This window comes from Pan paniscus, chromosome X (genome assembly GCF_029289425.2).
Source record: "Pan paniscus chromosome X, NHGRI_mPanPan1-v2.0_pri, whole genome shotgun sequence".
Classification (NCBI taxonomy): domain Eukaryota; kingdom Metazoa; phylum Chordata; class Mammalia; order Primates; family Hominidae; genus Pan; species Pan paniscus.
Window position 1 is genome coordinate 62,771,255 of NC_073272.2, and position 72,089 is coordinate 62,843,343.

At 38.5% G+C, this 72,089-nt stretch overlaps 1 long non-coding RNA gene across 1 annotated transcript; it reads right to left on the minus strand.

The window, feature by feature from the left end:
- Positions 1-5,099: 5,099 nt before the first annotated feature.
- LOC106634295 (uncharacterized) lies at positions 5,100-57,627 on the minus strand. Its single transcript, XR_008622834.2, has 5 exons — positions 56,961-57,627; positions 39,172-39,321; positions 22,204-22,247; positions 21,410-21,476; positions 5,100-21,151 (listed from the first exon to the last, which is right to left on the minus strand). It is a non-coding gene; the product is annotated as an uncharacterized LOC106634295 (long non-coding RNA).
- Positions 57,628-72,089: the final 14,462 nt, after the last annotated feature.

Here is a 72,089-nt window from a genome sequence, read left to right on the forward strand (position 1 = left end):
TGTCTTGAGTTTCTCATTTTTACTCTCATAATAAAATGTTTTCTGCGTTGTTTAGAGAAACGTATGCTCTATTCACTAAATTTCTCCCCTGTTGTCATTTCAAATGTTCCATAATATTATGTCAAAGCAACATAGGGCTACTTGTATTAAGCGCATATATATATATGCATCTATATATACGTATATATAGATGCATATATATGTGTATATATATGCATATATATATGCATATATATACATATACATATATATATACACATATATATATGTAAAATATATATATTTTTTAATTTTCTCTTTTCTGATGTATTGAGATCTGGGGCCCTGCTGACCCTGGAGGGACTGCTCATCCCAGGGTTAGCCATTTCCTAGAGCAAGAAAATAACTAATCTGACAGTGTGCTTTTCAAATACAAGTCAATCAATACAGAGGATACACGGTTAACCACTTCCTTTTTTGGTCTTTTATCTCTGGGCCACTATCCCTCTGCCTTAATCACTGCCAATGCAAGGTATTCTTGAAATTATTAAAACCAGACACTTGTAAACCAGCTTAAATAGGCTCACCAATTTCTTCCCATAGGAACAACAACAGAGGTTCTTGACCACAATTCTCTCCTCTTCCTCTACCTTCTGGCAGACCCTAGTGCTTTTTTATTTGGCCTCCCGTGGCACGGTGTGCCCCTTCCTTGTGGGAACTGTAGCTAGTAAACTATCTTATTAATGGCAATCATCTCCTTGTATGTTCGACTTACTCACTATACCTGAAATTTTCTATTAATACATTACATTTTAAAACATAACATAGTACATCTGTTTCGTTATGTATATATGTATATTTCAGAAATACACTCACACATATATATGTGCATATATTCTTACCATTAATATATAATCTTAAAAGCAAGATATGCACACTCTCAGGATAAGAATTTTAAAAATGAGTATACTAACATTAATGTCGTCCTGTTATCTAATTTAGGTGTTAGTAAACTAAAACCCGTGGGACAACTGCCTGTTTTTGTAAATAAAATTGTGTTGGAACAATGCCAAGCCTACTGGCTTATCTCTTGTCTACAGCTGTTTTTGTTTTACAAGGACAGAGTTCAGTGGTTTCAACAGTGATCCCATGACCCAGAAAGTCTAAAATGTTTACTCTCTGGCAATTTAAGAAGAAGTACTCCTACCCTGATAATCTAAAATCCTCATTTGAATTTCACCATCTATCCCACTAATGTCATTTAAAGCCAAATAAATATATTCCTTTTTCTGGTCCAGGATCTGATACATTATCAGATACCACATTTAGTTGTAATGTCTCTTTAGTCTCTCTTGATGTGGATTGGTTGTTTAACATTTGTTTTTTATTACTTTAATACTTAAAATATAAAGGCCAGTATTTTGTAGACTGTCCTTCAATTTGTGCTTTTTGCTGGTTTGTTTCCTATTAATTCACTTGATATTGTACAGTTTAGGAAGGATTAGCACACCATTGTTACTGTGTTATTCTCAGTACGTCATAACAGGAAGCAAAGAATAACTATTTGCACCATTAACTCTTGATATTAAATTTGATCGCTTGGCTAAGGTGATATCTGCTAGATTTGTCCACTGCCAAGTTACTGTGTTTTCCTTTGTAATTAATAAATACTTTTAGGGAGATATAATGTGAGAATATGTAAATATCTCTAGTCTCACCATACTTTCACCCAATAATTCTAGTATTTATTGATGATTTTCATCAGAAATAAATAGCTTTATGGTGGTGACCAACTTGTGATTTTTTTCATATCAACATTTTCATCTACATTTACTTGCAATTATATTGTAAAAATGACCTTTGATGTTTCCAGTACTTATTTATTCATTTATCTATCTAAGTATGAATACACGGATATGTCCCTGATTTGGTAAGGGAAATCCTGTTCAAACTGTCTTCCGTGTTCTTTGTGTGTACTTATCAGTCTTTGAAACTTCCTTAATTAATGGCACAAAAATATATGTCTGGTTCATCTTGTATTTTCTCTGTACTAAACATAGAGTTAGCCATTTCTCCAAGGAGCTCTGGTTCCATTTAGTAGATAATAGTAAATGGAAGCCAAGATCTTTGTGCTAGATGTGCTTATTGCTGTTGAGGTGTCCATGCTTCTACTTACTCCTCTCAGGGGGCAAGAATGCAAACATAGAAGATTATATATAATAATATATAGATATAGAAATATAGATACAGAAATAAAAATATAGATAATTTTTACACACATACACACAAAAACACATAGAAGCGTGTGCATAATATCTATAGATGATAGATAGATAGATAGATGATAGATAGATAGATAGATAGATAGATAGATAGATAGATAGATAGATATAGATAGATGATAGATAGAGATAGAGATAGAACATAAGCTACATGTTTGTTTGTTCATACTAACATCTATAATTCTAGTCCAACACCACCGGGCTCATTTTCGCATTTCCTTTACCACATTTGTAATTCACTTCTCTAAGAATAGAAAATTTGGTTTCAATTATCAACAAAATACAATTTCAATACACATTAAATAATTTTGAAATTTCTAACCCATAAATCTATACAGAACAAATCTATTACATGGAGCTCAATATTTGTACCATATATTTTTATTGTGGTAAGTCCACTTAACATAAGAAGTTCCATTTAACAAATTTTTAATTGTACAATACAATACTGGTAACTACTGTTACTGGGTTGTACAGCAAATCTCTAGGAGTTATTTATCCTGCATAACAAAAATTTTAAACCTGGTAAACAACAACCTCCCATTTTTAATGCCACTAGCCCCTTGAAATCACCATTCTATTCTCTGCTTCTTTAATTTTTAATATTTCAGATATACAAGGACAGTCATGCAGTGTTTATCTTTCTCTAACTGGCTTATTTCCCTTAGCATAATATCCTTTATGATTATCTATGTTGTTGTTTACGGCATGATACTCTCCTTTGTGAAGTCTGAATAACATTCTATTTTGTATATACCACATTTGTTTCACTATTCATCAGTCAATGGCTACTTGGATTGTTTCTATATGTTGGCTACCGTGAATGATGTTGTAATGAACATGGGAGTACAAATTTCTCTTCAGGATTTTGATTTCTATTTTGCGGGGTATATGCACAGCAGTGGAATTGCTGGGTCATATAGTAGTCCTATTTTTAATCTTTTCCAGAACCTCCATACTATTTTCCATAGCAGCTGCACCATTTTACATTCCCACCAACAGAGTACAAGGGGTCCCATTATTTAACATTTTCTTCGTAACTTGTTATCTCCCGTCTTTTTCATAGTAGCCATCCTAACAAGTGTGGAGTGACATCTCACCATGGTTTGATTTGCATTTCTCAGGTTAGTGATGTGGAACACCTTTTCATATACTTGTTGGCTGCTTGTATGTATTCATTGGAGAAGTGTCTATTCAAGTCCTTTGATGATTTTTTAAATTGTGTTATTTGATTTGTGCTATTGAGTTGCAGGAATTTGTTATATATTTTTATACTAACACAGTAACAGATATAGCATTTATAAACATTTCTCCCTTTCAATAGGCTGTATTTTATTTTGTTGATTGTTTTCTCTGCTGTGTAGAGGCTCTCCAGTTTGATGTAATACCACTTGTATCTTTTTGCTTTTGTTGCCTTTGATTTTAGTGACATATCAAAAAAATCATTGCCCAGGTTAATGTCAGCGAGTTTTTATCTATACTCTTGTTTAAGAGTTGAACAGTTTCAGGTCTTATACTTAAATCTTTAATCTATTTTAAGTTGATTTATGTATATGGTGTAAAATTAAAGAACCTACTCACCAACGAGATATAATAATTATAAACGCATACATACCAAACATCAGAGAACATAAATATATAAAGCATACAGTGAATAACTGAGAGGTAAAAATATACAGCAATTTAATAATCATAGGAGATTTTAATACTGCACTTTTAACAATGCATAGGACATGCATACAGAAAATTGATGAGGAAATAACAAACTTGAACAACATTATAAACAGATGAACTTAGATACATGCAGAACACTGCAACCAACAGTCCCAGAATACACACTCTTTTCTTCTTCTTCTTCTTTTTTTTTTTTTTTTTGTCTTCAACTTTTATTTTAAGTTCACGTGTGCAGGATGTGCAGGTTTGTTACGTAGGTAAATGTGTGCCGTGGTGGTTTGCTGCACCGATCACCTCATCACCTAGGTACTAAGCCCAGTGTCCATTAGCCATTCTTCCTGATGCTCTCCCTGACCCCACCGTCCTGACAGGCCACAGTGTGTGTTGTTCCCTCCATGTATAAATGTGTTCTCATCATTCAGCTCCCCCTTGTAAGTGAGAACATGCGTTGTTTGGTTTTCTGTTTCTGCATTAGTTTGCTGAGCATAATTGCTTCCAGCTCCACCCATGTCCTTGCAAAGGACATGATCTTGTTCCTTTTTATGGCTGCATAGTATCCCATGGTGTATATGTACCACATTTTCTTTCTCCAGTCTACCACGGATGGGCATTTAGGTAGATTCCATATCTTTGCTATTTTGAATAGAGCTGTAATGAACTCACACATTGCATGTATCTTTATAATAAAATTATTTATATTCCTTTGGGTATATACTCAGTAATGGGATTGCTGGGTCAAATGGTATTTCTCCCTGGAGGTCTTTTGAGGAATTGCCATGCTGTCTTCCACGATGGTTGAACTACTTTACGCTCCCACCAACAGTGTAAAAGCGTTCCTTTTTCTCTGCAACCTTGACAGCATCTGTTGTTTTTTGACTTTTTAATAATAGCCATTCTGACTGGTGTGACGTGCTATCTCATTGTGGTTTTTATTTGCATTTCTCTGATGATCAGTGATGTTCAGCATTTTTTCATATGTTTGTTGGCTGCATGTATGTCTTCTTTTGAGAAGTGTCTGTTCATGTCCTTTGCCCACGTTTTAATGGTTATATCTTTTCTTGTAAATTTGCTTACGTTCCTTGCAGACTCTGGATGTTAGACCGTTGCTAGATGGATAGATTGAAGAAGCATTTCTCCCATCCTGTAGGTTGTCTGTTCACTCTGATGATAGTTTCTTTTGCTGTGCAGAAGCTCTTTAGTTTATTTAGATCCCATTTGTCAGTTTTTGCTTTTGTTGCAATTGCTTTGGGTGTTTTCATCATTAAATCTTTGCCCATGCCTATGTCCTGGATGGTATTATCTAGATTTTCTTCTAGGGTTTTTATAGTTCCGGGTTTTACGTTTAAGTCTTTAATCCGTCTTGAGTTAATTTTTGCATATGGTGTGGGGAAGGGGTCCAGTTTCAATTTTCTGCCTATGGCTAGCCAGTTCTTTCAGCATCATTTATTAAATAAGGAATTCTTTCCCCATTGCTAATTTTTGTCAGGTTTGTCGAAGATCAGTTGGTTGTAGGTGTGTGGTCTTATTTCTGCATTCTCTATTCTGTTCCATTGGTCTGTGTGTCTGTCCTTGTACCAGTACCATGTGGTTTTGTTTACTGCAGTCTTGTAGTATAGTTTAAAGTCAGGTAGCAGCTTTGGTCTTTTTGCTTAGGATTGTCTTGGCTATTCGGGCTCTTTTTTGGTTCCCTATGAATTTTAAAGTCTTTTTTTTTTTTTTTTCTCTGTTTCTGTGAAGTCTGTCCATGGTAGTTTAATGGAAATAGCATTGAATCTAGAAATTACTTTGGGCAGTATGGCCGTTTTTATGATATTGATTCTTCCTGTCCATGAGCATGGAATGCTTTTCTATTTTTTTTTTGTGTTCTCTCTGATTCCTTTGAGAAGTGGTTTGTGGTTCTCCTTAAAGAGGTCCTTCATTTCCCTTGTTAGCCGTGTTTCTAGGTATTTCTGTCTTTGTGTAGAAATTGTGAATGGGAGTTCAATCATGATTTGGCTCCCTGCTTGCCTATTGTTGGTGTATAGGAATGCTAGCCATTTTTGCATATTCATTTTGCAGAATAGACATCCTTTTCAAGCACACCTGGAACATTCTCCAGGACAAGTTACATGTTACACCACAAACCAAGTCTTAACAAATTTAAGAAGATTGAAATAATAGCAAACCTCTTTTTCAATCAGAATAAGATGGATCTAGAAATTAATAACAACAGGACAATTGGAAAATACACAAATATGTGGAAACAAAACAACACACACATGAATAAGCAATGGATCAAAAAAGGGAAATCATGAAATATCTTGAGACAAATGAAACTGAAAACACGATATAGCAACACATAAGGGATACCGTGAAGGCAGTTTCTTTTCCGAATTTCAACTTTTGTTTAAGATACAGGGAGATACAGGGGTTACATGTGTAGGATTGTTACATGGCAATTTTGGACCCAGGTAGTGAGCCTAACGTTCAATAAGTAGTTTTTCAACCAACATTCCACTCCCTACCACCTACCTCTAGGAGTCCACAGTGTCTATATTTCTCATGTTCATGTTCATGTTCCCATGCTCAGTGTTAAGCTCCCACTTATCCATGAAAACATGTGGAATTTTGTTGTTTCTTCTTGTGTTAACTCCCTTATGATTATGGCCTCCCCCTGCATCCATGTTGCTGCTAAAAAGAAAAAGAAAAAAGATTTTATTACATTTTTATGGCTGCATAGTATTCCATGGTATATATACACCACATTTTCCTTATCCAATCTACCATTGATTGTCATCTGGGTTGATTCCATGTCTTTGCTACTGTGAATAGCACAGCAATGAACATAAGAGTGCATATGCCTTTCTGGTAGAATGATTTATTTTCCTTTGGGTACATAGCCAGTAATTGAATTGCTGCATCAAAGGGTAACTCCGTATTGAGATGTTTGAGAAATCTCCAGAGTGTTTTCCACAGTGGCTCTACTAATTTACATTTCCACCAGGAATGCATAAGTGTTCCCTTTTCTCTGCAGCCTCACCAGCATCTATTGTTTTTTGACTTTTTAATACCCATTCAGACTCGTGTGAGATGTTGTCTCAATTTGGTTTTCATTTGCATTTCTCTGATGATTAGTGATGCTGAGCATTTTCCATGAGTTTTTGTTGCTTATATGTCTTCTTCTGAGAAGTGTCTGTTCAATGTCATTGCCAATTTTTTTTTATTATACTTTAAGTTCTAGGGTACACGTGCACAACGTGGAGGTCTGTTACATATGTATACATATGCCATGTTGGTGTGCTGCACCCATTAACTCGTTATTTACATTAGGTATATCTCCTAATGCTATCCCTCTCCCCTCCCCCCACCCCACAACAGGCCCCGGTGTGTGATGTTCCCCTTCCTGTGTCCAAGTGTTCTCATTGTTCAATTACCACCTATGAGTGAGAACATGTGGTGTTTAGTTTTCTGTCCTTGTGATAGTTTGCTGAGAATGATGGTTTCCAGCTTCATCCATGTCCCTACAAAGGACATGAACTCATCCTTTTTTATGGCTGCATAGAATTCCATGGTGTATATGTGCCACATTTTCTTAATCCAGTCTATCATTGATGGACATTTGGGTTGGTTCCAAGTCTTTGCTATTGTGAATAGTGTCGCTGTCATTGCCAATTTTTAATGGAGTTATTTGTTTCTTCTTAATGATTTTTTTAAAGTTCTCTATAGATTCTAGATATTAGGCCATCGTAGAATGCATAGTTTGTGGATGTTTTCTCCCATTCTGTATGTTGTCTGTTTACTCTGTTGATAGTTTCTTTTGCTGTGTATAAGCTCTTTATTTTAATTAGGTCTCACATATCTGTTTCTGTTATTGTTGCAACTGCTTTTGGGGACTTGGCCAAAAATTCTTTGCCAAAGCCAATGTCAAGAGGAGTATTGCCTGGGTTGTCTCCTAGGACTTTTGTAGTTTGAGGTCCTACATTTAAATCTTTAACTCATCTTGAGTTAACTTTTGTATATGGTGAAAAGCAAGGGTCCAGCTTTACCTGCCTGTGGCTAGTCAGTTATCTCAGCACCATTTCCTGAATAAAGAGTCGTTTTCCCATTGCTTGTTTTTATCATCCTTCTTGAAGATCACACGGCAGTAGGTGTTTCATTTTATTTCTAAATTTTCTGTTCTTTTCTTTCCATTAGTCTATGTGTCTGATTTTGTACCAGTACCATGCTGTTTACATTACTGTAACTTTGTAGTATCATTTGAGGTCAGGTAGTGTGATGCCTCCGGCTTTGTTCTTTTGCTTAAGATGTCTTTGGCTATTTAAGGTCTTTTTTGGTTCTGTCTGAATGTTAGAAAAAGTTTTTCTAATTCTGTGGAGAATGACATTGGTCATTTGATAGAAATAGCATTGAATTTGTAAATTACTCTGTGTCATGTTGACATTTTAATGATATTGATTCTTCCAGTCCATGAGCATATATTTTTGTTTTGTTTTGTTTCTGTCATCTCTGATTTTTTAAAATAGTGTTTTGTAGTTATTCTTATGGTAATCTTTCACCTTCTTGGTTAACTGCATTCCTAGGTACTCTGTTTTCTCTGAGCCTACTATAAGGGAACTTCCGTTTTTGATTTCACTCTCAGCCTACGTGTTGTTGGTAAAAATGCTACTGATATTTTTGTACATTGGTTTTGTATCCTGAATCTTTACAGAAGTAGCTGATCAGTTCTAGGAACCTTTTGGCATAGCCTTTAGGATTTTCTATGTATGGAATCATATTGTCAGGGAAGAGAGATGGTTGGACTTTTTCTTTTCCTATTTGGATGCCTTTTATTTCTTTCTCTTTTCTGATTGCTCTGGCTAGGGCTTCCAGTACTGAATAGGAGTAGTGTGAGTAGATATCTTTGTCTTGTTCCACTTCTCAAGGAGAATTGTTCCAGCCTCTTCTCACTCATATAATGTTGGCTATGGGTTTGTCAGAGACAGCTTTTATTATTTTGAGGTATATTCCCTTGATGCCTAGTCTGTTGAGGTTTTTTTTTTTTTTATCATGAACAGATATTGAATTTTATTGAAAGCTTTTACTGCATCTATTTCAATGATCACATTGTCTTTGCTTTAAATTCTGTTTATGTGCTAAAGCACATTTATAATTTGCATAAGTTGAATCATCCTTTCATCCCAGGAATAATGCTTACTTGATTATGGTGTACTAACTTTTTGAGGTGTTGCTCTGCAGCTGGATTTGGTTTGGTATTATTTTGTTGAGCATTTTTACATCTATGTTCACAATGAATATTGGTCTGAGATTTCTTTTGTGTGTGTGCGTGTCTCTGTCAGATTATGATACAGGTCTGATGCTCATTTCATAGAATAAGTTAAAAAGGAGCCCTTCTTTCTCAAATTTTTGAGATAGTTTCAGCAGGGTTAGTACCAGTTCTTCTTCGCATGTCTGGTATCCCTCTTTTTCTTTGTTAATCTAAGAAAGGGTCTATCAATCGTATCTGTTTTTCTGAAGATCCAATTCTTGGTTTCACTGATAGTTTGTGTAGATTTCTGCAATTCAAATTTATTAAGTTATTCTTTTTTATTTTTTTATTATACTTTAAGTTTTAGGGTACATGTGCACAACGTGCAGGTTAGTTACATACGTATACATGTGCCATGTTGGTGTGCTGCACCCATTAACTCGTCATTTAACATTAGGTATATCTCCTAATGCTATCCCTCCACCCTCCCCCCTCCCCACAACAGGCTCCGGTGTGTGATGTTCCCGTTCGGGTGTCCATGTGTTCTCACTGTTCAATTCCCACCTATGAGTGAGAACATGCGGCAGTTTGTCCTTGCAACAGTTTGCTGAGAATGATGGTTTCCAGCTTCATCCATGTCCCTACAAAGGAAAGGAACTCATCATTTTTTATGGCTGCATAGTGTTCCATGGTGTGGTGTATATGTGCCACATTTTCTTAATCCAGTCTATCATTGTTGGACATTTGGGTTGGTTCCAAGTCTTTGCTGTTGTGAATAGGGCCGCAATAAACATACGTGTGCATGTGTCTTTATAGCAGCATGATTTATAATCCTTTGGGTATATACCCAGTAATGGCATTGCTGGGTCAAATGGTATTTCTAGTTCTAGATCCCTGAGGAATCGCCACACTGTCTTCCACCATGGTTGAACTAGTTTACAGTCCCACCAACAGTGTAAAAGTGTTCCTATTTCTCCACATCCTCTCTAGCATCTGTTGTTTCCTGACTTTTTAATGATCGCCATTCTAACTGGTGTGAGATGGTATCTCATTGTGGTTTTGATTTGCATTTCTCTGATGGCCAGTGATGATGAGCATTTTTTCATGTGTCTTTTGGCTGCATAAATGTCTTCTTTTGAGAAGTGTCTGTTCATATCCTTCGCCCACTTTTTCATGGGGTTGTTTGTTTTTTTCTTGTAAATTTGTTTGAGTTCATTGTAGATTCTGGATATCAGCCCTTTGTCAGATGAGTAGATTGCAAAAATTTTCTCCCATTCTGTGGGTTGCCTGTTCACTCTGATGGTGGTTTCTTTTGCTGTGCAGAAGCTCTTGAGTTTAATTAGATCCCATTTGTCAATTTTGGCTTTCGTTGCCATTGCTTTTGCTGTTTTAGACATGAAGTCCTTGCCCATGCCTATGTCCTGAATGGTGTTGCCTAGGTTTCCTTCTAGGGTTTTTATGGTTTCAGGTCTAACATTTATGTCTTTAATCCATCTTGAATTAATTTTTGTGTAAGGTGTAAGGAAGGGATCCAGTTTCAGCTTTCTACATATGGCTAGCCAGTTTTCCCAGCACCATTTATTAAATAGGGAATCCTTTCCCCATTGCTTGTTTTTGTCAGGTTTGTCAAAGATCAGATGGTTGTAGATATGTGGCATTATTTATGAGGGCTCTGTTCTGTTCCATTCGTCTATATCTCTGTTTTGGTACCAGTACCATGCTGTTTTGGTTACTGTAGCCTTGCAGTATAGTTTGAAGTCAGGTAGCGTGATGCCTCCAGCTTTGTTCTTTTGGCTTAGGATTGACTTGGCGATGCGGGCTCTTTTTTGGTTCCATATGAACTTTAAAGTAGTTTTTTTTCCAATTCTGTGAAGAAAGTCATTGGTAGCTTGATGGGGATGGCATTGAATCTATAAATTACCTTGGGCAGTATGGCCATTTTCACGATGTTGATTTTTCCTACCCATGAGCATGGAATGTTCTTCCATTTGTTTGTATCCTCTTTTATTTCACTGAGCAGTGGTTTGTAGTTCTCCTTGAAGGGGTCCTTCACATCCCTTGTAAGTTGGATTCCTAGGTATTTTATTCTCTTTGAAGCGATTGTGAATGGGAGTTCACTCATGATTTGGCTCTCTGTTTGTCTGTTATTGGTGTATAAGAATGCTTGTGATTTTTGCACATTGATTTTGTATCCTGAGACTTTGCTGAAGTTGCCTATCAGCTTAAGGAGATTTTGGGCTGAGATGATGGGGTTTTCTAGATATACAATCATGTCATCTGCAAACAGGGACAATTTGACTTCCTCTTTTCCTAATTGAATACCCTTTATTTCCTTCTCCTGCCTGATTGCCCTGGCCAGAAATTCCAACACAGTGTTGAATAGGAGTGGTGAGAGAGGGCATCCCTGTCTTGTGTCAGTTTTCAAAGGGAATGCTTCCAGTTTTTGCCCATTCAGTATGATATTGGCTGTGCGTTTGTCATAGATAGCTCTTATTATTTTGAGATAAGTCCCATCAATACCTAATTTATTGAGAGATTTTAGCATGAAGGTTGTTGAATTTTGTCAAAGGCCTTTTTCTGCATCTATTGAGATAATCATGTGGTTTTTGTCGTTGGCTCTGTTATTCTCTAATTTTAGTTTTTTCTTTTAATTTTCTGCTGGATTTTGGGTTGGTTTGTTCTTTCCTTTCTAGTTCCTTTATGTGAAAAGTTAGATTGTTAACTTGAAACATTTCTAACATTTTGATGAAGACGTTTAGATCTATACATTTTGCTCTTAACACTGATTTGGCTGCATCCCAGAGATTTCAATAAGTTGTGTTCCTGTTTTTATTAATTTAATTTTTGTTAAATTTCTGCCATAATTTTGATGCTGTTCAAGAGTAAGTTGTTTTATTTTCAGGTGTGCATGTAGTTTTGAGAGGTCTTCTTGACTTTGATTTCTATTTTTATTGCACTGTGGTCTGAAAGTATGCTTGGTATGATTTCAAAATTTTTGAATTTATTGAGGCTTTCTTTATGACTGAGCATGTGGTCAATCTTAGAAATTATTTTACGTGCAGACGGGAAGAATGTATTTTTTTTTTATTGTTGGATGAATGTTCTGCAGATGTCTATTAGGTCAATTAGTCAAGTGACTGGTTCAAGTCCAGAGTTTACCATTTCCTACCTTGATGGTATGCCTACTGCTGTCAGTGGGATGTTGAAGTCCTTCACTACTATTGTGTGGTTGTATAAGTCTTTTTGTAGGCCAAGAAGAACTTGTTATATGAAACTGCGTGCTCTAATGTTGGGTATGTATATATTTAGGATTATAGTTGAAGCTTCTTGTTGGATTGTAGTCTTTATCATTATGTAATGTCCTTCTTTACTCTTCTTATCTTTTATTGGTTTAAAGTCTATTTTATCTGATATAAGAACAGCGACTCCTGCTCTTTTAATTTTGCATTTGCATGGCAGATATCACTCTCCCTTTTTACATTGAGCCTTTACGTGTTTTTACATGTGAGATAGGTCTCACGAGGACAACAAATGATTGAGTTTTGTTTTTTTTTTTAATCCAGCCTTCCATGCTGTGTCTTTTAAGTGGGATATCTGGCCCTTTTACATTCAAGGTTACTGTTGATATATGTGATTTTGATCATCTCATCATTTTCTTAGCTGGCCGTTATGTAGACTTCATGACGTAGTTGCTTTACAGTGTCTGTGTGCTATGTGCTGAAGTGTGCTTTTGTGGTAACAGGTATTGTTCTTTCGAATCCACGTTTTGCACTCCCTTAAGGGCCTCTTGTAATGCTGATCTGGTTGAAATGTATTCCCCCAACATTTGCGTGAATGAAAAGGATTTTATTTCTCCTTCACTTAGGAAGTGTAGTTTGACAAAATATAAAATCATTGGTTGATTTTTTTTCCTTGGAGATGTTCAAAATATGTGCCCAATCTCTTCTGTATTGCAAGGTTTCTACTGAGAGGTCTACTGCTAGCCTGATGGGGTTCCCTCTGTAGGTGACCAGCCCCTTCTCTCTAGCTGCCTTTAATTTTTTTCTTTGGCATTGACCTTGGTGAACCTGATTACCATGTGCCTTGGGGATGGTTGTCTTGTATAGTATCTGCCTGGAGTTCTCTGTATTTCTTGGATTTGCATGTAAACCTCTCTAGTGAGAGGAAGATAATTTTCATAGACTATAACTTCAAATATATTTTCCAAGATGTTTATTCTCTCTCCTATCTCAGGGATGCTGATTAATCATCGATTGAGTCTCTTCACATAATTCCATATTTCTCAGAGGTTTTGTTCATTTTTGTTAGTTTTTTTCTCTTTAATTATTTATTTGTTTTTGACTAAGTTGATTTGAAGAACTGGTTTTCAAGCTCTGAGATTTCTTTCTCAGCTTGGTTTATTCTGGTATTAATACTTCTGATTGTGTTATAAAATTCTTGCAGTGAATCCTTCAACTCAAGAAGTCTAGCCTGGGATTGGCTTAAAATGGCTATTTTGTCTTTCAGCTCTTGAATCATTTCACTGGATTACTTGGTTTTCTCAGATTGGGTTTCAGCTTTATACTGAATCTTGAAGAGCGGCCTTGCCATCCAGATAATTCCATGTCTGTCATTTCATTTATTTCAGACTGGTTAAGAGCCATTACTGGTCTCATTTTAATTTTATTATTATTATTATACTTTAAGTTTTAGGGTACATGTGCACAATGTGCAGGTTTGTTACATATGTATACATGTGCCATGTTGGTGTGCTGCACCCATCAACTCGTCATTTAGCATTAGGTATATCTCCTAATGCTATCCCTCCACCCTCCCCCCACCCCACAACAGTCCCTGGAGTGTGATGTTCCCCTTCCTGTGTCCATGTGTTCTCATTGTTCAATTCCCTCCTATGAGTGAGAACATGCGGTGTTTGGTTTTTTGTCCTTGCGATAGTTTGCTGAGAATGATGGTTTCCAGTTTCATCCATGTCCCTACCAAGGACATGAACTCTTCATTTTTTATGGCTGCATAGCATTCCATGGTGTATATGTGCCACATTTTCTTAATCCAGTCTATCATTGTTGGACATTTGGGTTGGTTCCAAGTCTTTGCTATTGTGAATAGTGCCGCGATAAACATACGTGTGCATGTGTCTTTATAACAGCATGATTTATAATCCTTTGGGTATATACCCAGTAATGGCATTGCTGGGTTAAATGGTATTTCTAGTTCTAGATCCCTGAGGAATCACCACACTGTCTTCCACCATGGTTGAACTAGTTTACAGTCCCACCAACAGTGTAAAAGTGTTCCTATTTCTCCACATCCTCTCTAGCATCTGTTGTTTCCTGACTTTTTAATGATCGCCATTCTAACTGGTGTGAGATGGTATCTCATTGTGGTTTTGATTTGCATTTCTCTGATGGCCAGTGAAGACGAGCATTTTTTCATGTGTTTTTTGGCTGCATAAATGTCTTCTTCGGAGAAGTGTCTGTTCATATCCTTCGCCCACTTGTTGATGGGGTTGTTTGTTTTTTTCTTGTAAATTTGTTTGAGTTCATTGTAGATTCTGGATATCAGCCCTTTGTCAGATGAGTGGGTTGCGAACATTTTCTCCCATTCTGTAGGTTGCCTGTTCACTCTGATGGTGGTTTCTTTTGCTGTGCAGAAGCTCTTGAGTTTAATTAGATCCCATTTGTCAATTTTGGCTTTTGTTGCCATTGCTTTTGGTGTTTTAGACATGAAGTCCTTGCCCATGCCTATGTCCTGAATGGTGTTGCCTAGGTTTACTTCTAGGGTTTTTATGGTTTCAGGTCTAACATTTATGTCTTTAATTCATCTTGAATTAATTTTTGTGTAACGTGTAAGGAAGGGATCCAGTTTCAGCTTCCTACCTATGGCTAGCCAGTTTTCCTAGCACCATTTACTAAATAGGGAATCCTTTCCCCATTGCTTGTTTTTGTCAGGTTTGTCAAAGGTCAGATGGTTGTAGATATGTGGCTTTATTTCTGAGGGCTCTGTTCTGTTCCATATGTTCTGTATCTCTGTTTTGGTACCAGTACCATGCTGTTTTGGTTACTGTAGCCTTGTAGTATAGTTTGAAGTCAGGTAGCGTGATGCCTCCAGCTTTGTTCTTTTGGCTTAGGATTGACTTGGCAACGCGGGCTCTTTTTTGGTTCCACATGAGCTTTAAAGTAGTTTTTTCCAATTTTGTGAAGAAAGTCATTGGTAGCTTGATGGGGATGGTATTGAATCTATTAAATTACCTTGGGCAGTATGGCCATTTTCACGATATTGATTCTTCCTACCCATGAGCATGGAATGTTCTTCCATTTGTTTGTATCCTCTTTTATTTCATTGAGCAGTGGTTTGTAGTTCTCCTTGAAGAGGTCCTTCACATCCCTTGTAAGTTGGATTGCTAGGTACTTTATTCTCTTTGTAGCAATTGTGAATGGGAGTTCACTCATGATTTGGCTCTCTGTTTGTCTGTTATTCGTGTATAAGAATGCTCGACACTCTGGCTTGTTGCATTCTCAGAGTTCTTGCATTTATTCTTCCTCATCTTGGGAGGCTCATATTTTTTAACTGTGATGTAAATTGAGTATGGCTAGTTGGCTTTGTTTCTGGAAGTTTTCAGAGGACCAAGTCTCTGCACGGGGTGTTCGTTGTTGAATTCTTGCCCCTTCGGTTTCACAGTGAGTAGTTTTTTGCTCTTGTAGTTTTGTCTGTGTTCCAGTAGATGGCGCTTGAGAGCAATGGGCGGTAGGTAGGCTGTTAGTTGCGTGGTTTCTTTGTGCATCCTTGTGCTTGCAGTTCTGTTGTGAGGTGCGAGGGGAAGATAGTTAACCCTCTCGCCAGACCTGCTCCTGGGCCTTTCAGGCGCCACCTACAATCACTGGCACTGTGCCCACAATTTTGTTGTTATTGATGTTGTTGTCGGGTCTTTTGGGCCATGGGGCTCCTTTAAGGGGAAGTCCCCTTTCCCAGGCACTGTCTGGGGCTGGGAACCAGACTTGGTGTTCAGGTACTCCGTGCCGTGTTCCCAGTTTCCTCCCTTTACAGCCTCAGCATCTGCGTCTCTTCTCCGTCCACATTTGGCATTTTCTCTCCAAAGATCTGTTCAATTTATGTTGGTGTAGTTGAAATCATATTTTCCTTCCGTGGGAGCAGGACTTCTCAGCTGCATCTAGTCAGGCTGCTTGCTCAGAATTTTTTTGAATTTTTTGAGACTTGTTTTGTGGAGTAATATTTGGTCTATCCTGGAGAATATTCCATGTGCTGATGAGAAGTATGTGTATTCTGCAGCTGTTGCATGAAATGTTCTATAAATGTATATTAGGTTCACCTGATCTAGAGTGAAGATTAAGTTGAACCTTTCTTTGTTGAGTTTCTGTCTGGTTGATCTGTGTAATGATTAAAATGAGGTGTTTAGGTCACCTGCTACCATTGTCTCTCTCTTTTTTAATAGTATTTTCTTTATATATCGGGGTTCCATACGACGGTTATATTCTCTTCCTGATTTGACCACTTTATCATCATGTAATGATCTTCTTTGTCTCTTTGTGTAGTTTTTGTCTTGAAATCTATTTTACCTGATATAAGTGCACTACTCCTAGTGTTATTTGATTCTGATTTCCATGGAATAACTATTTCTATTCCTTTATTTTTAATCTATGCATATCTTCACAGGTATAGCCACTTTCTTGTGGGCCGCATATAGCTGAATCTTGTTTTTTATCCATTCAGCTGTTCTTAACTTTTACTGAATAATTTAGTGTAAATTTAACCTGATTATTCATTGGTAAAGAGTAGTACTGCCACTTTTTTACTTTTTTTTTTTTTTCGTTGTCGGTGGTGCTCTCTTTTTTCTTGTCTTCCTTTGTGTAAAAAAGGATTTTATCTAGTAGCTTGTTTTGATTTCTTGATTTTCAATATTTAAATCTATGTTATAGGGGTTTGTTTGTGGTTACCATGAAGCTGATGAATAACATCTTATAACCAATTTTTAAACTGATGACAACTCTGATTGCCAAAAAGAGCAAAACAAATAAGCAAAGAGAAAACTATGAAAACATTCTACACTTTAACGTCATTTCCTCTGATTTATGACTTTGTCTGTCTCTGTATCTTTTTATATTGTCTATCTATTGAAAGATGTTTGTCACTATCAGTTTTGGCAGTTTATTTGTCTTCCTGCTAAAGATATGAGTGGCTAAGACACTGCAATTGCAGTGTTATAGTACTGTGTACTTTTCTGTGTACTTGCTATTACTGACAGGTTTTATATCTTCAGATAATTTCTTTGTCATTTTGTAACTGCCTTTTCTTTCTGATTGAAGCACTCTCTTTACCATTTCTTGTAGGACAGGTCTGATGTAGACATGATCTCTCAGCTTTTATTTGTCTGGGAAAGTGTTTATTTCTTCTTCATAGTTGAAGGATAATTTTGCTGAATACGATATTCCATGTTGGGATTTGTTTTTCTTCAGCATTTTGGATATGCTATCTCACTCTCCCCTGGTCTATAAGAATTCTGCTGAGAAGTCTGCTGCCATACATATTGGAGCTCCTTTATGTGCTATTTGTTTATTTTTCTCATGGTGCTTCTAGTATCCTCTCTTTATCTTTGACTTTTGAGAATTTATTAAATGCGTGGAGATGTTTCATTTGGCTTTAATCCACTTGGTGTTCTAGGACCTTCTCGTACCTCGGTATTCCTATGATTCTTTAGGTTTGGATAATTGTCTGTTACTATATCTTTGAATAAACTTTATCCCCTTTCTCCCTACGTCTTGTTCAAGGCTAAGAACTCTTAGATTTGCCCCTTTGCAGATATTTTCTATATCTCATAGTCATGCTTTAATTTTTAAATTCTTTTTTCTCTTCTGTGTATTTTCATATAGCCTGTCTCTAAGCTTACTATTTTTTTTCTGCTTTATCAATTCTGCTGTTGCTAGGGTCTAATGCATTTTTTTCAGTATGTTAATTGTACTTTTCAGCTCCAGCATTTCTGCTAGATTTTTCATAGTTTCTCAGTCTCTTTTTGCAATTCATCTAATAAAATTGTGACTCTATTGTCTGTATTATCTTAAAGTTTGTTGAGCTTCATCAAGGCAGGTATTTTGAACTCTCTGTCTGAATGGTCACATATATCTGACACTTCATAGTTGGTCACTGGTGCCTTACTTAGTTCATTTGGTGAGGTCATGTTTTTCTGTATGTTCTTGATGCTTGTGGATATTTTTCAGTGTCTGCTCATTGAAGAGTTAGGTATGTACTCTAATCTTAGTATTCTGCACTTATTTTTACCCATACTTCTCGAGAAGGCTGTTTACATATTCAAAGGGTATTTAGAGTGGTAATTTAACTTTGTGGTCACTGCAGCCATATCAGGATTGTAAGGCACACTAAGTTCTAAATTCAGTAACAGCGCAGCTCTTGCTGACTCCTTGAAGCACCATGTTGGTGGTGTTGGTTAAGTTAAGGGAAAATTTCCCGGGTTACCAGAAAAATTATCTCACTCTCTTCCCTCTCTTTGTCCTAATCAAAAGGAGTCTCTCTCTCTCTCTCTCTCTCTCTCTCCTCTCTCTCTCTCTCTCTCTCCATGCTGGGCTGCCTGAAGTTTTTGGAGGAGTGCCACAAGCAATCCCATGGCCACCGCAGGTAGCACTGCACTGGATGACACTTGAAGCCAGTACACTGTTGGATTGCACCCAAGGCTCATGGCAATGACTGCCTGGCTACTGCTTATGGTTATTCAAGGCCCAGAAGCTCTTATGTCTGAATGTGGTGAACTCTGTCAGAACTAAGTTTTAATTTTTTTTTATTTCTTTCAGAACGGTGGATTTTCTTTTGGTCCAGAGTGGGTCTAGAAATGCTGTCCAGTAGCTAAGGCCTGGAATCTAGAGCTTCAGTAATCTGCTTGGTGCTTTATTTCAGTGTGACTAAACTGGTACCCGAGTTGCAAGATGAATTTCTCTGTACTCTTCCCTCTCATTTTCTAAAGTGGAAAAATTTTATCCCTGAGCTGCACTGCCTGGAACTGGGGAGCTGTTACACAGTCTTAATAAACTATTTCATTACCCTAGGCAATTGTCTGCTAGATAGTCCTAAGTTTGCATATTAAAGGAAATCTTACGTTAAAAAAAATATGGTAATGACATTTACATCTCATAGTACAGAGAGAAGTAGTCTGGTGCTAGAGGGAGATTAAAAATGGATGCCAAATAAAAATTATAGAAATCTGTCATAGGACTGTAAGGGGAGACCGGTTGTATTTAGATAGAGACTACCTATCTTTTAACTGTATCTCTGAACTCTGGATAGGGCCCATACTGAATCCTGGGTCTCCAGACAGGGAGAATTATTATGAGGCTAGACCACATGATGCTTTTACAGTGCACTTTTAAAAACATTAACAAAGACCGTTCTAAATGTCTAAACTATCCTCTTTCTTAAGTACCCAAGAATAGCCTCCGTTATAATAACTATTTTAGTCAAAAAATCTGGTAACACAATGCAAAAGCAAGTACTTTATGATCTGAGACAAACTTTTCTTTTTACCCACTCTCGGGGTTCCATAAAGAAAAACAAGTTTCTCCCCAGAAGAGAGTCTGGTGCTTTGTCTGTTTTCTTCAGTGAATCCCGGGCTATTATAAGCTGTCTTAGGCCCCTCATGCAGCAGACGGAGGCAAGAGAAAGCAGAGACAGCAGAACTAAATGAAGACAATGAAATTCAATAAACTGAGAAAAAAATAATAAACTTTTGCTCAGAGGAGACAAGGTCTTAGGAGAGAAAAAAAACCATAAAGTCTTTTAATGCAAACATACACACACGTGCGCATGTACACACACACACACACATGCACACATCTTGGATGTTAGCTTTTAATTACGCTGACTTTTAACCATTGAGCTCCTTAAAATAATATTTTTAAATCTCATTGTTACTGTAAAGGAGTCCAGATCCAGACCCCAAGAAAGGGTTCTTGGATCTCATGCAAGAAATAATTTGAGGTGAATCTATAAAGTGAAAGCAAGTTTATTAATAAAGTTAACTAATGAAAGAATGTCTACTCCATAGGAAGAGTAGTGGCTTGGGCTGCTTCACTAAGGATACTTCCAGTTATTTCTTGATTATATGCTAAATAAGGGGTGGATTATTCATGAGTTTTCCAGAAAACGGGTGGGCAATTCCCAGAACTGAGGGTTCCTACCATTTTTAAACCACATAGGGTAACTTCTTGATGTTGCCAAGGCATTTGTACATTGTCATTGCACTGGTGGGAGTGTCTTTTAACATGCTAATGCATTATAATTAGCATATAATGAGCAGTGAGGACAACCAGAGGACACTTTTGTTGGCATCTTGGTTTTGGTGTGTTTTGGCCAGCTTCTTTATCACAAACAGTTTTATCAGCCAAATCTTTATAATCTGTATCTTGTGGAGACTTCTTATCTCATCCTGTGAATTAGAATGCCTAACCTCCTGGGAATGCATCCCAGTAGGTCTCAGTCTTATTTTACACAGGGACTATTCAAGATGGAGTTTCTCTGGTTCAAATGTCTCTGACATATTTACCCCCTCCCTTTTATAAGAGAACCCTTAATCCTAAGGGCTGTAGAGAGAGGAAGATTCATCTTCTGTAACTTCTTCAGGCTGAACAGGGGGGATGATATTCATGCCTAACCTCTTGCATTCAGGTTAGAGAAGAGCTCAGTCAAAAAGCATCATTATGGTGAAGGCCATTCATAACTCTTGAGTTATGACAAAAGGTGATATCTGGAAGATTAATAAGTGTTCAATTTAAGAATACATTCAGTAAGAGAACCCTTAATCCTAAGGGCTGTAGAGAGAGGAAGATTCATCTTCTGTAACTTCTTCAGGCTGAACAGGGGGGATGATATTCATGCCTAACCTCTTGCATTCAGGTTAGAGAAGAGCTCAGTCAAAAAGCATCGTTATGGTGAGGGCCATTCATAAGACTTGAGTTATGACAAAAGGTGATATCTGGAAGATTAATAAGTGTTCAATTTAAGAATACATTCAGTAAGCTTATCCTGCATTCCTACGCAAAGAGTACGACAGCACTATATTTCACAACAGTAAAACAAAATAAGTAAAATTATCCCAAGTAAACTAAATAAGAAGGCTTTTCATGAACTGGGAGACTTTGGAACCAAAGTGATATGGAGTTGCTATACATGCTATACATTCCAATATGTGCTCAGAATTAGAATATTGATCTAGATTTTTTACATTACCCACCTCTCTTGTTACTTTTGAACAGCCATAAGAGATCACTGGTTGGTTCACAGAAATAAGCAGGTTCAGTCTAAATCGTAGAAAGAAAACTCAAAAATAACTGATGAGATCACAATTTTATAACAAGTGTACCATTGTTTTTAAAATATGTTTTTTCTATCTCTCCATTCTCCCATTTTTACTAAAGACAAATCCTAACAGGGCTGATTTGTTTGCAAAAATACGCCATAGTCTTACACTTAGCCTGATTATTTGTGTAAAGTACAGCAAAAATAATCATTTTTCACATAGGCTTTTTAAATTGGCTTTGATTGGACTTTGTTCCACAAAAGGAATCTCAGATAAGGCTTTTTTCCAAAGCCAAGCCTAGCCATAGGTTTGTACTATCAAATATTTATCAGTTAGGTAAATTCCTCTTTTTTCGAGGTCCCAAGATAACCTAGGGCTCCTGGGCCTGTTAGAAAGTGACATTCTTTATTTACTACAGGTCAGGAACCCTGTACAGGACAGTGTAGACAGGGTATGAGGCCAGTTTTCCCAAGGGGCTTTTATTGGCCCTGTAAGCCAAATTCGATTCCTTAAAGGAAAGCAAGCCATTCCAGTCAAAGCCTTGGTAAAATAACTGGTTTCTTTTATTTTGTCCTGTTACAGAAGAAAACATTCTTATTGCACTTATGCAAATAACTATATTGTCATAAGTTAAGAATACTCACAAATAGTTTCCAAATTCTGGAGAAATCAGGTAGAGAGAAACAAATATGCTCCAAATTTTGTTCACAGGAGTATATTTTACTTACTTGTTAAAAGCTGCAAATCACTCAAAAGAAAAGTTTTATTGGCTCTGAAAAACAAAACAGAGGATCCTTTTAAGCAAAAAGTCAAAAAGATTACTTTAGTCTTCTATTAGTCCAGTCCATGTTGTTAACTCCTGTTCTGCCTGATATTCGTGAACATTTCAGCACTCCAGGAGATCCTGAAAGTTTTTTCTTCTATTCTAACATCACAATCTCCAAATTTATCAGAAACCTGCATTTAAGAACACCTATTAGAGTTCTGTAGCTGATTATGAAACCACCTCTAAAGAAAAACAAAAACAAAACAAAAAAAAAAAACAAGGCAACAATTGTCCCTGGATGACAAAACACTTTAGGGCAGTCTCTATTAAAGCCACAATTGACTAAGAATTTTGGTGACTTCTGTGGCATACAACAATTTTACATAACAATTATTATAACTATTAATAGCATACACTAAGTTATATCAGAGTTACAGAAGTTTCTAAAAATTTTGGAACACCTACCAAAAACATATATTCACAAATACAGCCTAAAGAAAGAACTCTTAGGAACCATTGGTGGAAAAACCTGGATTGTAGGTGATTTTAACTATGTACTACCTTTGGAGCCTAGGACACAGAAAGAAGTGCAGATAAGGTTTGACTATCCAGCATAACTAGGAGGCATGGCTAACACCACATATCCCCAGGCTTTACCTAGAATCTGCTTCAAAGTAAGTAGGTTGAACAATTTTCAAAAATCAAAGAAGCCGTTTATGACCCTAACACATCTAGCAAACTTAATATTTAACCTACTTCAGACCAAATGTCTGAATTTTGAAGACATTTGAATTTTACCAATGATCTTCAAAACTGTTTTTATTTCTGAAACTTTACTAAAGTCACATGAACTAAAAGGCATTCGTTCGTTTTTATTTTCTGATAGAATGTTAGATTTAAGCTCTTATGATTTTCGAAAACAATCAAAGCTCTTTCATATCACACACACACACAACACATATAAATACATAGACAGAAATGTTCCAGTAGTTTTAAGATTTTTTATTTGCCAGGTTCTTAATCAGATTACTGCTTCAGGGTGGAGCCCTTGGAGGAACAGGGCCAGGAAAACATGCGGTTTCTATGGCTTAATAAACAGGCACAGCTGGAAAGCAAAAAAGATCCCCCAAAATTTAAGGGTCCCACTTTATATCATATCTTAAATCCCAAAAAAGACAAATGCTACAGAACAAGACAGTGCAATGATTTTACTGTGCATTTCACTGCAAAGCAATTCAAAGCCACTCAACCTACTCTGTGATTACCCCATCTTCCATGGGAGTCTTCTTAGGTCTCAGTGTGGGGCAGGGATGAGCACGTTGCCATACCTTCTAGGTGGCCAAGAGCATGCTCCTCTGATCCAAACATGTGAAAAGCCAAATATTCACCTTTAACTGTCATTAGCTATTCCCCAAAGCATATTTCCTACCCAGTTATTACACACCAAAGTTCTATTATAATGTGGAGCAATTTCTGATCCCCCCAAGGGTTAAAAACACCTGATAATGCAATGCAAAAGAGAAAAGAGCCTTAGATTTTGAAGGGATCTCTCCACTTCTGGTTCCTGGGGTTTCATGAGAAAAAACAAACAAAAAAAAAGAGTTTTTTCCCAAAACAAGGTCTGTGGCACTACTTGTTGTTCACAAGGAGTCCCAGGCTTTTAGAGCTTGAATATCCTCTTTTAATTAGGCTGACTTTTAAATGTAATACTCTTTTTAAAAAGATCCTTTTAAATTTCTTATTACCCAAATTTAGCCAGGCCAAATGGCCAATATTTCTGTCCTCAAAGAAAGAAAAATTCAACATGGTTTGTGGAGGGGAAGATAATCAACAAATGGTAAATGTCATGCAGATATCAAACCAGAAAGGGCTTATTCCCTAAGCCAGGAATTGAACCCTGAACCTGTGCCACCACTGGAAAAACACAAAGCCTTAGCTGCTAAGCTGTAGAATTGGAAATATTTTATTGCTCTTCCCAGGAGACTAGAGCAGTCAATTTTGAGATTGCATTGGCTTTTAATGGCTCAATTTAATTTTCAGAGATAACTATGACATGTACCCCCAAATTCCTCTTCCCTGGATGGCAGAGACCAAGAGAAAGTACCACCACATGTATACAAGATATGGCAGAGACCAAGACAAAGCTCCCAAGGACATTTTTCAACATGCGATCTCTGGGCAAGAAGGTTCCCCTGAATGACAGAAAAGATAGGACAGGGAAAGAAGAGAAAGGGAGAAAAGCATTGCCTGAAGCAGGGTGGGGAAGGTGAGGAACTCAGGGAGGCCAGAGAAAGACCCACCCACTGCAGTTAGACTTAATCAAAAGTTCAAGCAGCTGCTTTTCAGTCACAAAGGGATCTTATCCAGAAGTCCCATCAGCTCTCGAGTGTCTCCCTTTTGGGGAAAAATAGCTCGCCATGTCCTTTGATCCTGAATATGTTTAATTCTGTCTCCCATAGCCATCAGCAAAGAGTGCAAGGCAGATAAGTCCAAAGAAAATAGCAGTTAACATCCAGTAGTGCCAAACCCACTTTTAGCCGAGAGGAACTTTACTGAGAGGGGCCTCCAACCCCATAAATCTTAGGAAGGGCTCTAACCTTCCTAAGTTGGGCCCCACACAGGTTCAGTCAAGCACCCTTGCCTTTTATTAAGAGGGGGTCTTTAACCCTCTCTATCTTAGGGCAGACTCTAACTTTTCTAAGTTGGGTCTCTAACCCAATTCCATTCTTTACCGAGTTAAATGCGCCTCACTTACCCAAAGTTGGCCTAGTGGTGCTGCACACAGAAGATTTTCCTTTGGGTCGGGGGTCATTTCAGTATAATCCCTTAGTGGTTTGCCAGAAAGATGTTACCAGAAAGGAGTCTGAATCCAGACCCCAAGGGAGGGTTCTTGGATCTCACACAAGAAAGAAATCAAGGCAAGTCCATAAAGTAAACACAAATTTATTAAGAAAGTGAGGGAATAAAAGAATGGCTACTCCATAGGCAGAGCAGTGGCTTGCACTGCTCCATTAAGGATACTTCTAGTTATTTCTCGATTATATGTTAAACGTGGGCTGGATTATTCATGAGTTTTCTGGGAGAGGGATGTGTGCTTCTAGGAACTGAGGGTTCCTCCCCTTTTTAGACCATATAGAGTGACTTCCTGACATTGTCATGACATTGGTAAACTGTCATGGTGCTGTTGGGCGTGGCTTTTAGCGTGCTAATGTATTATAATTAGCATATAATGAGCAGTGAGGACAACCAGAGGTCACTTTCATCCCCAAATTGGCTTTGGTGGGTTTTGGCCGGCTTTTTTTGCTGCAACCTGTTTTATCAGCAAAGGAAGACTTTATAACCTGTATCTTGTGCTGACGTACTAGATCATCCTGTGACTTAGAATGCCTAACCTCCTGGGAATTCAGCCCAGTAGGTCTCAGTCGTATTTTACCCATCCCCCATTTTAGATGGAGTTGCTCTGGTTTAAACACCTCTGACATCATTACCACATTTTAGCTAGGACAGATTGTTGATATTTCAGAGGTAACAAGTATCAAAACACAAAGGTCTTGATTTAGGAAGCAAACTCAGGCTGTCATAGGGAAAATAAGAAAGAAAGTAGAACCTCAGCTATGAAACTGCAGCATGGGGTGACAGCCATTGCTCTTTCAGTTTGGTTTGTCTAGCAAAAAGATGGGCTTATTATGTAAATAAAGCCGGTTAAGTAGTCAAAATAAAAAATCGTTTTTGTTGTTTGCTGTTTTTCTCCCAACCCATTCCCCATCTTTTTTATTTTTATTTTTTGTGTGTGGAAATTTAGCCACTTCAGAGGCCTTGTTCTCCATAATTTGGAACTTTCCTTTGGATTTGATCAAGTCGGATAGAGTTGGTCAAACCCAATGGGAGAAAGACCAAATCAACAACAAATACAGAAACAAACAAAGAACAACAAGAAACCATTAAGCAAAACAAATGATCTCCCAATTTATCTGATTACTGAGTGCTCTAATGTTAAGGAGAAATTAAGACCAGCTTGTTGTTAGTCTTAACTTTAGCCAAGAAAAATACCCCAATTCAGCTACATACCTAGGGATGGATCTCAGGCTGAAGACTGTTCTCTACCATCCTAGAAGCAGGAAAAAACTTAAACTTTTCTCCCGTTGGAAACAAGCTCAAACTCCAGAAAGGAGTTACCTGCCTTTCATCATCATGGAAACAGGAAAACTTGCCTTCCTTATTGGAAGCAAGTAAAACTCCAAAAAAAAGGAGCTGTACAGCAAAATACACTTTAGACTTTAACCAAATTATTGAAGATCAGGGATTCTCTGGAAGCACGGGGGAAGTTGGGCGGGGAGGGGGAAGGTGGCTTCCAGACCTCAGCAAAATGTTCTATGAGTTTGAGCCTTAAGGATAGCTCAAGCTGGTACCGGACACCAATAGGAGTTTTGTCAATGTCAGGGCACCTCCACTAAGAATCCCTTAATGGTTACCAAACTGTGGACCCCAAATATCTGAGACTGATCTCAGCAAATTTAGAAAGTTTATTTTGCCAAGTGAGAACATGTGCCGTAACACAGCCTCAGGAGGTCCTGAAGACATGTGCCCAGGTAGTCAGGGAACAGTTTGGTTTTATACATTTTAGGGAGACATGAGAATTAAATCAATATATGAAAGATGAACATTGGTTAGGTCCAAAAAAGGTGGGATGACTAGAATTGAGGAGTGGGCTTCCAGGTCATAGGTAGATAAGAGACAAAGGTTGAATTCTTTTGAGTTTCTCATAAGCTTTTCCAACAGAGGCAATCAGATATGCATTTACCTCAGTGAGCAGAAGGATGACTGAATAGAATGGGAGGCAGGTTTGCCCTAAACAGTTTCTAGCTTGACTTTCCCTTTAGCTCAGTGATTTGGGGGTCCCACGATTTATTTTTCTTTTGCACTACAGTACACCTGTTGTTAGATTCTAGTCTTGCCTCATGTTTTTGAATTTTTATTATTTTCTACAGCATGGACTGAATTCTAAAATTTTTCCTGGCTACAAGTCTTCAAAATAATAGTTACAATTTTATTTTCTTTCCTTCCCCCTCCCAACTTTTCCTGATTTGAAATCACCAAAAATTAACCTGTGCTTTCTTTAAGCCCTGCAAACTGAAGCGAGAAAAGGTAAACTTCAGAAGAAAATGAAATGGCAGCAACCTATTTACATATATAAACCACTTGCATACCTGCCTACTGATGTATGAACTTCAGAGTAAGATGGCCTATATTGATTTTTCAGGATTGCTCTTCATATTTTTGTTGTTGTTGTTTTTCTCCCTTCTTCCTCCTGTTTTTTCTTTGTAGAACGTAAGAATTCACAACCTACTAAAAATGACCTTTCCTGATAACGTGAGACCTACCTGTCTAGGAAAAAACCATCCTAGCCATGAGGCAAATCTGGAACAAAAAAAAACTCTTTTTCTTCTAAAATGCTTTCTCCAAAAGATTTTAAAAAGGGGGTAAATGTCAAAGGAAAATAAATCTTGGGACCCCCGCCCCCCCCGCCCCCCCCCCACAAATCACTAAGCCAATAAAAACATCAAGCTGGGGACTATGTCAGGCAAATCTGTCTCCCATTTTATTCCTAAACAAGATAGCTACAAAGATTAAAAAAAAAAAAAAAAAAAAACTACATATCTCCCTCATTATTTGCCCACAAAGAAATTCTTTGTGGACAAAGGACAGACAGACCTCAAAGTCATCCCTCTTAGGCCAAGGGCATGTCTGATTTCTTCCTCTACCCTATTGTTTTACTAAGGTCAGACTAAGGGATAAGTGACTATTACTATACCTCCTCTCACATGTAAATTGCGTATTTGGTAAAAGGCTAATCAGAGACTCAAGGGAATGCAACCTTTTGTTTCTTATTTATATATGACCTGGAAGTCACCTCCCCCTCCTCCAGTTTTCCTGCCTTTCTGGACAGAACCAGTGTACATCTTACAAATACAGATTGATGTCTCCTGTCTCCCTAAAATGTGTGAAACCAAGCTGTGCCCAGACAACCTTGGGCACAAGTCATTAGGACCTCTTGAGGCTGTTTCATGGGCATGTCCTTAACCTTGGCAAAGTAAACTCTCTAAATTGGTTGAGACCTGTCTCAGATATTTTGGGTTCACACTTTAAACCGCGAGTGGTTTATGGGTTAAATCCTTAAGAAGTTACTGGGCCTTAGGACAATAGATGGAACAAGTCTCTTCCTCCAGCTGATAACTAGTTCCTCCTTGTTGGTCTTTTCCTTTTGCCTTTTCTATTTTATTACTTTGCATGTAGTTACTGGCAATGTAGTGGGTACATTATCCCAGTTATCCCAGTTCCTATTACGGTGACACAGTTCTACTTCTTAAAAAAGGGTGCTGGTTGTTTTCCCATGATTTTCCTTGCCAGCTCAGCTTAACTTATTTCCCCTGGGGAGTTTGAGCTTTTAAATCCCTTCTGAGTGGCACCCTGGTGAGAAATTGTCAAAGACAGGGCCCAACATATGTCTCACGGTTTGCAACATTTTTTCATGAGTAGCCACCTCCTTTGGAGTCTTTAGAGAATCAGGAATATAGATTTCCATGTATTTACTCATTTTAAGTAATGATTTAGCTGGCTCAGTCCAAAGGTTTGGTGTGGCCATATCCCGCTGGGGAGAGACTAGAATTTACATCACTTTTAGCAGCAGATCAGATGGGACAATAGCAGAGGCATGATATTTACAAAGCTGCTGCCCCTAACTTCACTTAGCTGACTGGCCTAGTCCTGCATCTCAGCTTCACTGGCTCCTTAACCTGCCATAGTAGTCCCTAAGGATGAAGATGCCTTCTCATTAAAGAATTCCCCAAACCACCAGTCCCACTGCAGGAATCTCCATTATGGGATCAAAGAAAATCCATTTTTTTTTCTCTAGAGGCCTGCATTTCTTCTCTTTCTTATTAAGGCCCACAAGTATTACAATATTCAGAGCCTGCCTAGTGAGGGGTCCCAGTAAATGGTTTAGCCTCCTTCCCTGAGTATCTCAACACCTGTAACACAGAAATTCAGTTTTCATGATGTAGGTTCAAAGACATTTTGGTGCTTCCTCGGTCAGACTAATGAGACACAGGAGAAAACCATGAAAACTATAGAGTATAATACAGCATGAAGCAATGCCATGTCAAACTAAAGCAGAGGTGTTTTACATTTTAAGCCCCAACCACTTAAAGCTATCCAGGATCATTATGTCAATGGGTGGTCTCACTGGCTAGGCAGTCTTCATGCCCATACTCTAATCGCCAAAATCCCATCTTTGTCATCACCTGTTTGAGTCCAGGGATTTGGGGCTAATCAAGGAAGAAGCTATGATGATGAGAGGCAGTAACACTCAAGAAGCTTTATTAGGCAGTGCTTTCACATGACAGGATAAAACTTTCACAGCCTGAAACGGTCCCGAAGCATATGGCCAGGGGTCCATGACACAGAAGGGGAAAAGACAAGGGAACTCTCTGAAGAGAGCACAGATGTATCAGAGAGGGGCCTATATGTCTAGGCGATGTCACTCAGTATTATAGAAAGAAGTCTCTGGATCAGATGTTCAAAAGGAAAAAAGCAATTTTGATGTGCAAAAATTCATTTGGCACCAGCAGGTTTTTGAGCTAACAGTTATCATATTGCAGTGAAGAAGTAAACAGCAACTTAAACAAATTTACGAGAAAAAAACAGCCCCATCAAAAAGTGGGCAGAGGATATGAACAGACACTTCTCAAGAGTAGACATTAACGTGGCCAACAAATATATTTTAAAAAGTTCAACATCACTGATCATCAGAGAATTGCAAATCAAAGCCACAATGAGATACCATGTCACGCCAGTCAGAATGGCGATTATTAAAAAGTCAAGAAACATTAGATGCTGGCGAGGCTGTGGAGAAATAGGAACGCTTTTACACTGTTGGTGGAAATGTAAATTAATTCAACCATTGTGGAAAACAGTATGGTGACTCATCAAGGATCTAGAACCAGAAATACCATTTGACCCAGCAATCGCATTACTGGGTATATACCCAAAGGAATATGAATCATTCTACTATAAAGACACATGCACACATGTGTTTATTGCAGCACTATTTACAATAGCAAAGACATAAAACCAGCCCAAAGGCCCATCAATGAGAGACTGGATAAAGAGAATGTGGTACATATACACCATGGAATTCTATGCAGGATTGGGGGACGAGGGGTGAAAACTTAGAGGATGGGTCACTGGGTACAGCAAACCACCATGGCACATGTATACCTATGTAACAAACCTGCACATTCTGCACATGTAACCTGTTTTTTTTTTTAGAAGAAATAAAGAAAAATGAAAATTAAAAAAAACACACACATAGGAGAAAAGAATTAAAAAACCTAGGGTTCAATACACATAGGTCATCTTTGGCTCATTATACTACACTGTTATCATTGCCATGATTCAAAAAGGCATTTTATATTGGAATGTGTATATGTGTATTAGCAATTCCCCATGCTGCCATACACCCCACCTTTAGGTAGTGACTCTGCTGCATATTTCCTACATATTATCTTATTTCATTCTCAAAATAACTCTTTGAGGTGTATATCACTGATATTGCTAATTTGACAATTTAAGTGTGCGAATATTATTCTAAACCAGAATTCTGGAGGACCGCAATAGGCTAATATTTACTAGTAAGCACTGGAATTGATTTTAATTTTAGTCCTAATAGCCCTTTTCATTTACCCTTGTAATGTTATAGGATATTCTGTAACACTATGTGGAGTCCTTTGCTACCTTAGAGCATCCTGCCCAATGATTTGTTCCTCCCTTTACAAGCAGCTACCTTCTCAATGTGGCTAATATTACTTCTAGATCTCTCATGTCAATGCTGGGGTCATTCTTCCTGTCCCACTTATGTGACCTTTGATAAGAAATGTATACATCAAATATACCTCACTCTCATTGACATGAACCTTTCAACAAACAAACCAAAAATATTTCATGATTTTGATGACTCATTTCCATGAGTTCTTCATCTGAGCCTTAAAGTTATCAGTGCCAACTGGAAAAATTGGGAATTTCTGATAAATGATTGTCACATTTCTGCAAATGAAGATTCATAAAGGCTCATCTGCATTTTTCAGAACATATGCACATCCATTCCTAATGAGCTTGCCTTCTACTAATGCCTTAAAATTTAAATAAGTGGATTTAATTCACCTTACCATCAAATAGCCCCCAAATAGAAATAGTGGAATCCTGAAAATATTACTTCGCTGCATATACCCAGCAGCCACTTAATGGAATCTTCAGGATAAAGCAAGATAATAAAATCACAAAGGGGAAGTAATTCAATTTAAAAGTGCTTGAGATTTCATGACTTCTCCCTGGACATGTTTTATTTATATGGTTTTGAAGCATATCTTTAATTATTTATCAGGTATCTGGAATTGGCCTTCTCTGGTTAGCAGACCCATAGAAACCATAAGGAATCTATCCAGATTATCAACACTTCATGGCCATTGGATGCTTTACATGGAAATTTAGATGTAGTGGCCTCATGAAAAATTTTTGTTTATTCAAAAATAAATAATATTTTTTAAGATCTCTATTACAACTTTCAGTCAGATTGACCATTCTGAAACACTGCATGATGTAAGCAGTAACTTCAGCAGGGTGGCAGAATATTAAAGCCCCATATGCTTCTTCACCCAAGGAAACAAGAATTGAACTAAAACATATGAGTCAGTAGCCTTTGTGACAAATCCAAAAACCAGTTAAAAGGTTCCTGCACCAAGGTGAGCTGAAGCCAGGAAAAAAAAATATATCTCTCTATATATATGTGTGTGTGTGTGTATATATATAATATATTTATAATATATATATATTTTATATATATATATATATGGCATTTACTCAACAGAGCACCCCCTTCCCCAGCACAGTACAATGTGATTGGGAGGAAATCCCTAATTTCTAACTTCTCCTTTGAAATGGAAAGGAGTGGAATCCACAGCTAACATTCTGACTTCTCATGGTGCTGTCCAAGCAACTATTTTCTAACTTGCCTGCATCTAAGTGATGACAGGAGTAAGTGGCCAAATTGCAGACCACTGAAAACGAGAACATGACTAATTCTACAACTAGAGTCAGCAGTACCACAGAGAGACACTAGGTAGGGCTTCAGTTCTATAGCTTACTGCCCCACTTAGAGGCTGCAATATCGCAGACAGACACTAGAGGGATTTCTTAAGCAGAAACATGCATGTTGTTTCAATTAGGAAACATGCACACTCAAAGAACCAGAAGAGGAAAAAAAACTGAACCCAATATTAGCAGATGAAGAATAATTAATAAAGATAAAGAAGAGATAAATTAGTGAACAGAAAAACAACAGAAAAAATAAAACCAAAAGATAGTTTTTTGACAAGATCAATAAAATTGACAAATCTTTAGTTAGAATATTACAAAAAGTAGAAGACTGAAATAACTGAATTTAGAAGTGAAAGAGGGGATATAACAACTGATGTGACAGACAAAAAGGAGTGTAAAAATTATATAGCAAAAATTATAACAACAAATTGAATATAGAAAAAAACGATAAACTTAACAGACATACAACCTACTGTATATGAATCATAAAGAAATGAAAAAAATTCTGAAAGGACTATAACTAGTAAGGAGATACAAGCAATAATCAAAAACTTCCCATACCAAAACAAGCCCACAATCAGCTGTCTTCACTGATGAATTCTACCAAATGTTCAAAAATTAGCACCAATTTTCAAACTCTTCCAAAAAATTGAAGAAGAGGGAAAACTTTCAAACTCATTTTATGAGGCCAGTATTATTCTAATACCAGAACCAGAGACAAGAAGAAAATAAAACCACAGAACATTATCCGTGATGATTATTGATGCAAAAAATACTCAGGAAAATAGCAAATCAAATGCAGTAGCACCTTAAAAGTATTATACATGCTGATAAAGTGGGATTTATACCTGGAATGCAAAAATGGTTCAAAACAAAAAATCAATCAATATAATGCACTATATTAACAAAATAAAGAACAAAAATTGTGTCCTGGCCTCATTTAATGAAAATTCAACATACCTTTTTTTATAATATAAAGCACTCAACAACTGGAAATAAAAGAAAAATACCTTATCGTAATAAAAGCCATATATAAAAAACCATCAGATAACATTATACTTCATGGTGAAAGATTGAAATAGCTCTCTCTAATATCCAGAAGAAGGCAAGGAGGCCATTCTTTCCACTACTGTTCAACATAGCACTGGTAGTCTTAGACAGAAATATCGGATAATAAAAAGTAATGAAAGACATCCAAATTGACAGAATCGTTTGGCAGAAAACACTAAAGATTACATGCACAAAAAAAAAAACTGTTGAAACTGATACATGATTTCAAAAAAATTTCAGTAACCAACACAAGCATACAAAAATCAGTTGTTTCTATGCACTATAAATTACCAATGGGAAAAGGAAATAAAGAAAACAATTCCACTTACTATAACATCAAAAGGGTAAAATACTTGGAAATAAACAAAGAGGTAAATGATGTATGGCGAAAAAAACAAAACATTACTAAAAGACTCAAATAAGAAACAAAAATATTAAAAACAATCTGTGCTTATGTATTGGACCACTTAATATTGTGAAAATGTCCAGAATATGTAAAGCAATCTACAGATTCAATTGAATCGCTACCAAAATCTCAATTTTTTATTATTTTACAGAAATACAAGAAAAAAATCCTAAAATTTATAAGGAATGTCAGGAAATCCAAATAGCCAGAACAGTCTTGTAAAAAAATAATAATAAAATGAGAGAACTCACACTTCCTGATTTCAAAAAAGTAATCAAGATAGTAAATAATTTTTACAAAGTTAGAGAATTAATCAGTAATACAAAATAGAGAGCCAAGAAATGAACCTTGCATATATAACCAAATTATTCTTGAGAAGGGTACCAAACTACACAATGAGAAAGGAACAGACTCTTCAATAAATGGTGTTGAGAAAACTGGATATCTACACACAAAAGAATAAATGTGGACCCTTAAATTACACCATACAGAAAAGTTAACTGTAAAAGAATTAAAGATCTAAATGCAAGGCCTGATAATATAAAGTCATAGAAGAAAACATAGGGATAACTCTCAAGGCATTAGATTTGGCAATTATTTAATAAAGATGACATGAGAAGCATAGGCAACAGAAGTTAAAATAGACAAATCAAACTATATCAAACTTAAAAACTTGCACACATCAAAGAAAAAACAACATAGTGAAAAAGACAACATGGAAGAAAATATTTGCATATTATATATCTGATAAGGAGTTAAAAAGAATATATAAAGAACTTCAATTCACCACCAACGACCAAAATAAATTACCCAATTAAGATATAGGTAAAATAACATGAATAGACAAATAGGTATAAAAATAGTCAACAAACATATGAAATGATGCCCAACATCACTATCATAAGATGAATGCAAATCAAAACCACATTGATATATCACCCCATACCCCTTAAGATGGCCACTATTAAAATTACATACAATAACAAATGTTGGAATGGATGTGGAGAAACTGGAATCTTTTTGCACTGTTGGCGGGTATATAAAATCATGCAGCCATTATGTAAAACATTATGGAGGTTCCTAAAAAATTAAAAATTTTAATTTCCAAGTGATCTGGCAATTCCACTCCTGCGTATATATCCAAAAGAACCCAAAGTGGGATCTCAAAGAGATAGTTGCATGCCCATGTTCACTGCAGCACTGTTCTCAGTAGCCAAGAGGTATAAATAACCTAAATGTCCATCAACAGATAAAATGATAATGAGAAAGTATATAAACAACAATCTGATATTAAAGCCTTCAAAAAAAAAAAAAGGGAAAATACCGTTACGTGCTACAACATGGGTGAGCCTTGAGGACATTATTTTAAGCAAAATAAACCAGTAACAAAAGGACAAATATTCTGTAATTCCACCCATATGAAGTATCTAATGTGGTCAAAATTATAAAAACAGAGAATAGGAAGGTGGTTATCAAGAGCTGGGGGAAGGAGTCAGGGACTTCATGCTTAGCGTATAGTTTCAGTTTTGAAAAATAAAAAACCCAAAATCTCTGTTGCACAACACTGTAAATATACTTAACACGAAAAGACCTGAAAAACGTACTTCAGTAAGTGGGACTTCTCCAGGATGCGCACATAGATGTTCAATGATGTGGTCTCTGAGCCTTAAAATTACATGTCTTATTAAATTACCCCTTCAAGAAAGATAATAAACATATTATTCAAAGGGTATCTCTCATTGATGTGGACAAATTATTTCCATGAAGATCTTTTCTGATTATAAAGTATACATCATGCCCTCAAATTTATCTCTGCAGATGTAGAAAACTAACTTTGTCTTAAAAGATTTCCTGTTGTTTTAAATATTGCATGAATCACAGGTCCAGGAATTTGATGATGTACTCAAATTCCATAAAGAAGCTTCTCTAAATGAACTAAGAAAAAATCCTCCCTAATAGACCTGCTTTCCTCTAGGGAACCACAATTTTTTACATCCATATATTACTTTAAAGAGACCCTTACATTTTATAGATACAACAAATTCTTGATAAGATTTTCTGAATATGAACACATACTCACTTAATGGAGGCATCCAGCAAATTACAAAAGTATACTTCATTTAGTTTTGACTTATTTTAGGCCCATTTTGCCTTTTCCACTGGAATTTTGAATATTCTTAACTCTTTAGAATTTTATTACACTTCAAAAACAGTAGACTCTTGAGTGGACCTTTTCTAGCACACAAACATAAAAACTAATAAATACACAATTCACAGGAGTATTCTTGTACAAATCACTCCTCTTTCTAGATTCTACTATGCAATTTCTAGGCCCAGAGGCCCTTCTGCAGTGTTTCTGTTCACTCCAAACATACAAGCCCCACAAAAAGGTTCATTACTCTTTTCACATGAAAATCCTATAAAGTTGATTGGTAAATCTAAAAGAAAATAGCACTTCTATGCATGTGGATATAGGCAACCTTGGAGATCCTTTATATATTCAAGTCTTAGCTGCTCTATAAAATGTGATTCCTATGATTCACAGATACCTCCACAACAATTATGGGGGCTATTCTATCTTGCATATTTATCTTACCTATGATTTGATCTTGATGCTTTAAGAATACATCAGTTACATTAAAAATTCAATAAAAAAAATTCATTTCAAAGGGCATTTTCAAGTTTTTATTTAAATTACTCCAAGCAGGTGATAAAAATTATGGAACTAAATAGTAATGATTGCTGTACATACTTGTAAATATATTCAAAACCATTAACTGTATACTTTAAATGGGTGGATTTCATGGTTTGTAAATTATACCTCAGTAAAGCTGTTATGAGAAATTACTCACAAGTAAATGTATCTTACTAATTAATGACCTAGTTTCCTTTTAAGTTTACTCTGTGTAGCTGGGACTTAAGCATTGTGAAAAATACACTAATGTTTTATGAAGACACAAAATTAAGAAATGGGAACCCAGTCTTTAGCAGTGCCTTCCTGCCTAAAAATAAGCAAATTTTTTCCACAAAATGTCTAATATGGTTTACCATATTATATTTTCCATAAATTTTATTTACACTATATTTTAATAATGAAATGGCAAGGTTTTGTAAAATTTTACAGTAACAACTAATTCACTAAAACATCATCTGCCATTATGCACATACCACTATTATTATAAACTCAACTTTCCATTAAAGAAGGGTAAATTCACAGTGGGAAATTCCTCCCATGTAACTACACTTCAGACTCATATGGTATTCCCTGAAGATTCTTGGCGTACCTGACCAGTCATGATTTCTTGCCTCTTTAAAATAACACAAAAAATTTGAGTGAGCTCTCTGTGCATTAGAAGCCTACAGACACCCAATTGATGTCTGTTATGTAGACTTAAACACACTGTTATAAAATTTAAGACCTAATATTCTAAGAGTGTCAACAAAAAGAGTCAAATTCTGTAAAATATTTTAAGAGATTTATTCTGAGCCAAGTATGGGTGAACATGGTCCATGAGGTCCTGAGAACATGTGCCCAAGGTGGTTTGGGTACAGCTGGGTTTCATATATTTTAGATAGGCATGAGACATCAATCAAATAAATCTAAGAAATACATTGGTTTTGTTCAGAAAGGCGGGACAACTCAAAGCTGGGGGGGTTTCCAGGATATAGGTAAAGTTAAACAATTTCTGACTGACAATTGGTTGAGTTTGTCTAAAGACCTGGAATTGAAGAAGGAAAATGTTCAGATAAGACAATAAATGTGGAAAAGGCTTTTGACAAAGTTCAACACCCCTTCATGCTAAAAACTCTCAATAAACTAGGTATGATGGAACGTATCTCAAAATAATAAGAGCTACTTATGACAAACCCACAGCCAATATCATACTGAATGGACAAAAACTGGAAGCATTCCCTTGTGAATGGGAGTTCACTCATGATTTGGCTCTCTGTTTGTCTATTATTGGTGCATAGGAGTGCTTGTGATTTTTGTACATTGATTTTGTATCCTGAGAATTTGCTGAAGTTGCTTATTAGCTTAAGGAGTTTTGTGGCTGAGACAATGGGGTTTTCTAAATGTACAATCATTTCATCTGCAAACAGACAATTTTACTTCCTCTCTTCCTATTTGACTATGCTTTATTTCTTTGGAAATAAAGATGGAGTCAGGCCTAGGGTTTAGTCTAAAAAAATTCCAGATCAGATCTATTTTCTGAGCTATCATGATCCAGGTCTTTAACTGTGCCTTTTCCTTCTGCTGTATCTGGCATAACATTTACAAGAAACGTCTAATGTTAATATAGTAACAAACATCATAAAGATAGTGAATATTTGGGTGTCCAAGGTTATAGGTAGAATCAGAGGGCAGTAAACAACCCAACCAAACAGAAAAAAAAACTCTGCATGCATCATTATATTATTTGATCAGACTCACAATGTGTTTACCCTCCTTATCAAGGGTTACTTGAACTTTATGGTAAATCTTATTTGAGAATTGTAGGACCAACATTAAGTTTGAATTTAATAAATTAATTTCTCTTCCAGCCAATTTATCTCCATAGATATAGCATCCTGAGAAGGGTATATATTACATGCAAGAAACACCTCATCCTCATTGTGTAAATTGTTATAGACTTGTTAACAGTAGACAAATCTATTTTTCCCAATACTTTTGTATTGCACCATATACTGGTATTCGGGAGAGAAAAGGTTTTGTCACAGGAGAAGTCATGTAATTCTACAGTGTCATTTTTTCCTCAGCAGGACTCCCTATGGCCGAGGACCTTCAGAGTCAAAAGACTTATACCCAATTATTTTAGGCCATATAGGAATGCATGTGGACAGGCATTCATTACTTCTTAAAATTATTATTTTAAGTTTAAAAAGCTGACAATAAAACCAAAAGGCAAAGTTACAAGACTGACTTATTTTTAACTTTTATGTGTTGAGCTACTGTAAGCTTGGTTTCTGTTACAGACTTACAGCAATTAGCTATACAAAACATAAGCATTATTTTAAAATATAATAAAAAATATGTATAAATATATTTTTATCTTTACAACTTATACTTGGAGTATGATACTCAGGAGGCTTTGTTTCAATTTATTTTATCCTGTTAGTAAATATTTTTCTTTAATTTTATCATAAGCAGAAAATTTTTATGGTTGGTGTGGATGCAAAAGTGACATATTATAATTTAGAAGGCAACTAAAGTTGTTTTACCAATAGTTTAGGCATTTTTTTGTACCCCCTTCTTGATTTGGAGGGTTTGATCTTGACCTAATTTATTACTGAAAACCGGCCCTTACAATCTTATGCACCCACCTCTTCTGTGATAGTCCCTGGGCCTAGGGGTGAGGCAGCTTGTATAGTTTTGGCAGCAGAACATTAGCAGTGAAACAGATCGGGGCCAGTGGGATGCCAAATGAAGGAGATTCATATCTCTGGTCTTCAGAATACCATGATTTTGGTTTCCTTGGAAGTAAAACAAGGAGAGATAAATAACATTTATAATTTGACAATTATAGAATAATTTGTATGTTAGAACAGAAAAAGGAAATAGAAAGGTGCCCTATTCTATTAGGGCACCAACTAAAAATATGAAGAAAAATTAAAATCTGGTATTTTCTAGAGGATTATTGTAGCCAAGAAACAATAATTTAATCTGCACTTAAAAAGTTAGGACTGAAATCTAGTATTAAGTGTCACACTTTTCCCTTAAAACAATTATTTTTTAATTATCGTTAAACTAATGCAGACAACTATAATGTTATAAAATCACAATCTGAATTTTGGAGAACTCAGAAAGGTAAATTTGCTTACAAAAACATACTTTTTCCAAATAACTTAAAAAAAAATTTCTTGACCCTCTTTTAACCAGAGCAGCAGCTTTTAAGACAAGATGTTTGTTTACCTTGGAAATGTCATTTACAAACCTAACAGCTCATGAGAGCTATTTGGCACTATAGAATTTAGCAGCTTCTTACAATTAGTCCTAGAAAAAGGCTCTCTGCTTATTATATAGCAAGATTTTATGTAAACCATTTTTATTTTACCATGGAACTTTTTGGAAAACATTATTCCCATTAGTATAGGGGTAGCTCCAGTTAATATTCCACAGCAAGGCAGTAAATGCCCCATGAAGTAGAAATTCTCTAGCTCAGTCGTTGTTACTGAAAAGTACACACGGTTTTTACCATGAGCCCCATAAACGCTCCAAACAAAAGACTATGCAGTGGAGGATTTACATGAGCAGATTTACATGTCTTCAGCTTTACAGTACTAGAAAGAGGAAAACATTCCACAGTTAGATATACTATCCATTTTCATAAGACATTTAGGTAAAAGGGGTTACAACTACCTCACAGAGAGCTTGTTTAAACATCTTACATTTTATAATTCTATTAATCTGTATGTTTTATGTTCTGGTCCCCAGAAGCCTTTTTTAACCCCAGACCACTTTAATTTTTCTGGTGAAAAGGGCTTGGGTTCCCAGCAGGGAGTTGCATCTTTAAGGCATATGAGGGACAGATTTGATAAGGCTTCTTAAAAAGACCCATAATTCTGTGAGGGGGGTACCCATATAAAAGGGCCCCCCTTAACCATCAAATATACCATGACCCAGACGATAGACATATTTGGTGGGAGGATATCACAGTTATTATAAAGCTAGTCTCGCACAGATTGCATATGAAATATATTAACAGCTTCATCTGGGGTACTTCACTTGCTATTTTGTTTAATTATTATTACATTTTAAGATTTAGGGTACATGTGCACAATGTGCAGGTTTGTTACATATGTATACAGGTGCCATGTTGGTGTGCTGCACCCATTGACTCAACATTTAGCATTAGGTATATCTCCTAATGCTATCCCTCCCCCCTCCCCCCACCCCACAACAGTCCCCGGTGTGTGATGTTCCCCTTCCTGTGTCCATGTATTCTCATTGTTCAATTCCCACCTATGAGTGAGAACATGTGGCGTTTGGTTTTTTGTCCTTGCGATAGTTTGCTGAGAATGATGGTTTTCAGTTTCATCCATGTCCCTACAAAGGACATGAACTCTTCATTTTTTATGGCTGCATAGTATTCCCTGGTGTATATGTGCCACATATTCTTAATCCAATCTAGCATTGTTGGACATTTGGGTTGGTTCCAAGTCTTTGCTATTGTGAATAGTGCCACAATAAACATACGTGTGCATGTGTCTTTGTAGCAGCATGATTTATAATCCTTTGGGTATATACCCAGTAATGGGATGGCTGGGTCAAATGGGATTTCTAGTTCTAGATCCCTGAGGAATCGCCACACTGACTTCCACAATGGTTGAACTAGTTTACAGCTCCACGAACAGTGTAAAAGTGTTCCTATTTCTCCACATTCTCTCCAGCACCTGTTGTTTCCTGATTTTTTAATGATCACCATTCTAACTGGTGTGAGATGGTATCTCATTGTGCTTTTGATTTGCATTTCTCTGATGGCCAGTGATGATGAGCATTTTTTCTTGTGTTTTTTGGCTGCATAAATGTCTTCTTTTGAGAAGTGTCTATTCATATCCTTTGCCCACTTTTTGATGGGGTTGTTTGTTTTTTTCTTGTAAATTTGTTTGAGTTCATTGTAGATTCTGGATATTAGCCCTTTGTCAGATGAGTAGATTGCAAAAATTTTCTCCCATTCTGTAGGTTGCCTGTTCACTCTGATGGTGGTTTCTTTTGCTGTGCAGAAGCTCTTTAGTTTAATTAGATCCCATTTGTCAATTTTGGCTTTTGTTGGATTGCTTTTGGTGTTTTAGTCATGAAGTCCTTGCCCATGCCTATGTCCTGAATGGTATTGCCTAGGGTTTCTTCTAGGGTTTTTATGGTTTTAGGTCTAACATGTAAGTCTTTAATCCATCTTGAATTAATTTTTGCATAGGGTGTAAGGAAGGGATCCAGTTTCAGCTTTCTACATATGGCTAGCCAGTTTTCCCAGCACCATTTATTAAATAGGGAATCCTTTCCCCATTGCTTGTTTTTGTCAGGTTTGTCAAAGATCAGATGGTTGTAGATATGTGGCATTATTTCTGAGGGCTCTCTTCTGTTCCGTTGTTCTATATCTCTGTTTCGGTACCAGTACCATGCTGTTTTGGTTACTGTAGCCTTGTAGTATAGTTTGAAGTCAGGTAGCGTGATGCCTCCAGCTTTGTTCTTTTGGCTTAGGATTGACTTGGCAATGCGAACTCTTTTTTGGTTCCATATGAACTTTAAAGTAGCTTTTTCCACTTTTGTGAAGAAACTCATTGGTAGCTTGATAGGGATGGCATTGAATCTATAAATTACCTTGGGCCACATGGCCATTTTCACGATATTGATTCTTCCTGCCCATGAGCATGGAATGTTCTTCCATTTGTTTGTATCCTCTTTTATTTCATTGAGCAGTGGTTTGTAGTTCTCCTTGAAGAGGTCCTTCACATCCCTTGTAAGCTGGATTCCTAGGTATTTTAGTCTCTTTGAAGCAATTGTGAATGGGAGTTCACTCATGATTTGGCTCTCTGTTTTTCTGCTATTGGCTTATAAGAATGCTTGTGATTTTTGCACATTGATTTTGTATCCTGAGACTTTGCTGACTTTGCTTATCAGCTTAAGGAGATTTTGGGCTGAGACAATGGGGTTTTCTAGATATACAATCATGTCATCTGCAAACAGGGACAATTTGACTTCCTCTTTTCCTAATTGAATGCCGTTTATTTCCTTCTCCTGCCTGATTGCCCTGGCCAGAATTTCCAACACTACGTTGAATAGGAGTGGTGAGAGAGGGCATCCCTGTCTTGTGCCAGTTTTCAAAGGGAATCCTTCCAGTTTTTGTGCATTCAGTATGATATTGGCTTTGGGTTTTCATAGATAGCTCTTACTATTTTCAGATAAGTCCCACCAATACCTAATTTATTGAGAATTTTTAGTATGAAGCGTTGTTGAATTTCGTCAGAGGCCTTTTATGCATCTATTTAGATAATTATGTGGTTTTTGTCTTTGTTTCTGTTTATATGCTGCATTACATTTATAGATTTTCGTATGTTGAACCAGCCTTGCATCCCAGGGATGAAGCCCACTTGATCATGGTGGATAAGCTTCTTGATGTGCTGCTGGATTCGGTTTGCCAGTATTTTATTGAGGATTTTTGCATCAGTGTTCATCAGGGATATTGGCCTAAAATTCTCTTTTTTTGTTGTGTCTCTGCCAAGCTTTGGTATCAGGATGATGCTGGACTCATAAAATGAGTTAGGGAGGATTCCCTCTTTTTCTATTGATTGGAATAGTTTCAGAAAGAATGGTACCAGCTCCTCCTTGTACCTCTGGTAGAATTTGGCTGTGAATCCATCTGGTCCTGGACTTTTTTTGGTTGGTAAGCTACTAATTATTGCCTCAAATTCAGAGCCTCTTATTGGTCTATTCAGAGATTCGACTTCTTTATGCTTTAGTCTTGGGAGAGTGTATGTGTTGAGGAATTTATCCATTTCTTCTAGATTTTCTAGTTTATTTCTGTAGTGGTGTTTATAGTATTCTCTGATGGTAGTTTGTATTTCTGTGGGATCAGTGGTGATATATCCTTTATCATTTTTTAGTGTCTATTTGATTCTTCTCTCTTTTCTTCTTTGTTAACCTTGCTAGCAGTCTATCAATTTTGTTGATCTTTTCAAAAAATCAGCTCCTGGATTCATTGATTTCTTGAAAGGTTTTTTGTGTCTCTATTTCCTTCAGTTATGCTCTGATCTTAGTTATTTCTTGCCTCCTGCTGGCTTTTGAATGTGTTTGCTCTTGCTTCTCTAGTACTTTTAATTGTGATGTTAGAGTGTCAATTTTAGATCTTTCCTGCTTTCTCTTGTGGACATTTAGTGCTATAAATTTCCCTCTACACACTGCTTTGAATGTGTCCCAGAGATTCTGGTATGTTGTGTCCTTGTTCTTGTTGGTTTCAAGGAACATCTTTATTTCTGCCTTCATTTCGTTATGTACCCAGTTGTCGTTCAGGAGCAGGTTGTTCAGTTTCCATGTAGTTGAGTGGTTTTGAGTGAGTTTCTTTATCCAGAGTTGTCGTTTGATTGCACTGTGGTCTGAGAGACAGTTTGTTATAATTTCTGTTCTTTTACATTTGCTGTGGAGTGCTTTACTTCCATCTGTGTGGTCAATTTTGGAATAGGTGTGGTGTGGTGCTGAAAAGAATGTATATTCTGTTGATTTGGGGTGGAGAGTTCTGTACATGTCTATTCGGTCTGCTTGGTGCAGAGCTGAGTTCAATTCCTGGATATCCTTGTTAACTTTCTGTCTCATTGATCTGTCTAATGTTGACAGTGGGGTGTTAAAATCTCCCATTATTATTGTGTGGGAGTCTAAGTTTCTTTGTATGTCACTAAGGACTTGCTTTATGAATCTGGGTGCTCCTGTATTGGATGCACATATATTTTGGAGAGTTACCTCTTCTTGTTGAATTGATCCCTTTACCATTATGTAATGGCCTTCTTTGTCTCTTTTGATCTTTGTTGGATTAAAGTCTGTTTTATCCAAGACTAGGATTGCAACCCCTTCCTTTTTTTGTTTTCCATTTGCTTGGTAGATCTTCCTCCATCCCTTTATTTTGAGCCTATGTGTGTCTCTGCATGTGAGATGGGTTTCCTGAATACAGCACACTGATGGGTCTTGACTCTTTATCCAATGTGCCAGTCTGTATCTTTTAGTTGGAGCATTTAGCCCATTTACATTTAAGGTTAGTATTGTTATGTGTGAATTTGATCCTGTCATTATGATGTTAGCTGGTTATTTTGCTCGTTAGTTGATGCAGTTTCTTCCTAGCCTTGGTGGACTTTACAATTTGGCATGTTTTTGCAGTGGCTGGTACCGGTTGTTCCTTTCCATGTTTAGTGCTTCCTTCAGGAGCTCTTTTAGGGCAGGCCTGGTGGTGACAAAATCTCTCAGCATTTGCTTGTCTGTTAAGTATTTTATTTCTCCTTCACTTATGGAGCTTAGTTTGGCTGGATATGAAATTCTGGGTTGAAAATTCTTTTCTTTAAGAATGTTGAATATTAGCCCCATCTCTCTTCTGGCTTGTAGAGTTTCTGCCAAGACATCAGCTGTTAGTCTGATGGGCTTCCCTTTGTGGGTAACCTGACCTTTCTCTCTGGCTGCCTTTAGCATTTTTTCCTTCATTTCAACTTTGGTGAATCTGACAATTATGTTTCTTGGAGTTGCTCTTCTGGAGGAGTATCTTTGTGGCATTCTCTGTATTTCCTGAATTTGAATGTTGGCCTGCCTTGCTAGATTGGGGAAGTTCTCCTGGATAATATCCTGCAGAGTGTTTTCCAACTTGGTTCCATTCTCCCTGTCACTTTCAGGTACACCAATCAGATGTAGATTTGGTCTTTTCTCATAGTCCCAGATTTCTTGGAGGCTTTGTTCATTTCTCTTTATTCTTTTTTCTCTAAACTTCTCTTCTCACTTCATTTCATTCATTTCATCTTCCATCACTAATACACTTTCTTCCAGTTGATCGCATCGGCTACTGAGTCTTGTGCATTCGTCATTTAGTTCTCGTGCCATGGTTTTCAGCTCCATCAGGTCCTTTAAGGACTTCTCTGCATTGGTTATTCTTGTTAGCCATGCGTCTATTTTTTTTCAAGGTTTTTAACTTCTTTGCCTTGGGTTCGAACTTCCTCCTTTAGCTCGGAGAAGTTTGATCTTCTGAAGCCTTCTTCTCACAGCACGTCAAAGTCATTCTCTGTCCAGCTTTGTTCCGTTGCTGGTGAGGAGCTGCGCTCCTTTGGAGGAGGAGAGGTGCTCTGATTTTTAGAGCTTCCAGTTTTTCTGCTCTGTTTTTTCCCCATCTTTGTGGTTTCATCTACCTTTGGTCTTTGATGATGGTGACAAACAGATGGGGTTTTGGTGTGGATGTCCTTTCTGTTTGTTAATTTTCCTTCTAACAGTCAGCACCCTCAGCTGCAAGTGTGTTGGAGTTTGCCAGAGGTCCACTCCAGACCCTGTTTGCCTGGGTATCAGCAGTGCAGGCTGCAGAACAGTGGATATGGTGAACTGCAAATGCTGCTGCCTGATCGTTCCTCTGGAAGTTTTGTTTCAGAGGAGTACCCGGCCCTGTGAGGTGTCAGTCCGCCCCTACTGGGGTGTGCCTCCCAGTTAGGCTACTCGGGGGTCAGGGACCCACTTGAGGAGGCAGTCTGCCCCTTCTTAGATCTCAAGCTGTGTGCTGGGAGAACCACTACTCTCTTCAAATCTGTCAGACAGGGACATTTAAGTCTGCAGAGGTTACTGCTGCCTTTTGTTTGTCTGTGCCCTGCCCCCAGAGGTGGAGCCTACAGAGGCAGGCTGGCCTCCTTGAACTGTGGTGGTCTCCACCCAGTTCAAGCTTCCCAGCTGCTTTGTTTACCTACTCAATCCTTGGCAATGGTGGGTGCCCCTCCCCCCACCTCACTGCCCCCTTGCAGTTTGATCTCAGACTGCTGCGCTAGCAATGAGTGAGGCTCCGTGGGTGTAGGACCCTCTGAACCATGCGTGGGATATAATCTCCTGGTGGGCCATTTGTTAAGCCTCAGTTAGAAAGGCAGAAATCTCCCATCTTCTGCGTCACTCATGCTGGGAGCTGTAGACTGGAGCTGTTCCTATTCAGCCATCTTGGCTCTCTCCCACTTGCTATTTTATAGAGAGAGTTGGAGAGTCCCCTTCGCGGAGCAAACAGACCTTATAATGGCATTATCTGGCCCACTAGGCTGATTGCTTTCTCAGGAATAACCCTCTATGCATGTGGATTGCAGATACTCAGTGATTGTTCAGTAATGAGCTGTGGGCCCTGCATTAATCCAAATAAGCCCTTAAATTCTGTAGCATTTAAAATTAATAATTTGGCCTTAAAGTGGTTATTTTCACAATCTACTACTTTTAAAGTAACTGAATGATACCAGTCTACAAAATTGAACAATTCCTTTGCATTACATCATCTGGTTTTTAATGGTTACTTGGTTGTACCCTTCCCCTATATCAACTATTTTTCTTGATAACCACAGGACTTAGAGTTAGTTTTTGTTGCCCTAGCTTATTTTTCTATCCATTTCATTTTATCTGTATAATTTCCTTCATTATAAAGCAACTCTTAAATAGTTCTTAACCAAAAAAACCTTACTTTTTTGAAAATTGACATCCTTGTGTTTTATAAAATTTTTAATAGCATATTTTATGCTCCTACTATTTTAACTTTTAGTACCCCAAATTTCCAGTGGAGAAAAAAAACTGAAGTTTTAACATAATTTTAAGATATTAAATTACTACAGAGAGTTTTGAGATTTAATTTTCAAAATTTATTTTACCAAAGATTACCAAGGTCATGTGAACTAAAAGACATCTCAGCTAGGTTGTACCAATTTGATAAGCATTCACATTTTTTAAGTTACTTGATTAGAGCTTTTCCATGTAGTTTGATAGTGAAATATCACTTCTACATGACACATAAAGATAGAGATATAACAGGCATGCACAATAAAAAGGCAGGCCCAAAAGATATTGTATTTGCCTATTTTCAAAAAACGTCCTCACTTACTTTAGATAATTAATAAAAGTTACAGTAGTCAACAAAAGGTGAAGGAGAGAGCTATTAAGGCCTTTCCAAAGGAGAAAGAGTTGAACTTCTGAGATATCAGTCTGAAGAATGTTACAGAGACTGATCATAGAATCTTAAACTTTAAAAATTTTGCATTAAAAGTAAGTTAAATATTTATAATAATCTTGTTTTAACTAATTTTTCAGTTTTGTATTAGTGTATTTTTAATATCAAAACCCATCTCCAGAAAAACTATTATAATTTCTTCTTAATCACAGCCAATTGAATTATACAAACCCCTTTAAAAATTCCTTCTTACTAACCTTATTATTACTTACATAATTCATTCACAATTTGTTTAGACTCTTTTTGTCTTAAATGTCCCTCTTTCTTGAGCAACCCCATCATTTTATTTTAGGATAAATATTTACTACACAAGATTCTTTCTTATATAACATTACTTTTTTAACCTTTTTTTTTTTAACAAAAATACCTCTTTATATCCTTAACTCTTTTTACATCTCTTATTTCCTGATTCCTTTACCTTGTTTCATACATAACCCTTAAATAAGCTTTGAATTAGACAAAGATATTTTACCTTTAAATAAGAACATTCAAAAAATGTTTTCCTTTCAATGCCATCCCCATCAAACTACCAATGACTTTCTTCACAGAATTGGAAAAGACTACTTTAAAGTTCATATGGAACCAAAAAGGAGCCCGCATTGCCAAGAGAATCCTAAGCCAAAAGAACGAAGCTGGAGGCATCACGATACCTGATTTCAAACTATACTACAGGGCTACAGTAACCAAAACACTGCTACCAAAACAGAGATATACAACAATGGAACAGAACAGAGCCCTCAGAAATAATACCACACATCTACAACCATCTGATCTTTGACAAACCTGGCAAAAACAAGAAACAGGGAAAGGATTCCCTATTTAATAAATGGCGCTGGGAAAACTGGCTAGCCATATGTAGAAAGCTGAAACTGGATCCCTTCCTTACACCTTACGCAAAAATTAATTCAAGATGGATTAAAGACTTAAATATTAGACCTAAAACCATAAAAAACCTAGAAGAAAACCTAGTCAATGCCACTCAGGACATAGGCATGGGCAAGGACTTCATGTTTAAAACACCAAAACCAACGGCAACAGAAGCCAAAATTGACAAATGGGATCTAATTAAACTAAAGAGCTTCTGCACAGCAAAAGAAACTACCATCAGAGTGAACAGGCAACCTACAGAATGGGAGAAAATTTTTGCAATCTACTCATCTGACAAAGGGCTAATATCCAGAATTTACAAAGAACTTAAACAAATTTACAAGAAAAAGTCAAACAACCCCAACAAAAAGTAGGCAAAGGATATGAACAGACACTTCTCAAAAGAAGACATTTATGCAGCCAAAAGACACATGAAAAAATGCTCATCATCACTGGCCATCAGAGAATTGCAAATCAAAAGCACAATGAGATACCATCTCACACCAGTTAGAATGATGATCATTAAAAAGTCAGGAAACAACAGGTGCTGGAGAGGATATGGAGAAATAGGAACACTTTTACACTGTTGGTGGGACTGTAAACTAGTTCAACCATTGTGGAAGTCAGTGTGGTGATTCCTCAGGGATCTAGAACTAGAAATCCCATTTGACCCAGTCATCCTGTTACTGGGTATATACCCAAAGGATTATAAATCATGCTACTATAAAAACACATGCACATGTATGTTTATTGCGGCACTATTCACAATAGCAAAGACTTGGAACCAACCCAAATGTCCATCAGTGATAGACTGGATTAAGAAAATGTGGCACATATACACTGTGGAATACTATGCAGCCAAAAAAAGGATGAGTTCATGTCCTTTGTAGGGACATGGATGAAGCTGGAAACCATCATTCTCAGCAAACTATCGCGAGGACAGAAAACCAAACACCACGTGTTCTCACTCATAGGTGGGTATTGAACAATGAGAACACATGGACACAGGGTGGGGAACATCACACACCAGGGCCTGTTGTGGGGTGGGGGGAGGAGAGGAGATAGCATTAGGAGAAATACCTAATGTAAATGTTGAGTTAATGGGTGCAGCACACCAACATGGCACATGTATACATATGTAACAAACCTCCACGTTGTGCCCTAGAACTTAAAGTGTAATAAAAAAAAAGTTTTCCTATAATTTTTCAGTTGGAATTTATCCAGATATTTAATACCAAATAATAACCTTAGATCCTAAATTATGTCAAGTTTGTTTACAAGCATTTATTCAATTACATTTACCTGATTAATTTAATAGTTTACCTAGATTATTTTAAAAAACTGTGATAAACAATATTTAAAGTTATTTTCCTATTTACCATTTTTATAGCTCTGAATTTCAGGTATTTACTTATGTAATAAAACTTATGGTTAAATTTAAGGATATTTATACCAATAACTCAGGGTTTAGCTGTTTTCATTTAAGCCAACAATATTTCATAAGCATATACAAGCAATGATCATTCTGTCTTGGGCTGAGTTTTATAGTTTATAACCTTTATGGCAAATCTTATAGTACTCTGTGGGAATAAACATAAAACTACAATAAAGCAAACAAAAAATGCTAACATTGATGATATTATTTTACCAATAATTTTAAAGCTGGCTTATTTAAAGATTTTACTTAAGTCACGTGAATTTGAAAAAGCATTTGACTAGTCATTTAAGTATTTGATTTAAGCGCTTTTATATATTTTAAGCCCATTAATCAGAGCTCTTTATTTTTTTAGTAGTGAAAATACTGTATACACAACATATACATATATAGACGTGTCAGGCGTGCTGATAGAAACACATCTTATAGATTCATGAAGACCTTTTTTTCCATGTTTCTATCTTACCTTAGTCAGTTGTCAGTTAAATAGCCTCAGATTTGCATATTACAGGCAACTCAGGTGAAAATCAGATAGCAAAATTTACATTGTAAGGTAAGAAGAAAAAGTCTGGTGTGCTAGAGAGAAATTTTAAATGGATTCAGTTGACAATTGAACATAAAAGTAAATAAGTCTATTATAAAGGCCTTCAAATATATACACACACATATACATACACACATTCACACACACAAAGTTCCCATTGCTATTGCTTCAGTACTTTAGTTATGAAATAAATATAATTTTGCCAGCTTGCAAAAAAAAGAAAAAAAACAAAACAAACAAACAAACAAAAAACACTATTAGGCCGGGCACGGTGGCTCACGCCTGTAATCCCAACACATTGGGAGGCCAAGGCGGGCGGATCATCTGAGGTTCGGAGTTCGAGACTATCCTGACCAACACGGAGAAACTCCGTCTCTACTAAAAATACAAAACTTAGCTGGGTGTGGTGGCACATGCCTGTAATCCCAGCTACTCAGGGGACGGAGACTGGAGAATCGCTTGAACCCGGGAGGCGGGGGTTGCGGTGAGCCGAGATCACGTCATTGCACTCCAGCCTGGGCAACAAGAGCGAAACTCCATCTCAAAAAAAAAAAGAAAAAGAAAAAGAAAAAGAAAGTCACTGTTAGATCCAAACAGTGATTTTTATCTCTGCAGAAAAGTAACAATAGACTTCAGGCAGAAAAGAAAATAGAACCTAGGAACTCTATAGCATGCAGGTCGACCTCAGGACTATTTTTCCTCAATGTAAATGTGCACAAAGACCATATTACTTCCATTTTATGTAAACTCTGGCAAGCAGAGGTGCCATAAAACCTATGGATTGCCAAAAAGGGGGTCATTCTCCTTGTTTTCTCCTCATTTAACCCCCCACCCTTTTTTTTTTTTCTGAAAAGGAGGAACTGAGCTGTAGCCTAGGGTGGTTTTGTGATGGTTCAATGCGTGCTGCCTGTGGGCAGGACTCCACAGTGTGTTACCACTGACTTTCCACCCTCTTATGTGTCTCAGTTTCTCTCTCCAGAGGTCTATGACCTCTGAGAGGGCTCAAAACATCAGGTGTTCTGAAATCTTTTCAAATAAATATTTGAAGAGATTTATTCTAAGCCAAATATGAGTGACCCTGGCCTGTGACACAGCCCTCAGGAGGTCCCAAGAACAGGAGCCCTAGGTGGGAGGGGTACAGTTTGGTTTTATATATTTTAGGGAGGCCTGAGACATCAATCAAATACATTTAAGAAATACATTGGTTTTGTTCAGAAAGGCGGGACAACTCACACATGTCCCGAAAGCAGAGTCCCCAATACATAAAACTATAATTGAAGGAATTGAAGGAAGAAGTAGAGAATTCAACAATAATAGGGACTAAAGCAATCTAGTAATTGAACGAGACAGAAATTCAGCCAAGACAGAGAAACTTTAAACAACATTTCTAACTAACTTTACCTAACAGACATCTATAAAACATTCCACACAACAACAGCAAAATATACATTTGTTTCTTTGCAACAGGGAATATTCTGCAAGACAAACCATATTCTAGTCCATGGAACAAGTATTATAAATTTTAAAGGTTTGAAATCATAAAAGATATGTTCTTCCACCACAGTAAAGTTAGAAAACAAAAATATATCTTTAATCATAAAATAATTAAAAATTAAAAAAATACATTTATAAATTATTGGTGAAAGAAAAAATATACACAATATTATAAAAGTATTTTTATCTGAACAAATATAAATACACAATATATTGTGGAGTCCTAATTTGGAAAAAGGAGTCAGGCTGGCAGGACCAGAGGAAAGCAAAGATATGAGGCAAATAAACTATGCCTTATGCCTTTCTTCATGGTTCAGGACATATAAACAAAAAGAGGAAGCTGATAAATTATAGTTTTATGGCCCAGGACATATAGCCCTCCTGAACCAATAAGATACATAACTCACAAACTTCCTGCTTACCATCAAATTCCTCAATTTATCAAATATCCCAGCTGACAGAAGAATGCAAGTTCCCAAGTTCCATTCTATAGAATCTTGAGCAAGCCTTTTTGCTCCTGGCTGTCAGCTTCTCTTCTACTGATACTGTCTGTTGCCTTTTCACAATGTATTTTCATACTTTCTCTAATAAATCTGCCTTTTTTCTACTTACAACTGTCTTGGTAAATTCTTTCAGTCCTGCACCACCAGCCCAGACAGTCATTGCTCACCGGAAACATTCTGGTGGCCTATATGGGGACTCTCTCTTCATGGGGAACTCTCTCCCCTCTCTTTTTTCGAACTTTGGACAGTGTCTAAGCACAGAGGCAATTGCACTGTAGCTGGAGCTACTCTCTAGTAGGACTGGAAGGTGTCTTTGCGAAAGCGTCTGACCACCATCGCCCGTTAGGGTGAGGGACTTGAGTCTACTTATTCTTTTCAGTCTTTCGTCTGCCAGCTTCTATTAGCTCTCTGGCAATTAAAAGTAACAGGCAGGGCCAGTCTATGGTGCCGCCTAAAGGCCAAAGAGTGAACAGGACTGGCTGCCCTGCCCAGAAAAAAGAAAGGCTCTTTCTTATTTTTTCTGATCAAAAGCCCCTGATGCCTAAATGTGAAGCAATTGACAGCAGAAGCTTGTTCAGGGTGAATTCGCACATGTTTTAGGTGACTCAGACCCTCTGTCACTCTAAATTCTCCTGTGGAGACAGCCAATCATCCTTTTCTGGATGTGCTAAATCAGGTGATCTCAGACAGCCTCAGAACAGTGAGTCTTCCCTTAACTACCCACTCTCCTGGGTCAACACCAGACAGAGATCTTCCTTTACCCTTTTTCTTCAAACCTGAGCTGATCACCCAGCATAAATGAGTACCTCAACTGGCCATCCAGCATGAGGCCTCCGATCAGCCAAGAGGACTTTTCTAATGACTGTGACACTCCTTTAGAAAGTGCACCCAGAGTCCCTCAGTGGACATAAATGGAACCTTCTTTTCATTTCGGCGAGATGTCTTGACAGAAAGTGTCGTTCATGCCCCAAGTGGAACTGCCCCAAAGTGGCATGGTTTTTCATTCCACAAACCCCATCTATTCCTGTAGACTCACCTCTAGACTGTATTTTGAAGAATCGGGACAAATTTGACCCTCAACCCCTCAAAAAGAAACACCTAATCTTTCTTTGCAACATAGCATGGCCTCCTTACCACCTCCCACAGAAATTGAAGTGGACCCAGAATGGGAGCCTAGACTCCAGTATTCTTTTAAATCTTGATCTCTTTTGCCATAACTCTTCCAAATGGTCTGAGGTGCCCTATGTTCAAGTTTATGTTTCTATAAAAAAAAAAACCTAGACTTTAGAGACAATTGTAGAATGAGACTGGCAAAATTCTTAAGTCCCTTAGATTCCTCAGACATTTTGGATGACCCTTCTTTTACACTCTCATGTTCCAGACCTCTCCCACTTTGGTCTCTCCATTCATTTCCCCTGACTACACATCTTTCCCTTCAATACCTCCTTCCTCAGCTACACCTTCTGTCTCTCCCTCTTTACCTCCTCCATACCCAGAACCACTTCTCCTCCACATACCAGATCAGGAGTCACCTCTGATTCTCTCCCATCATCAGATAAAGGTTTGCAGCTCTGGGAAGTGGCCAAATGGGGGTGTAGGAATCATCAGCGCCCATGTCTCATTCCCTATGTCTGATTTGTCTGAAATAGAGGCAAATCTTGGCTCTTTTAGTTAGTACCCCTCCCATTTTATGAAGAAATTCAAGGGGCTTGCAGTTTCCTTTGATCTCAATTGGCAAAACATTTAGGTTATTTTTACCACCTGTTGCACTCATAATGAAAAGACCCACATTTGGTCTCTAGCCCACTGATGGGCAGAAGAATTCCATGCCTGGAACATTTGGAACCCTGAACCAGGAAGAACAGTTGTTTATGATAGTGATCCTAGATGGGGCTGTCAAGAAGGAGACCCTGATAGAGTCCACCACAATTATATGATCACTTGCCTGATTGAGGGGATGAAAAAGGCTGTCATTAAACCTGCAAATTATGCTACATTAAGAGAAGTTACACAGGGCCAAATGAAAACCCAGCCCTATTCCACTCTAGGGTAGCTGAAGCTATGAGAAAATGCACTAATATGGATCTCTAGAGCCAAGAGGGCCTCACTATTCTGGCTGTGTATTTTATTAGGCCTCTCCAGACGTTAGGCATAAGCTTGAAAAACTAGTTCAAAGGCCACATACCCCTTTCCTTACTTTGCTATAGATGGCCTTTACATTCTTTAATACCTGGGAGGAAGCCTCAAGAATTGACAGGATAGGAAGGAAAGAGAAAGAGACAGGCAGCAAGCTCATTATATGGCTGCTGCCTTTGCTACCTGCCTGCCCAAACCAGGGACCACAGACCAAGCATCAGGATGTCACCCACTGACCAATAAAAGGCCCATTCTCTGTTATAGCTATAACCAGCCTTGGCATATTAACAGAAACTGCCAAAACCCTCCACGAGTGTCACCTGATTTTCTACTGCCACCACCTGGCCTTTGCCAATACTGCAAGCAACTGGGACACTGGAAACTGGAATGCTCCTCGCTCCCTCATGATAGGTAGTCATCCTCAAACAAGTCCCAATTATGGGCCAACTTGGGAGGAAAGCAAAGGCAAATGCCCTTAACTTTGTTCCTCAATTATGAAAAAGCTGAGGAGACCTTAAAAGAGAAGAAAAAGCCCCAAGAGGGGCCATTTCCTCACTGTCCCAGAGGCCATCCAGGCTCCTGTATTTTCCATCACTACTGCTGAATCTCAGGTAATCTTGTGTGTAGCAGGATATAAAATTGAGTTTTTTTATTGACACAGGATCCAGTTACACTGCCCTAATTAAATTCTCTGGACCTAACTTTTGGTCCTCAATCCTCACAAGCAAGGAGGGCCAACTGAAACAGAGTTATTTTACCCCATCTTTGGTATGCAACTAGGGAAAAAAATATTTTCACTCACTTATTTCTGGTCTTGCCCACTTGTTCCATCCCTTTGCTTGGGAGGCATATAATGGCAAAACTTCAAACTAGCTTTCAGTTTTCCAACCAGGCCTGTTCAATACTGGCATTATTACCTTTTAATACTGACTCCAATACATACAGCCTTTCATTGTACAACAAGTTCCCCCTGAAGTATGAAACTCATCCACTCCAGGATGTTCTTTGCGTGCAGACCCCAAAAAGGTCATCCTTAAGGTCTTCACCTCTTTCCCTAGGAAATCTCCATAGCCTCTAAATCCTGAAACCCAATTAGGCTTACAGCCCTTAATTTCACTCTTGTAATTCACCATGTAACACACCCACCTTAGCTGTCAAAAGCCAGAAGGCACCTATAGAATGATACAAGACCCAAGAGCCATCAATGATCCAGTAGTTCCTACACACCCCATTGTTTCAAACCCTTACATCCTGTTAGGACAAATTCCTTCTGGCAGTTTTGGTTCACAGTATTAGACTTAAAGGATGCCTTCTTTTGCATTCCAGTACATTCAGATTCACAATTTTTATTTGCCTTTGAATGGTGAGATCCTTCCACTCATACTTCCCAACAATTAACCTGGACAGGCCTCCCCTGAGGATTTAGAGATAGCTCACAACCATTTGGACAGGCTCTTGCCAAAGATCTGTTCACCATTCAGCTATCCCTTAATAGCACCCTGCTCCAATACGTTGACCACCTGCTTATCTGCAGTCCAACTGAAGGTATTAAATACTATTAATCCTAGGATATCTAAATACTATTAAAACTCTTTAGAGGTTATCTTCCTGTGGTTATGAGGTTTCTCCTTCTAAAACTCAAATTTCCTCTCTGGAAGTGCAATTTCTGAGACTCACACTAACCCCAGGGTTTAAAAGTCTCTCTGATCACTGTGAAAGCCTCATCTTAAACATGGGCACACTAGCAACTAAACAACAGTTGCACTCCTTCTTGGGAATGCCAAGTTTCTGTCATATTTGGACTCCCCAATTTGGACTCATAGCAAAACCCTCTTTATGAGACACTATGGGGACCAGAGGAAGACCCCTTTACTGGAACTCTGAAATGAACAAAACCCTAAAACCCATTAAACAAGTTTTACAACTGCCCCACCTTTGACCTTACCATACCTTAGAAAAACTTTCTATTTATTTGTACCTGAAAGAAGGGGCATCACCCTTGGAGACTTAATCCAGCCATTGGGGCCCTCCAAATGACCAGTAGCTTACTTATCAAAGAACCTCAATTTGGTGACACAGGGCTGGCCTCCATTCCCCCGGCACTAGCCTCTGTGGCCCGATTGATTGAGGAGGCCTCCAAGCTGAGGCCAAGGAATAACAGTGTATACCCCACACCAAATGGTGGATACTTTAAACTCAAAGGCCTTTCACTGAGTCTCAAATCAAATAAGAAGATATCAAATCCTCTTTCTACAAACACCACAATTAAACATTAAGCAGTGTGAAGTTCTTAATCATGCCATCCTGTTACCAGATCCAAATGTGGAAGGATCACTTAAACACTCTTGCTTAGAAACTCTTGATTTAAGGCTGGTCGCAGTGGCTCACACCTGTAATCCCAGCACTTAGGAAGGCCTAGGCAGGTGGATTACCTGAGGTCAGGAGTTGGAGGCCAGCGTGGCCAACATGGTGAAACTCCATCTCTACTAAAAATATAAAAATTAGCTTGGCATGGTGACACATCTGTAGTCCCAGCTACTTGGGAGGCTGAGGCATTAGAATAGCTTGAATCCAGGAAGCAGAAGTTGCGGTGAGCTGAAATTGTACCACTGCACTCCAGCTTGGGCGACAGAGAAAGACCCTGTCTCAGAAAAAAAAAGAAAGAAAAAAGAAAGAAAATATTGATTTAATTTGTAGCTCCTGATTTGACCTCCAAGATATTCCCCTTACCAATTGGGAGGCCACTTGGTTCATAGACAGCAATAGTTTCATGTTAGAAGGTACCCAGTTACCACGGTATGCTATTGTTAGCCTTACTGAAGTTACAGAATTTGGGCCCCTACCCTGTGACACCACCTCAGCCCAGAAGGCAGAACTTATTGCCCTTACCTGAGCCTTGCAATTAGGAGCATGCATGAAACTTAATACTTACACAGACTGACCTATGTCTTTCATGTAGTACATACCCATGCAGCCATTTGGCAAGAAAAGGGACTCTTAACAGCCCAAAATATTACAGTTAGACATGCTCCTGAAATCATGGCCCCGTTAGAGGTAATTTTGCTTCCTGCACAGGTAGCTATCATTCACTGCAAAACCCATCAGAGAAGCAATGATAAAATCTCTATTGTGAACAATCAGGCTGATAAACAAGCAAGAGTGACTACTAAGCTACCTCTTTAGGCAGTTTTAGTTGCTAACCTAACTCAGCTGTCTCCACTGTATATGCAGGAATAAACCCAAAGGGCTCTAGAGAAAGGCTTCTCCCATACTTCGGAGGGCTGGCTAAAAAGCCCTAATGGCAAACTTTTGCTCCAAGGAGCCTCACAATGAAAATTTTTAAACAGCTTACACCAATCAACTCATTTAGGGGCTAAAGCCCTCCAAGACTTAATATGGTCACTGTTTATCGGTAAAGGAATAGCATAAACTTTAAGATCCATCTCACAGCCTTGACCCACCTGCTGCCAAACCAATCCTGAAGGGGCCCACAAACTTCCCCCTCTCCTCCAACTCATTCAAAGATTAGGGATCCTACCAGGAGAAGTCTGGCAGCTAGATTTTACACACATGCCTCCATGCAAGGGACTTAAATATTTGATAATCTTTGTAGATACCTTTGCCAGGTGGATAGAAGCCTTTCGCATCAAAACTGAACAGGCATGGCATCAGAAGTCACCACGGCCCTTTTGAACCACATTCTTCCCCATTGTTGGCTCCCTCACTCACTGCAGTCAGACAATAGCGCTGCTTTCATTTCTCAAATAACCCAAGAAGTTGCTAAGACCCTTCAAATCAAATACTAGTTTCAAGCAGCCTGACATCCACAATCCTCTGGAAAGGTAAAAGAGCCAATCAAAGCATAAAAAGGCATCTTACAAAACTGATAAACCCAACAGTCATGGCCAGCTCTGCTCCCTATTGCCCTCTTAAGGTCCCTTATACCCCCAAAATCAGAAACCCATCTCAGCCCATTTGAAGTTCTTTATGGAAGACCCTTCTTACAAACAGACCTCTTGTTAGAGCCAGAAAATCATTATCCCACACAATATGTTATAATTCTTGGACAGACCATTAAAGCCATTAGCCATTACCAAAATCTCCACAGCCCCAAACCCGATCCCTCCTTTTCAGGGAAGATACACTCTAAATTCACACCTGGAGACTGCGTGTGTCTTTAAACTCTCCTGCAGGTCAAAAGGCTGTTAGAACCTGTCTGAACTGGGTGATATCAAGTTATTCTTACTATCCCAACATCTGTAAAGCTCCAAGGTCCCCATGGATCCACCACTCCAGGGGTCAAAGCTGCTCAGGCACCAAATGAAGAGCCCTCCACTACACACAGCTGTGAGCCAATCAGAGCCCTCCATCTGTTTAGACAAAACTCAGACGCTAAGTTGGACTCAGGTTATATTAACCCTAATTCTCAACTCCACCTTAAAGGAGTTTCTTTCTTTCTCTTTTTTACTTGAGACGGAGAGTCTTGCTCTTGTCGCCCAGGCTGGAGTGCAATGGCACGATCTCAGTTCACTGCAACCTCTGCCTCCCTGGTTCAAGTGATTCTCCTGCCTCAGCCTCCTGAGTAGCTGGGATTACAGGTGCCCGCCACCATGCCCAGCTAATGTTTGTATTTTTAGTAGAGACGAGGTTTCACCATGTTGGCCAGGCTGGTCTTGAACTCCTGACCTCAGATGACCCGCCCGCCTCAGCCTCCCAAAGTGCTAGGATTACAGGCATGAACCACCGTGGAAGACCAGGAGTTTCTTTTCCTTACTCCCTTTATTTTCCTTAAAATCAATGAACCTAATTTTTCCTGGCTTCTTAATTGAATCTGTGGGCTGCATCATGGTCATCGTTTTCATTTTTCTGCGCGTTAACTGTCTTCTTCTGTCTGGATGGAATAGCATTCTCCTTTGCCATTAAACTTCATTTTTAAGAATAAGTATTCTAATAACCCCACCATCATACCCTTGCCTGGCCACTGCAGCAACCTCGAGTTTTTGACCTTCCCTTAAGGTTGATGGAAATTAGCCCAATGTCTCTTTTAAATCTTATTGTTAGAGATTACTCTTTTTATTCAATTCTACTACAGGCTCTAAGCAATTATTCAACTGCCTAACTTAGGCAGCTTTACCCTCTTAATATTAATGCTTTCACAAGGGAGGTAGTATATGATTGCTATTTGCAGGAGGACTTCTAGATTACCACCCAGATGAAATTTCTTTATATTTGTTCTAGTAATCTGATATACACCACACCACAATGATGATGAGCTGTGGTACTAAAGTGGTTTTCTAACTATTTTTCTTATACAATTTATAGCCCTTCTCCTTTCCTGTGTCCCTGACTTCACTATATTTTGTCGCTTTTAACTTGTCAGGCTTCATCCTCATTACTTGGATATCTCTACACTTAGTGTTAACACTTACAATGAACTTTACTTTGCCAATCTTCCTGGATTACACCCTACTTGCAGGGGCCCATAAGCTATTAAAGAAACAACATTCTCTGTGTACAAAAGATTGTTGGCTTTGCTTACCCTTAGCCCTCAAATGATATGCTTCTTCACTTTTTTATACTCAGTATTAGATCCATTTTAATACCATCCTGCTCTCCAAATTCCTGTTCCCCCAACTTCCATGGAACCCCAAAAACACATGTGGAATGGTAGCTGCATTCTCTGCCTATTTAAGCCAATACACAACCAAGCTAAAAATAACAACCCCCTCAAAGGACTGGTCCTCTAACCCAAGAGACAACCGTAGACTCAAACACCCTGTTGTAGCCCCCCTTTTTAAATAAGTACAACTTAAACATCAAGCTATTTGCCTTAAAGCAACAGACAACAAACATTACTCCAACCCCACGGGTGATGTTTCTAAGCCCCTTTGCAACTACACCATAAGTATAAATCACACCAACAGAAAATACATATCAAGGGAAAAACATAATATGGTACCAGTTAGAATATCAGGCCCAGCCGATCCCAATGTCCCAAATCTCCAAAATATAAACTCTCACTTCTGTACAGATCACCCCTCTCCAGACACTTGTTCTCACCTAACTACGTGGCAAAATTTAAAGGTTGAAAATTCCCCTAATAATTACCTACAAATTCTCACACTTAGCAACCCCAAATCTCAGATGTCTCCAGGCATACAACACATCCATTTGTTTAGGGAAAACAAAACCCACCCAAATGCAAATTGTAACATCTACACCTTACAACCTCTTACAATTACTACGCTAGCTACTCAATACTTCTTCAGGTCAGAAGGCCGAAACACACTCCATTTCTTCACTGTAACTCTATTCTCTTGCTTTATATCTGAGAGAGCATTCTTCCTTTGCCGAACCAATGCCTATGTTTGTCTTCCAGCCAACCGGGCTGGAACACATACACTAGTTTACTTGGCCCCAGACACCCAAATTGCTCCTTCCAATTAGTCCTTCCCAATCATGCTTTACAGTCCTAGCAGGGCAAAATGGCCAATCCATCTAATTCCCTTACTGCCTGGCACAGGCATTGTCACCGGATTGGGTATGAGAATAAAAGGCATGAGCCTCGCAGTGCATACTTATCATATCCTCTCAATCGAACTTGCCACTGAGCTCAAATGTGTCTCTGAGACCTTGGAAGTCCTCCAAAATCAGGTCGACTCCTTAGCAACAATTGTTCTCCAAAACTGCTGTGGCCTAAATCCGCTTATGGCAGCCCAAGAGGACATATGTTTAGCGTTTGAAGAAGAATGTTGTATTTATGTTAATCAGTCAGAAATACTGTGGGCTCATGTCAAACACCTCAGGGAGCTAGAGGCTGAAATTGAGAAAAAAGTGTCACAAGGATGGTATTAATGGGCATCTACTTGGAGATCGTTGTCCTGGTTGCTCTTATTCCTGGGGCCAAAAACAGGCATTTTATTATTCCTTCTTTTCATCCCTTGCATCCTAAATTTACTACTCAAATTTGTGTCTTATAGAATACAACAAATTCAAACCAAGATATTACTGTAGTGAGGATATTGGCCACTAAAAGAACTCCATAACTCTCCTTTGGATGCAGCAGGTTAAAATTTTAGGCTGCAAATGCTGTTCCCCATTGGTCTCACAACAGCTCTGCCAAATTTAACTCCCAACCCAAGGATTTAGGCCCATGTAATGTCCTAACTGAGTTACAATACTTGATAGAGACAACTCTACACCCCTGGTCAGCAGGAAGCAGTTGGAAGATAAGACCTATATCCACATGCCAAAGGTTTGTCATTGTTACTCTGTGAGGAAGGAAATGTGGCGTCCTAATTAGGAAAAACGAGTCAGGCTGGCAGGAGCAGGTGAAAGCAAAGAGATAAAGCAAATAAGCTATAACTATGCCTTTCTTCCTGCTTCCAGATATATAAACAAAAAGAGGAAGCAGATGAATTGTAGGTCTGTTTTTCTTTATGGCCCAGGACATATAGCCCCCCTGAGCAAATAACATACATAACTCACAAACTTCCTGCTTACCATCAAATTACTCAATTTATTAAACATCCCAGCTGACAGAAGAATGCAAGTTTCCAAGTTCCATTCTACAAAATCCTCAGCAAGCCTTTGTCTCCTGGCAGTCAGCTCCCTCCTACTGATACGGCCCATTGCCTTCTTGCAACGTATTTTCATACTTTCTCTAATAAATCTGCCTTTCACTGCCTACAACTGTCTTGGTAAATTCTGTTTCCCTCATGCCACTGGCCTAGATAGTCATCGCTCACATATAAAAATTAATGGAATACAACTAAAGCAATTTAAATGCCTATATTAGAAGAGAAAAAACAGAAGCACCAAGATGACTGATTAGAAGCAGCTAGTGTGCACTGCTCTCAGGGAGATGAGACAAAGTTGCAAGTAAACACTAGCTGTTCAAGTAGATTGTCCAGAAGGCCAAGCAGGGATTCATGATAGAAGCACTGGTTGCCCTCAGAGAGCAGAGAAGAGCAAGGCAAGACAGCTGCCCACCCAAGTTTGGCACAGAGCCAGGGGAGGCTACTTACCATGGGGAAAGGGTGAGTGACTAAGAGCCCCTGAAGACCCACACTTCTGCCATGGACCTTTGCAATCCTGGGCACAGGAGAACTCTCAAACCTTGCCCATCCCCCTACACCCCATGCCCTCATGCCCACCTCCAGAATGGCACAGTCAACTGTCTGAAGTCTGGGCGGAGCCACCACTCAAGAACACATTGAGCTTCACAGTCCTTGGATCCCTGAGAATCCTGGTACCAGCTGTCATAGCCAGCCAAAACGGGAGGCCAGAGTCTCTCACACGCCCCAGAATAAGGGCTGCAACCATAGTGCTGAGGAGCAGACAGGCTTAGGGCCCTACCTCTGCTGCACCAGGAGGCAAAGCCCAGTGGCCTGTGGTACCAGTGAAGCCATCCCATCCCCACTTCACTACTTTAGCCAGTTGTAGTTCTGCATTTCTCTGAGAGGGAACTCCCAGAGGTAACAGACAAGCCCTCGGCCATTGCAGTTGCTGCGGTAACCACCCTTGCTTCCCCCAGGCTACAGAAGGAACAAACATCTTAATTGCTTTCATGTGCTTACTGCATGCTACAGTTACCCTATGCAGAGGAGGCCAGACTATCTTCTGTGGAAACTCCTGACTCCCCTGCTCTTCTCCCGGCAGGGTTCTCTGGCTTGAGTTTGCAGCACAGCCACCCCACCTTCAGCTGATCATCCCAGATCCAGCAGCAGGTTCTGTAGTTCTCTGAGGTGGAGTTCCCAGAGTCAACTGACAGCTCCTCTGCCATGACACCTTGCCCTTGCTGCCCTTGGGCTGGGGACATAACGAAGAGTCTGATTGTTTTGGTTGCACCATCAGTACACGGCTCTAAGGAGAGGAGGTGAGACTGTCTTTCCCAGGAGCCCCTTTCCCCCTCTGCTCTTTGACAGGCAGGGCCCCCCAGTTTGGGACCAGAACACAGCTTTCCCCTCCCTGGGTAATTACTCCAATCAGCTGTGGCTCTGGATTTCTCTGGGATGGAGCCACACCCACTCAAGTCAACCTGACAGGCCCTCTGCCACTGCCACCACCATAGACCCCACCAGAGTTGCCCCAAGCTGGGGAGGGAACAAAAACACCTGAGCTCACCCCAGGGCTGTGGTTCCCAGCTTGAGAGTGTGGAGCTGAAATATGTCGTTGGTACTCAAGTGAAAAGAGGAGCCTACAATGTCAGATCATGGATAGGAGTGAGTTGCATGGACTCATGGGCTGCCATAGGAGTGGGGCCTGCCTTCTTCCACAAGGGCAGCCCAGAAGAGGTGGGGCCTATAACCATGCTGTGGACTCTGCTTGAGGGATCCCCACATCCTGGAATACCTAACAAAATAAACATGGTCTCAGTGCCAGTGATTGGAGGGTGCACCCTCAAAGCCCAGTAGTGTACCCAGAGAGGAGGTTATCTCTCTCACCACTGCACCAAATACCAGAGCTGAAAACACTATGAACTACAAAGGAGCCATGCACTAAGAGCCTATCTGTTACCAAAAAGCGGTCTCAATCCAGACCCCAAGAGAGGGATCTTGGATCTCAGGCAAGAAAGAATTCAAGGTGAATAGATAAAGTGAAAGCAAATTTATTAAGAAAGTGAAGGAATAAAGAATGGCTATTCCATAGGCAGAGCAGCAGCATGGGCTGATCAACTAAGTATACTTAAAGTTATTTCTTGATTATATGCTAAACAGGGGGTGGATTACTCATGAGTTTTCTGGGAAAGAGGTGGACAATTCCTGGAACTGAGGGTTTCTCCTCTTTTTAGAGAATATAGGGTAACTCTCTAACATTGTCATGGCATTTGTAAATTGTCACGGCACTGGTGGGAGTGTCTTTTAGGATGCTACTGCATTATAATCAGCATATAATGAGCAGTGAGGATGATCAGAGTCGCTGAAGGAGTGTTAAACATGGAATCAAAGGAATGACATCTGCTACCACAAAAACACACTTAAGCACATAAAGCAAGCACTATAAAGCAACCACACAATCAAGTCTACATAACAACCAGCTAACACAATGATAGGATCAAAATCTCACATATCAGTACTAACCCAGAATAATAAATGGGCTAAACACCCCTCTTAAAAGATGTAGAGTGGCGAGCTGGATAAAAGACAGGATGCAACCATTTCTTAGTTTCAAGAGCCCAATCTCACATATAATGACACAACCAGACTCACAGAAAAAGGGTGAAGAAAGATGGACCGTGAAAAAAAAAAAGGAGTTACTATTATTGTATCAGATAAAACATATTTTAAACCAATAAAAAATAAAGACAAAGAAGGAAATGCATAACATTAAGGGGTACAATCCAACAAGAAAACTTACCTGTCCTAAATGTATATTCACCCAACATTTGAGAACCGAGATTTAAAAAGCAAGTTCTTTTTGGTCTACAGAAAGACTTAGACAACCATATAGCAATAGTGGAAGAAATCAACACCCCACTGACAGCATAAGACAGAGGTCATCAAGGTATAAAACTAACAAAGAACTCTAGATTTAATCTTGACACATGACTCATTGGACCTAACAGACATCTGCAGAACACTCCACCCAACAACCACAGAATATACATCCTTTTCATCTGCACACAGAACATATTCTAAGATCAATCACATGCTTGGTCATAAAGCAAGTCTCAATTAATTAAAAAAAGCTGAAATCATACCAAGCACAATCTCAAACAAGGTGCAATAAAAATAGAAATCAGTATCAAGACGGTCTCTCAAAACTACACAAACACATAGAAATTAAGCAACTTCTAAATAGCTCCTGGGTAAATATCAAAATTAAGGCAGAAATTAAAAAATTCTTTGAAACTAATGAAAATATGGAAACAATTTACAAAAATCTCTGAGACACAGCTAAAGCAGCATTAAGAGGAATGTTTATAGTGCTAAGCACATTCATCAAGAAGTTAGAAATATGCAAATTAACAGTCTAACTTTGCACCTATAGGAATTTTTTTTATTATACTTTAAGTTTTAGGGCACACGTGCACAACATGCAGGTGTGTTACATATGTATACATGCGCCATGTTGGTGTGCTGCACCCATTCACTCATCATTTAATATTAGGTATATCCCCTAATGCTATCCCTCCCCCCTCCCCCCACCCCACAACAGTCCCCAGTGTGTGATGTTCCCCTTCCTGTGTCCATGTGTTCTCATTGTTCAATTCCCACCTATGAGTGAGAACATGCAGTGTTTGTTTTTTTCTCCTTGCGATAGTTTGCTGAGAATGATGGTTTCCAGCTTCATCCATGTCCCTACAAAGGACATGAACACATCATTTTTTATGGCTGCATAGTATTCCATGGTGTATATGTGCCACATTTTCTTAATCCACCCTATAATTGATGGATATTTGGGTTTGTTCCAAGTCTTTGCTATTGTGAATAGTGCCGCAATAAACATACTTGTGCGTGTGTCTTTATACCAGCATGATTTATAATCCTTTTGGAATACACCCAGTAATGGGATGGCTGGGTCAAAGGATATTTCTAGTTCTAGATCCCTGAGGAATCGCCACACTGACTTCCACAATGGTTGAACGAGTTTACAGTCCCACCAACAGTGTAAAAGTGTTCCTATTTCTCCACCTCCTCTCCAGCACCTGTTGTTTCCTGACTTTTCAATGATCGCCATTCTAACTGGAGTGAGATGGTATCCCATGGTGGTTTTGATTTGCGTTTCTCTGATGGCCAGTGATGACGAGCATTTTTTCATGTGTCTTTTGGCTGCATAAATATCTTCTTTTGAGAAGTGTCTGTTCATATCCTTTGCCCACTTATTGATGGGGTTGTTTGACGTTTTCTTGTAAATTTGTTTGAGTTCATTGTAGATTCTGGATATTAGCCCTTTGTCAGATGAGTACATTGCAAAAATTTTCTCCCATTCTGTAGGTTGCCTGTTCACTCTGATGGTAGTTTCTTTTGCTGTGCAGAAGCTCTTGAGTTTAATTAGATCCCATTTGTCAATTTTGGCTTTTGTCGCCATTGCTTTTGGTGTTTTAGACTTGAAGTCCTTCCCCATGCGTATGTCCTGAATGTTATTGCCTAGGTTTTCTTCCAGGGTTTTTATGGTTTTAGGTCTAACACTTAAGTCTTTAATCCATCTTGAATTAATTTTTGTATAAGGTGTAAGGAAGGGATCCAGTTTCAGCTTTCTACATATGGCTAGCCAGTTTTCCCAGCACCACTTATGAAATAGGGAATCCTTTCCCCATTTCTTGTTTTTTTCAGATTTGTCAAAGATTAGATAGTTGTAGATATGTGGAATTATTTCTGAGGGCTCTGTTCTGTTCCATTGGTCTATCACTCTGTTTTGGTACCAGTACTGTGCTATTTTGGTTACTGTACCCTTGTAGTATGGTTTGAAGTCAGGTAGTGTGATGCCTCCAGCTTTGTTCTTTTGGCTTAAGATTGACATGGCAATGCAGGCTCTTGTTTGATTCCATATGAACCTTAAAGTAGTTTTTTCCAATTCTGTGAAGAAAGTCATTGGTAGCTTGATGGGGATGGCATTGAATATATAAATTATCTTGGGCAGTATGGCCATTTTAACGATATTGATTCTTCCTACCCATGAGCATGGAATGTTCTTCCATTTCTTTGTATCCTCTTTGATTTCATTGAGCAGTGGTTTGTAGTTGTCCTTGAAGAAGTGCTTCACGTCCCTTGTAAGTTGGATTCCTAGGTATTTTATTCTCTTTGAAGCAATTGTGAATGGGAGTTCACTCATGATTTGGCTCTCTGTTTGTCTGTTATTGGTGTATAAGAATGCTTGTGATTTTTGCACATTGATTTTATATCCTGAGACTTTGCTGAAGTTGCTTATCAGCTTAAGGAGATTTTGGGCTGAGATGATGGGGTTTTCTAGATACACAATCATGTCGTCTGCAAACGGACAATTTGACTTCTTTTCCTAACTGAATACCCTTTATTTCCTTCTCCTGCCTGATTGCCCTGGCCAGAACTTCCAACACTACGCTGAATAGGAGTGGTGAGAGAGGGCATCCCTGTCTTGTGCCAGTATTCAAAGGGAATGCTTCCAGTTTTTGCCCATTCAGTATGATATTGGCTGTGCATTTGGCATAGATAGCTCTTATTATTTTCAGATATGTCCCATCAATACCTAATTTATCGAGAGTTTTTAGCATGAAGCGTTGTTGAATTTTGCCAAAGGACTTTTCTGCATCTACTGAGATAATCATGTGGTTTTTGTCTTGGTTCTGTTTATATGCTGGATTACGTTTATTGATTTGTGTATGTTGAACCAGCCTTGCATCCCAGGGATGAAGCCCACTTGATCATGGTGGATAAGCTTTTTGATGTGCTGCTGGATTCGGTTTGCTAGTATTTTATTGAGGACTTTTGTAGCAATGTTCATCAGGGACATTGATCTAAAATTCTCTTTTTTTGTTGTGTCTCTGCCAGGCTTTGGTATCAGGATGATGCTGGCCTCATAAAACGACTTAGGGAGGATTCCCTCTTTTTCTATTGATTGGAATAGTTTCAGAAGGAATGGTACCAGTTCCTCCTTGTACCTCTGGTAGAATTTGGCTGTGAATCCATCTGGTCCTGGACTTTTTTTGGTTGGTAAGCTATTAATTATTGCCTTAATTTCAGAGCCTGTTATTGGCTTATTCAGGGATTCAACTTCTTCCTGGTTTAGTCTTGGGAGGGTGTATGTGTCGAGGAATTTATCCATTTCCTCTAGATTTTCTAGTTTATTTGCATAGAGGTGTTTATAGTATTCTCTGATGATTCTGATTCTTCTCTCTTTTCTTCTTTATTAGTCTTGCTAGCGGTCTATCAATTTTGTTGATCTTTTCAAAAAACCAGCTCCTGGATTCATTGATTTCTTGAAGGGTTTTTTGTGTCTTTATTTCCTTCAGTTATGCTCTGATCTTAGTTATTTCTTTCCTTCTGCTGGCTTTTGAATGTGTTTGCTCTTGCTTCTCTAGTTCTTTTAATTGTGATGTTAGGGTGTCAATTTTAGATCTTTCCTGCTTTCTCTTGTGGGCATTTAGTGCTATAAATTTCCCTCTACACACTGCTTTGAATGTGTCCCAGAGATTCTGGTATGTTGTGTCTTTGTTCTCCTTGGTTTCAAAGAACATCTTTATTTCTGCCTTCATTTCGTTATGTACCCGGTAGTCATTCAGGAGCAGGTTGTTCAGTTTCCATGTAGTTGAGCGGTTTTGAGTGAGTTTCTTTATCCTGAGTTCTAGTTGGATTGCACTGTGGTCTGAGAGATAGTTTGTTATAATTTCTGTTCTTTTACATTTGCTGAGGAGTGCTTTACTTCCAACTATGTGGTCAATTTTGGAATAAGTGTGGTGTGGTGCTGAAAAGAATGTATATTCTGTTGATTTGGGGTGGAGAGTTCTGTAGATGTCTACTAGGTCTGCTTGGTGCAGAGCTGAGTTCAATTCCTGTATATCCTTGTTAACTTTCTGTCTCGTTGATCTGTCTAATGTTGACAGTGGGGTGTTAAAGTCTCCCATTATTATTGTGTGGCAGTCTGTCTCTTTGTAGGTCCCTGAGGACTTGCTTTATGAATCTGGGTGCTCCTGTATTGGGTGCATATATATTTAGGAGAGTCAGCCCTTCTTGTTGAATTGATCCCTTTACCATTATGTAATGGCCTTCTTTGTCTCTTTTGATCTTTGTTGGTTTAAAGTATCTTTTATCTGAGACTAGGATTGCAACCCCTGCCTTTTTTTGTTTTCCATTTCTTGGCAGATCTTCCTCCATCCTTTTATTTTGAGCCTATGTGTGTCTCTGCACGTGAGATGGGTTTCGTGAATACAGCACACTGATGGGTCTTGACTCTTTATCCAATTTGCCAGTCTGTGTCTTTTAATTGGAGCATTTAGCCCATTTACATTTAAGGTTAATATTGCTATGTGTGTATCTTATCCTGTCATTATGATGTTAGCTGGTTATTTTGCTCGTTAGTTGATGCAGTTTCTTCCTCGTCTTGATGATCTTTACAATTTGGGATGTTTTTGTAGGGGCTGGTACTGGTTGTTCCTTTCCATGTTTAGTGCTTCCTTCAGGAGCTCTTTTAGGGCAGGCCTGCTGGTGACAAAATCTCTCAGCATTTGCTTGTCTGTAAAGGATTTTATTTCTCCTTCGCTTATGAAGCTTAGTTTGGCTGGATATGAAATTCTGGGTTGAAAATTCTTTTCTTTAAAAATGTTGAATATTGGCCCCAACTCTCTTCTGGCTTGTAGAGTTTCTGCCAAGAGATCAGCTGTTAGTCTGATGGGCTTCCCTTTGTGGGTAACCTGACCTTTCTCTCTGGATGCCCTTAACATTTTTTCCTGCATTTCAACTTTGGTGAATCTGACAATTTTTTGTCTTGGAATTGCTCTTCTCGAGGAGTATCTTTGTGGCGTTCTCTGTATTTCCTGAATTTGAATGTTGGCCTGCCTTGCTAGATTGGGGAAGTTCTCCTGGATAATATCCTGCAGAGTGTTTTCCAACTTGGTTCCATTCTCCCTGTCACTTTCAGGTACACCAATCAGACATAGATTTGGTCTTTTCATGTAATCCCAGATTTCGTGGAGGCTTTCTTCATTTCTTTTTATTCTTTTTTCTCTAAACTTCTCACTTCATTTCATTCATTCCATCTTCCATCACTGATACCCTTTCTTCCAGTTGATTGAATCAGCACTCAGGCTTGTGCATTCATCATGTAGTTCTCATGCTGTGGTTTTCAGCTCCATCAGGTCCTTTAACGACTTCTCTGCATTGGTTATTCTAATTAGCTGTTCATCTAATATTTTTTCAAGTTTTTTAACTTCTTTGCCATGGGTTTGAACTTCCTCCTTTAGCTTGGAGTAGTTTGATCATCTGAAGCATTCTTCTCTCCACTTGTCAAAGTCTTTCTCCATCTAGCTTTGTTCCGTTGCTGGTGAGGAGCTGCATTCCTTTGGAGTAGGAGAGGGGCTCTGATTTTTAGAATTTCCAGTTTTTCTGCTCTGTTTTTTCCCCATCTTTGTGGTTTTATCTACCTTTGGTCTTTGATGATGGTGACATACAGATGGGGTTTTGGTGTGGATTTCCTTTCTGTTTGTTAGTTTTCCTTCTAACAGTCAGGACCCTCAGCTGCAGGTCTGTTGGAGTTTGCTGGAGGTCCACTCCAGACCCTGTTTGCCTGGATATCAGCAGCGGAGGCTGCAGAACAGCAGATATTGGTGAACAGCAAATGTTGCTGCTTGATCGTTCCTCTGGAAGTTTTGTCTCAGAGGAATACCCAGCCATGTGAGTTGTCAGTCTGCCCCTTACTGGGAGGTGCCTCCCAGTTAGGCTACTCAGGGGTCAGGGACCCACTTGAGGAGGCAGTCTGTCTGTTCTCAGATCTCAAGCTGCATGCTGGGAGAACCACTACTCTCTTCAATGCTGTCAGACAAGGACATTTAAGTCTGCAGAGGTTTCTGCTGCCTTTTGTTTGGCTATGCCCTGTCCCCAGAGGTGGAATCTACGGAGGCAGTCGGGCCTCCTTGAGCTGCGGTGGTCTCCACCCAGTTCGAGCTTCCTGGCCGCTTTGTTTACCTACTCAAGCCTCAGCAATGGTGGGCGCCCCTCACCCTGCTTTGCTGCTGCCTTGCAGTTTGATCTCAGACTGCTGTGCTAGCAATGAGTGAGGCTCCATGGGCATAGGGCCCTCTGAGCCATGCATGGGATATAATCTCCTGGTGTGCCATTTGGTACAAACATTTGAAAAGTGCAGTATTAGGGTGGGAGTGACCCAATTTTCCAGGTGCCATCTGTCACCGCTTTCTTTGACTAGGAAAGGGAATTCCCTGACCTCTTGGGCTTCCCGGGTGAGGCAATGCCTCTTCCTGCTTCAGTAATGCTTCGTGTGCTGCACGCACTGTCCTGCACCCACTGTCTGACACTCCCCAGTGAGATGAACCTGGCACTTCAGTTGGAAATGCAGAAACTACCCGCATTCTGTGTCACTCATGTTGGGAGCTGTAGACTGGAGTTGTTCCTATTTGGCCATCTTGGCTCCAGCACCTATAGGAATTTTTAAAAACCAAAAGCTAAAAGTAGAAAATAACCAAAATTAGAGAACTGAATGCAATTGAGATGCAAAAACAAATACAAAAATCAAAGAAATCAAGAGTTGGTTCTTATAAAAAGAAAAAAAAAGATCATATACCACTGCCTAGAGCAACAGAGAAAAAGGAGAAGATTCACATAAGTACAATCAGAAATGACAAAGATGACATTACAACCTGTCACAGAGAAGTACAAAAGATTTTCAGAGAATATTATGAAGAACTCTGTGCACACAAATTAAGCAATGTGGAGGAAATGCACAAATTTCTGACAGCACACAATCTTCCAATATTGAATCAGGAAGATGTAGAGAGTCTTAATAGACCAATATAGAGCTCTGAAATAGAATCAGGACCAAAAAAACCTACCAATCAAATAAAACCCTGGACCAGATGGATTCACAGCTGAATTCTAAGAGCAGTACAAACAAATGATGCTAATTGTACT